This window comes from Limanda limanda, chromosome 1 (assembly GCF_963576545.1).
Source record: "Limanda limanda chromosome 1, fLimLim1.1, whole genome shotgun sequence".
NCBI classification, from domain to species: Eukaryota; Metazoa; Chordata; class Actinopteri; order Pleuronectiformes; family Pleuronectidae; genus Limanda; species Limanda limanda.
Window position 1 is genome coordinate 13,349,635 of NC_083636.1, and position 60,948 is coordinate 13,410,582.

General features: G+C 43.0%; 1 protein-coding gene across 1 annotated transcript; it reads left to right on the forward strand.

The window, feature by feature from the left end:
- Positions 1–23,564: 23,564 nt before the first annotated feature.
- pdzrn4 (PDZ domain containing ring finger 4) lies at positions 23,565–60,436 on the forward strand. Its single transcript, XM_061080802.1, has 11 exons — positions 23,565–23,633; positions 44,137–44,408; positions 45,355–45,457; positions 50,007–50,105; positions 51,841–51,903; positions 54,279–54,380; positions 54,559–54,638; positions 57,185–57,189; positions 58,167–58,201; positions 58,713–59,647; positions 59,821–60,436. Exons 1-11 carry the CDS (start codon positions 23,565–23,567, stop codon positions 60,434–60,436), a joined length of 2,379 nt encoding a protein of 792 aa, XP_060936785.1.
- The last annotated feature ends 512 nt before the right edge of the window (positions 60,437–60,948 follow it).

The window sequence follows — 60,948 nt, forward strand, 5'->3', positions numbered from 1 at the left end:
TTATGTTTAAATAATTCAATTTAGGGTCAAATGTAATTTCCAGTGCAGATGAATAGTAAAAGCCTTCATGCAGGCTAAGAACTGAGATTTTAAATAACATCATCAATGAATAATATCTAATAAATGAGTGAGATGAGAAAATCCTCTGTTTGGTGAGAGGTCCTCCTAGCTACATTTGACCCAGAAAAAGAAGTCAATGAATCAAGATAGTACAATAAACTTGTTCTTTAAACTCTCAATATATAATATCTTAATAATACTTACATATAAAGATTAAGACGAACAAGAAGGACTAGCATTCATGCCCTGTCCAGAAGAATGTTTTTTCTAAACCCCATTTCTGATGAATGATTTGTATTTTATATTTGTAGTTGTTTATTTTCTGTTAACCAATATAAAGTGTCTTTGAGCTTTTGTTAAAAATGCTATATGAACAAAATGTGTTGCTTTTATTATATATTTCTCCATTTGGGCCTCTCATCCACTCGCAAACAGCTTTTAAGTCAATAAAACTCAGAATGTAAAACAATCAATAGCAATCAAAAATGTTGATAAGTTTAATGTGTGAAGACATAATGTCATGTTGGAAAATGTTGCAAAATGCAAGAACTATGGGATGCTGGAACATCCCCATAATATTATCAACAGGGCGAGTGCAGAGAAAGCATTGCTCCATTATCATTATACTTGATGATGTCTATTAATAGACACCTGTGACACCTGTGCCTCTTTCATTATCACCCTGTTTGTAATAATTATATTTCGAGTCTTTTGTGCTGCAGTGGTTTTACCACACGTAAGATCCTGTAGAGCCAAATAAGACACTGTTTTCACCTTTAGTAGAGTGTGGGTTTGGACAAACATTTCAAAACGATATTCGAGGTTGGGTTTGGTCCCGTTGGTTGGGATATCTACTTAATTTGTTATACTGCACTAGCTGTAATCGGGGAAAACATCAGGTTTGGGTTGGATCGGGTTCAGACACAAAAGAGAAAGTCTTTCAAGTTTGGGTTGTTACTTTTCTTTAGGAGTCAGACGAGCGCAAACTGGAACCCAGGTAAAACATAAATTAAGCCACATACTTAACGCCCCCAATGTATGAGAAATTAACATTTTTTGCCTCCAGCTACCGGCACTAGGACGTGTGCATGTAAGGTGAAAGTGCCTCAAGAGTTAACATGTTATCACCTTAATTGAGACAGATGCATTTTTAATAACCGGTCCTAGCTCAAAGCTAGAGAGGCATCAAATTATGCTAAGTAAGTGAAAAATGCTAATGGCTTGGCTATGGCTCGGGGTCGCTGCTGAAAGACGAACATTGCAGTTTTTAATGTCCCTTTTCCCCCTGGTGTAATTTCCTGAAAACCTGAAAGTAATGTTGGACGCTTTCAAGGATGCTGGAGTCGTTCAGCTTTGCACGCAAATATGTACGCCTTAAAAATATGACATTATTTAAAAAACAATTACGTTATAATTTCTTTCTATTTGGTATTTAGCTCATGGCTTGTTCTTGTCACTAAAGCGTTTAGCAAATAGAGACTGCTCATTGCTTCATGATCCATAATAATATCCGCAATCACCCAACAAAACATCTGCTCCCCCCCCCACAGTTCAGCAGTGTTTATCTCCAAGCTTCAGCTCTGACTGCTCCCCTGAGGTGTTTTTTTAACTCTGTTGTGACACCTGGAGAAAATCTGGCAGATATCAAATCAGCGACATTTCAGTGTCGCCGGTACCAGTCGCCACATAAGCCCACTGTTGCAAAACATAGCTCTGCAGACACCGGTACACAACATTTGTTTGTACATATGTGGATGCAGAAGAACGTGCAGTCACAGTCGGGCACATATTTAGACACACATGCAAATAGACTGCTCCATTCGCTGCCATCTGTCAGTGGTAGACGCCTCGGGAGACTTACAGACGGCTACAGACGATGCCACAGTTGGGTGCTAAAATGAGCAGCACAACAGATGTTTGGGTTGCCTTTTTAGTAAGTTCCTATACCAACCTCCATAAGGGGACAGCCAGTTTCATTTCACATGAAGATGCTTGTTGAGCCCCCGTCATGTCATAGTGTCACTTATTAAATGAAAACCTGTGGAAAGCGGTTGGAGCAACATCTGCGTGCTGTTCTTGGTTGTCTTTGTGATGGACGAGCTGTGGAAGATGGAGGAAGTTTAAGTGGAGACCTACAGAAGAGAACCAAGCAGGGCCAGGCTGCGTTGACAAAATATGTCTTTCTGTAAAGAACGCCTTACGGACAATAGGTGCCACGTCCTGTCATTTCCCAGCAGAGAGTGATTCCACAACCTTGCATTAGTCATTGACGGATGACACAGTGAAGCTTCTCTCTCCATTGTTCCTGAACATAACACAAATTAGCTGCGTCTCTAAGCTCGCTCCTTGCTGATGTCACCAGAGCTCCTCTGTGGGAGTAGATTAGTTGCTAATATATTTTGTTTGAAGGAATAAGCCTTTAATAAGCCATCTCTTTTAAGAGTGATACATGTTTCTACTTTTGGATCCGCCTGTTTGGATTGCATAAACCTTGAAGTCATCAATGACTTGGGGTTCTTTACTTTTTAGATCTTGAATTTAGCTGTCGCCCTGATCCAGACTGAGGGTGTTTGCGAGCAGGGATTTAACGGCTTATTCAAGGACAATTCACAAGGACACCTCGCTATTTAGTTTTTCCCAAGATGCAAAGAACTTTAGCTGTGAAACATAATTGGACAAAAGTTCTTTACACCTGTTGTAATGAATATTTTCATATGAAATATGGATCAAACGACCAAATGTACGTTAAAGGGAAAGCTCATGGTGAGCGACTGCAGTTCCTTACAGCTCTACTGAGTGTTTTAGCACCATTCAGCTCATTGTTTACGTTTCATAACTCAGGGCAAATGTCAGAGTCTGTTACATTTGGACATTTTCTAGAACTTTTCCTGTTGGCCCCCTAGTAAAATGTCCAGATAATGACTGAGTGAGCCCATGTGAGAATACAGCAGGAAAGTGTCTGGAAGATTTATAGCACAAATGGGTGTGTTAATGACAAACATGCATCGGATAAAAAAAACATTAATATATCAAGAAGTAAGAGAGGATCCATTTACGTAGAAGACAAAGACAATGAGATTCAACAGCTTTTAGTCAAACCAGCCGACGCTGTTGTCAATGTGCTGTTAACAAAAACATGTGATTTCCACTTCTAAATTTGGTAATAGCTTTTATGACCATCCAGATGCAGAAATGGCACCAACCACTTGCTTGTGAACAAATACATATTTCCTTTCAATTGAATACTGGCTGAATATTATGAATACATTTGTTGGGTGATCGGAAATGGCTCCAAATTAATTGGCCCCCGTGTGTGTGGGGTCGTCAGGATGAGGTTAAAGGTCAGAGGACAGAGGCTTTGGGGTAATAAGTTCCGACAGTGACACATTACTGTAGCTTCAATGCAAGCAGCTCTTCAATAACTGATAGAGGCAAAGAAAAGCAGGGAGGACAAATATTACCCAAAGAGATGCAGGGTCAGAAATATGTCGACAAGAGAAGCCATTATCTTGGTTTCTCTTCTCACCTATTATCTATTTACAAATCACATGCCATACCGTGAATCAGTTTGACGAGATGGAGGATGGGAGGAGGAGGTGGGATGTATCCGTTGCATGTTTTCAAAGTGTAGCCTGCTCTTATAGCTTTTCCAGGATTATAAATAATAAGTCAGTATTGACACATTCTGCTACATCATACATTGTATTAGCCATTTTCTCATCATCTTTATCACCTTTGTCAAAGAGGTTATGTTTTCATTGCTATTTGTTTGTCCGTCTGTCTGGGAAGGAAGATTTCTCAAAAACTATTAAACGGATTTCCAAGAAATGTATGGAGTGGTGGGCCATGACCCGAGGAGGAACACATTAAAGTATTACCTTTTTAAAAGGCAAGATATAGGACGTTAGTCTTGGCCAAGGTATCCGCTCCCTGAGCACCCTTTTAGTTTTTATCTGCATCCCCATTAGCTTCCATAAAGTGGTCGCTAATCTTCCTGGAGTCATGTGATTTTATTATCTAAAATGTATCATCGTCATTAATCTGAACAGCATCTAGCATCGCTGAACCTTTGCAACCTCCCTCATTTACTAATTTTTAAAAAACTACATGAATGTCTATGGGAAACTAAGCTTTTGACCTCCTCAGATTTAGATCTTGGCCCTTTCTTCAGGTGTGACTTCACCTTGACGTAAAAGGTGGTTCTTAGCAGGACATCGCTAAACAAAGTATGTGACGATTATCCGCTGACCTTTGACCTTTTTAGAATGACCCCAATCACAGCTGAGTCAGAGGTTTAAAAAACAATAATGACTAATTGCGGTTGTTAACCGAGACCCACATTGATCCATCTTTCATTGAATGGTTTGAAAGGTAAAGGAGCTTTAATGGACAGCGTGTTAATATACTGTATGTCACGCTTCACAGACTGCTTTGTTTCGCTGCATATGTTCAACACATTGTCACACATAAGTCCTCTAGGGGAGATTACTCTGTTATCTGGAGCAATCTGCCAAAAAAAGAAAAAGAAAAGGCAGAGCTTGTCACTGAAAGCGCTGCAGAAAGCTGATAGATCATATTTGGCTGCTGATGGGTGCAAAGCTGTTGTTGTGCGTCTAGAGGCTTCTGAAACAGTCCTTAATTGGAGATAACATCTGGCTTAACCAGCCTGGGACAAAAAAAAAAAGAAATATATAAATGTCAGGAAAGCTATGACAAGCTTTACTTAAGAGACAGAATTAAGTGCAGCGATGTTGAACTAAATCCTTCTTTCCTTCTTCACCCGGTCCAACCTTTTATTCTGAAGCAGAGGAGGCAAATGCATCATCTAATTAGGAAAACAAGGAGACAACTTGGATGTAGGATCAACGAACGTTAACGTGCTGTCTGGCGTAATAAGCCTAATGCTGGTGCAGAGAAATTTTTGGCGACATTTTCTCCTTCTTTTCATAAAGGATGATTCAATGTTTCCAATGTTTAAGGAAACAAGTTAGCAACATTTGAAGCTCCTTTCCTTATCCTTTAAAGAATTTGAACAGCTCTTATTATGGCGGCCGCTGAAATACTTCCTGCCATTTCAATCAGTTGGGAAGGTTCCTTAGTAAAATGGACTATCCCAATGTACCCAAAAGAGAGTTTCTTTAAACCCATGTCTCCCGGCCTTTTATTCTAACATGTGTGAAACTGAATAGCCTCCTAAAATAGAGTGTTGCTCTGAGAAGAAAAATGATTTGCATGTGTATTAAAGAGTAAACCCGTGACCCGAAAACCCAGAGACTCAGCGGAAAGTACTGGGATCTGGTGTGAGCGGTACAGACTGACAGGCCCGCGCACGGGGAACCAGTTCCTCAGACAACAAGACTTGTAATTATCTCCACCGGAGGCCAATCAGACGCACTGCGCCGAAGCAAGAAGACTGCAATCAATCTCCGACGCTTATAATGAGAAACATATTTTTCTTCCTCTCCGCCAGTGAAAAGATAATCAGGAGCCGAACAGAAGGGTCAACAGGTCCTCTCTTCGAGGATGTAGCGAAGCAAATAACACAAATCTCCATCAGCCTCCGCTGCTCTTTCAGTGAATCCTCCAACAAGGTTACCTTCAAACCTGCTGCACCAGAACACAGCGGCTAGTTTCAATCAGTGTGAGTGTAGCTTTTTAGATGCTATCCAGGAAAAGCACACATGTTTTTGAATATGTGAATCGCCCAATCCAATGCTTTCAATGCATCCTAATGTGATGTCAAAGAATGGAGGTTGCTAAGTGCTGTCCTAAAGTGCTAAAAGGAGAAATACATGTTCATGTAATGACTGAGATTAATAAATGCACTGAATTTCCGGCCAAATCTTCACATTGTGGTGCAAAAAGCTTTTTAAGAATCACCTGAGGAAAAGAAAGAGAAAAATTAAAAAAAATATTCAAGAGAATACATTAAGGCAACGCGTTATTGAGTGTTTTGGTTAGCTCATTATTCATGTCAGTGCCTTTTGAAGTACAAGTTTGCACTGTGCTGTGCTACATAATTTAATACTTCATTATTATACTATGGGAATGTACAGGAGGCTATATTCAGTACAATCAGGTACATGTTTAAATGGCCCTTGCTGCGATATCACCATTCTAATTTAATATAATAATACTTAACACTATATAATTGACATAAACATAGATGATGTGTGTCAACGTACTCCTCTTGCGTGGAACGATATCGGGGCCGCCATCTTGCTTTTTTGATGTCATTTGGAAAGGCTCGACCAATCACGACTCAGCCTGTCATCTTGTCATAGCCATACAAAAAAACGAAAAGTATAAATTTTATCATCTAACTCTTGACAAAAAAGCAAATCCATGTATTTCCAAAGATAAATATGATGTTTGAGTTCTTCAAACAAAACTTCTGTATCCAATGGTTTTAGATAGTTGATGTAAGTGTCTTATGATTGCAAACAAATCTATCTTCCATTATTTAATACCTGTAAGATTTACTTTTTTAAATTTGTAAAGTTCACATTCCTGTGCGTTTCTTTGTGTATCTGTATGGGTGTGTGCAGACCAGATGAAGTTAATGGAGGTTTTTATTCCGTCATTGTTTGTGGGATGGAGGTGAAACCAATTTCAGATAATTGGAGACAGTAATTGAAATTTATGTTGCCACTTAAATCCCCTTTTCCAAGTTGTATTTGTACAATTAGAGGAATAGATGGCGGCTCCAAGTTTGAAAGTATATAAAATTAAAAAAAATCCTAGAAAACTGGGGCAGAATAACATGTTAAATAATACAACAAATCCATTAATTACACGCTTGATTCTTTTAATTGGAGAGATAATTCAATATCTCATTTCTCATTCCCTGCTGTGTGGCTTTTTGAAGCCTCTGTGGATTTTATTTATTATTGCAAGTTTCATTCTGCTAGTTTTGAAGTTTGTCCTCCTATAATATTGCTGCTTATGAAATCAACTGTGCCGAGACCTCCGCCGAGGTATGGTAATATTTCATTTTGATTTACTTTAATTCACAAAAGCCAGACCATTGTCATAATCCACACCCAATTTCAGCTGTTCATAGATATTAGCGCTACACATGCCTGATTTCCTTCATTAAGGTGTTTTTTCATTAAGATTCCTTGAAAAATACACATTTATCTCGCATTGTTAAAGCCATAAGATAAATCCTGGATCAGCACCAATAATGAATGGGTTCTTCCCTCGCCCACACCACATTGATCCACCAAGGTTTGTTCTCAGGTCTCAGGTTTCAGGTCACTTCACTTACTGAGCGTCCTAATAAGCATCAGCCGTCCTGATGTCTCAAACCTCAGTCTTATGTATCTAAAGTTCAGTGGCACCGGAGGATTGTGAAAAAGATGTATGTTGCTTTTTGCATTAGCTACGAGATATTGAAATAGACACATACATGAATCTATATATAGACTGTTATAAGTGTATATGGTAGAAATGGCACAAACGATTTACAAGATGAATGAGTATAGAAATTGTGTTTGCTATTTATATGGGTATAAATTCACCTAATTCCACTAAACAGCAATACTATATATATTAACACACACACAAACAATTTAATGGGTTCTTCCGAGCACCATGATCCACCCCTTCACAAAATTGGTCAAGTAGTTTTTGTGTAAACTTGCTAAATATCAGACAAAGAAATGAGGACAAAGTTATAATCTCCTTCGTTGAGGAATTAACTATAACATTTTTCATTTTAATTAACTGGGGGTTAGACTTGAATCGGGTCCCACACTCAAACCTGTACTTTTTGCAGGATGTGACACATTTTGTGAACCAAAGATGCTTACAGCTGTGGACACACACATGCACAGCAAATACAAAAGGGTGGAAGGGTGTTTCTAGGTGACCTCTGTGTTCATCTGACCTCTTGTAACTTAGTTTATGACCTGTGACGCTGCTGAAAGGACACAAAGGATTCTGACTAGAGACATAAATCCAAATTAGCCACTGTGCAGGGGATAATTGGACCAACGCCATTATTTATTGTTGAATACTGGCCGAGTTTAAAGCCCCTGAAAACCTATTTTCTCAATCGGTTTCATGTTAGGAGCGATATGGTCCCACTCTGTGAGGCTCAGCTGGAAAAAGATGATGTTAAAGGCTTTGAATTTATAAATTAAGCTCTAATGTGTTGAACTCATCAGACTGTACATAAAAATGACGGCTGCCCAAAAGTGAAACCAAAATGTTTTGACCTTCCCCTGGTGGCTGGCTGCCGTATCGGTGGTTCGATGCCAGTCTTTCCCATTGGGCAAGACGCTAAACCCCAAATTACCCTTGAACAAAATTGGACATTGAACAATTTTCAAAACATATTCAATGATGTGTGGCTTTGCTCAAAGCTATAGAGATAACAGTGAACAAGGAATGACTGAAATGTGAACCATACTGATCAGGAATTGTGCATGGATGTCAGACATGTAATTGGCCCATCTGTTGAAATTGTGACCCCTTTATGCCCCCATTATTTGGAAAGACCCTAGATCTGCCACTAATTGAAGAAACTCACGCCAAGAGACCATCACCACCACATTTGTTTGGCAACAAAGAAAACGTACAAATAGCTTTTAAGATTTGAAACCAAGTTTTCAGGCGCATTAATCCTGTTGCACCGCGGTTAAAAGATGATCCCGAGAGATACAACAGCGAAAGATAAAGGGTCACAACGCACAACAAGACACAAGGGAACTTGTTGACAAGTTTCGTTCTCTGCTGCGACAGCGGCTGCGAATGAGTGTCACGCAGCCTCGTTTTTTATTTTCCACGCAGTCTGGAGCAGGATAATTGTCATGCATTGGAAGCAGGGGAGCATGACGGGCACAAATAGACAGGGAGACGCACCATATATATACCTCAGTAAATACTGACAGAGCCACAGCCATTTGTCTCACTCAGAGCGGGGCGTGCCAACCCTGTCCTCTGATCAATGCTATTTTCATCACTCTACCTCTCACACCTTTTATGCCGGCCTCTGTCCATCTTTCTTTCCTAATGGCTGCCTCCATTTTTCCTCTTTATAAACCACTTTTTTATGTCTTCTTTTTCATATCTCTGTCCACTCTCTTTTCTACGATTCATGTCAACCACTCTACTTTTCCCTCTATTGTTTCTAAACTGTTGGACACAGTGGCTCTTGTACCAGCTCTTCTGTGAACCACAGTGGTCGGAAAGTTTGTTAAGTACCTTGTGTGAGGCTCTAAACCAGGATTTTTAAGTGACAGAGCCGGGTTAGAGGAGATGATTATGTTTGATAGGTTTGAATTTAGACATAGACTTATATTGCATGTGTAGGGACAATGTGGCTGCTCTCCAAACGAGAAGCCAAAGCATTACAATCACCCTTTGGTGGCTGGCTGCAGTATGGGTTGTAAATCCTGCCTCCTCCATTAGTTGATGGGACTTTTGAGTTTTTCTCAAACATGGTTTCATTCCCTTTAGCTAGTTTGTATCTTAATAATGTATGAATTTCTTTTCATTTTCTTTAACGTATCGGTTTGATCTCCTTACTGCAGCTCCACCCCCAGCGCAGAATCTGGCTCCAAATGGAAAAGATGGCTTTATTTATGGTAAGAAGGAGATGGTGGCGACGCATCGTCCATCTATTCATGCAGTTTATATTTCAGAGATGAATAATTTTGTCATAATTTCCTGCAGGTTCATCAGTATGGATGACACCTGTCAAATAGCTGTACTTATTTGAGTAATTGTTAAAGTTAAAATAGTGACTATAACATCTCTATGTTCAGTTAATCATTTTTACCCATGTATCTTCTGACACTGTTTCCTTTTATTTAGTAAGATACGAGTGATGGGATATTGGTGGTGTTATACGAACATGCTATATCCTGTTAGTCACAGTCGCAGGATTACATTGCTTTATATTAGCATGACAGCTCTGGGGCAATAATATTTAATCAAAATGAATTTGATTTGTGCCCATTCTTTCTCTCTTTATATATGATGCTGTAAAATAAATAGTGGTGAGATCAAGAAATAGATAGATAGCAGGGTGCAGGATTCGAGGAGCCAGGAAAATGATAGGTGGGGATGAAAGCGTAAGTGGCCAGGGATCCAGAGAAACTAGAACATAGAAGTGCGTGGTTAAATGCTCCTAACAATGCGCCATTACATCCAGCTGAGACTTTATTTGGCACAATTGGACGCTGGGACCTTTCGCTGGGCTCTGCGTGTTTTTATACCTCGAGCTCTAAAAGCTTTGAGTGGTCTTGTATTTCCACCGCAGCACTTGAGGACACTCATGGATGCTGCGAGCCCCAAGATGAAATTATCATAAAATCCAAACACGGCCTCTTAAGTCAAGTAACCACACAAAAGACGCAGATGCTCATTAACCTGGTCGGAACAAATCTGTAACTTTTAATCTTGGCCCTTCAAACTTTTATATTTTGCTGTTATTATATTGAGTCACAGCACAGATGTAACTTCTGGGTTTTTCTTAAAGTGTTATAAGTTATAAGTTATAAACCATAAATTAAATGTTTTCACTTGCAAGCTGCAACTTTCACACTTTTGTCTTTGCTGTTCATTATAATGCAAATAATGGAGAGGTGTTAAAAATGCTAAAACGCTTTTTTCCACATTATGACTTCGAAGCACATCAACACACCAAAGTGGGAAAAAATACTTCACAACTTGGTGTGTGTGTGGTGTTTGGTGTGTGTGTGTGTGTGTGTCTGTCTGTGTGTGTGTGTGGCGCAGCTTCACCTGATCACCTGATAACCTGCACATCTGCTTGCAATCGACTCATCACCTGCAGCTTAAAACCTGCAGGCCTCCAGCCCCTCAGCTCCACATTGTCAGCCGTTCCATCAGTGGGATCTGTGCTCTCGGCCTCTCCAGTGAATTCTCCAGTTTCTAGTGTTTCTTTCACGTTTGCAACAAATTCTTGTTTCCTTGTTGTCGTGACCTTCACGCCTGACACTGCCAACTCATGTGTTCATCATAGTTTTGTCCCTGCCTCTGCAGCTGACCCCCTGCTCCTCCAGTGCTTCTCCTTTTCTGGGTCTGCCTTAAACCACAATGTACCATATTGCTCGCACCAGTGGTGTGGTAAACATTTTAGCATAGTAAAAGTGGAAATTAATAGAGAAAAATGCACTCAAGTTAAAGTACTATACTTGATATATACTTAGAGTATTAACATAAAAGTACTTGCTGAATGTATTTAGTTTAAAACGAGAATAGCACGCACTTATGAAGAAGGCTGCTAGGGGGCGGGTCTAATGTTACATGCCTGCTCTGATTTGATCAGTGGACCAATTTCTTCATTTCAATTTTGTAATAGAAATTTAAATATTAGAACTGTGTATATATGGCAGAGAAGATATGTGTTGACAAAGGAAGGAATAAAAGTGAAAAGAACATGGAAATAAATCTACTTAGGTAGAGATGCATGAAAATATACTCAAGTAGGGTAATAAAGTAAATGTACCACTGGCTCACAGGTTTAATGTATATGAATTAAAAATCTATATCTCCCTGTGAGATGATTCAGAACTAATGTACTTTCACTTTTCATGTACACACAAACACAACCAACTCCAGCTACACTGTGAAAGTACAATGCAATGTCAAACGTTGCTGAATGTGTTCACAATACTTCTATGGTTTGTGTACTCGACTGAAGCGTATAGAAAAACTTGATGAAAAAACCTCACTGCATTGCACCGCTGCTCCTCTACATTGTGTGAAATGGAAAAACACAGCAAGAGTGATTGTTGACGAGAGGTTTGAGTCCGCAGAGACCAGTTGAATCAGACCTGTGACTGGGAGCTGTTTACCATTCCAGTAGCTTCACCCAACACTCTGCGTTACTGTGAGCACAACCTCAGGGCTAAACTCCAAAACCGTGGGCATCTTTGAGATATAATAACTCTTTCTTCTTCTTAAAAAGTTTCACCTGGTCAGATAATCTTTTCCACAGTACTTGGGAGCAGAAGAGGGAAAGGTTTGGCAGCTTCTGAAGTCCCACACGTTGCTGACCTTGTGGCTTTGTGGATCCACTGGAGAAGCTTCCCTCTCATGAGAATAAGCCTCTTAACCATTTTTGATCTTTTTGCCGGAAGAGGACCCCCACTGGGACACAGGCTGACCCTAATGTGCCCTCATGCTTCGCTCTGATGAATTGACCACTTAAGGTCAATAAAGAAGAAAGTTCTTCACGGACAGAGAGGGTCAGATTTAACCAAGTCAAATGTGACAACCGTTCAATAAACACATGACGCACAGATGTTTTTGAAGGCAACATATGAGGCTTTTTCAGTTTCTTTCCTCTAGTGTGTTTATAAAGTTGTTTTTTATTGTGTAAGGAAGTTCCTGTTTCCCACAGGAAACACTGCTGAGCTCCCTGATGCTGGTCTTGCAAACCTTTTCAAGTGATGAACCAAATCAAAATTACGAATCTGAATTTGAGCAGAAATAAGTTTGACTTCAGGCTACAATACATTAAAAAAAATTTGGTTGGAAAACTAAGCTTTTGTGCACACCTCATTATTTTGCAGGTGGTGCATTGTAATGGTTCTTTACTGATGAGAGCAATGTAAGTTGATCTTTGACCTGGGTTACCCTGATCTTTGTAGGCGTAGTCTGTAACCATGGCTTCATCTGAAATATAGCTATAAAGATAAAGTGAGCATATGTGTTTCTGAATTCACGCAACTTTACGGCAACAAAATGGCCTCATGCTGAGACAAAAATTTAAAAACCATTAACAACATTAGTTTTGTAACTGAAGGGGCACAGTGCATAATAGCGCCAATGGGAGTTTTGGCGTTGGTAACCAATGCAGTATGGGCACAAGACCCTGTATTTCCATGTAAAAGTTTGATTTCCTGTTTGATGTAATTTCAAATTAACGTAATTCGTTCAAAATCATTCAAAAACAACCAATGTAAACAATATTTACAGAGCTGTAAATGCTGCCTCGAGTGGCAAGCTAGTGCTACGGAAAGGAGAGCTAAGAGCCATTTGTCCACTTTGTTCCCATCTATTGTAAACTTCATTACTTCTCAGCTGGACTGTTGTCTTGATATTTCTCCTCTTTTCTCCATTAGCAAAGAGAACGATGGACACTATCCTCGTCAACAGGGCGTGCAGAGGAGATGGACACCTTGCCCCCCCCCCCTGAGGTACAATATGTAACCTGCTGTGTTGCTGTTTTAACAAATAAAACATGTTGTTAGTAGTTCTACTGATAGTTAAAACTACAATTTAAATGTGACAGCCCTAAACCATTAGCAGCAACACGAGTTTCCCAGTATACAATGAATAGATTGGTGGCTGGTCCCATACACAAACAAAACCTCCTCTTACTGAGAGCCGGAAAAGAAGGCTTTTTTTTATTGTTGCGAGACGTCTTCCTGGAGGTTTCTTTATTCCTACGACCCTGACTTTCCGTCAAGTACGACCGAACAGAAAACTAATTTTGCTTTTGTCCGCCATCAATACACGACACCCTCTCCAAACACATTGACATGGCCTCTTTGTCATGTTTGTGGTAGGAGGAGATCTACTACGAGTCTTGGGTCTAATCAAACCCTAAAATGATTTGACTTTTCTGTGGACGCAGCAGGAGAAGAAGTGATGACATTGTCCACGCGTGTGTTTCTTCATTTATGACACCCACACTCTTTCTTGTTTACACACAAGTGTGCGCAGCTATCCTTGTTAGGACACTGCATTGACCAAAACCTTATCCCTAACCTTATCCCTAACCTTAGATATGAGCAATTCATGCCTAACGAAATCTCAATACGTACCAATAACCTTAACCAGGAGCTCGTAAATGAGGTCTTGACTCATTAAAACCAGGCTTTGGTCCCCATGAAGGCTATTGGTCCTGACAAGGTCTGTGTTTGTACTAGAAAAGGTCCTACAGGGGTAAAAAAAGAAAAACTCATACAATGCGCACACACACACACACACAGACAGGTACATACATCATTATAACATGGCTCCACCATATGAGGCTATTCCAGTGACAGATCTCCACTTAGTGCTCCTCTGTCATCAGCCCTGTCATATCGCATGGTTTCTATGACAACCACAGCATGATGTCAAGTCAGGGGAAAGAGGAAGAAAAAAAAAAATGAGGTCTTGTTTGACACCCACTATTTGCTAAATGAGAGTGATTTGATTAGAACACGAGGAACAGGCTGCACATGCAGGTGAGCTGCGTTAATTCACGAATCCAATCACGTCTGACAGGCTAATGTGTCTTTAACAAGCCGTTAAAGTGCTGTAAAATGGCTGTGACAGCTTTATGATTTCAACATTGGTACAAATAAAAAACCCGAGACTCTGACCTTCTGTGCTTTCCCCGCACCCCATACATGGTGGCCGTAAAAAAAACAAAGGGCTTGATATTGCATCATAAACAATTGACAGGGCTGCTGCTGGATTAGGAAAACACGTGATTTTATAAGGTAACAGAGAGCAGTAAACATCCAGGGGCTGGTTGCTCTCGTGGCTTTATCCTGGTGAGAACGCAAATGTTGAGACAAGGTCATACTAGCACTTAAAACACATTTTAATATATTCCTCTGTAAATGTAATTATTTCCAGTTCAAGCAAAGAGAAAAGAGTGGTTCATTTTTGGGAGACAAAGTAAAACTGAGCATATCTTTTGTGTCCAGGTCAAATTTGGTGAGTTTTGACTCTCAAAGCATAAAATATTGGACATGTGGAAACTGACATCTTGGGCCAACAACGTCTTTTGGAGTCTGTGCAGAGACAATCAGGGAGGAGAGTTGCTATTTTTATAATTAATATTTTATTTTATTTTATTCTATATTTTATATAATTTAACCTAATCTACTTTTTCTTTTTTCTTGTATCACTTTCTTGTTCCCCACTTATCGAGGCGTATATGCAAAGGTTTATATACTGTGGTCATATATTTTGTTGCCTTCATTAAAAAATGTTGTATTTGAAAAAAAGAAATGGTGTGCATATTGTCATTTGAGACCTGGTACTGATGAAAGCGCTTCCTCCACAACACTCATTAGAATGAGAAGCATCATTGTGAAGACTGAGGCCGTCTTATCCGCACACCCCCTCCTCTTGACCTCTGGGGTCGTCATGGAGCCTGTGTCAGAGGTGTGTGTGTGTGTGTGTCTGTGTGTGTGTGCAATGTGTATGATCAGGCTGGTTTGAACCAAGTAGCATTAGCTTCTCTAATCTGTGAAATGACCTGCGTGTCAATACTAGACAGATGGTTGAAAGATCGTTATTAATGAAGAGACCTTTTGTCGTTATTTTTTAATTCAACGTTTTGATATCACACACAAACCGTAAGATTCATCCTAAAATTTAATATTCATAACATCACATTTAAAGAAATATCACAAGTAGACTTTTGTTTGCTGCTATTTTATGCTGTTCATTTTAACTTGTTATATCTAAATGGTCGTCGGTCCACATAAATAGTGTTTACTGCCGAATGAAATGAAACCATTCCATTGGACTGTGATGGGTCATCTTTCCCTTGTAAAGTCAGTTTTTTTCCTCTCCTGTACAGCCACCAGGGGCACAGTAAAACATTTTATTGGTCACTTTGGGCAAATATTGGGACCAGCAGGGTGCTTAAGGCGGTGCCCAGTCAATCAGACGATCAATCACATTTATTCATGCGTAGATCATCTTTGCACAGCAACAGGGAAAAGGCCCTGTGGCTCTCCGGCAGATGCAACAACAGTAAAATGGGGTCGCTTAGATTTGTTTATCTGCTGAGGTTTATTGAAGCAGTGGTGCAGCAACAACAAGTGGAACCATTTGTAAGATTTCATTAGAAAGGCTTTATCAAACAATAACTTTAATCTTTTCAATGAGTCCTGAGAGATTTAACTTAATGTGATAATGAAGCTAGGGAATATCATTTAACAAACATTTTTATAATGAATGTTACAAGCTTGTATTTTCCTAATATTCAAAAAACACAACATTTTGAACACAAACTACAATGTAAATTTTAATCTGACGATTATAATACAATCTGACGACATTGCCGGTCTTATTAAATACATAAAATCTGCACTAATGTCATATGAACCATTAATCATTGGGGATAAGTGTGATTAAAGAAGCAACAATTAAATGACTTGTGAAAACACACATTTACATCTGTGTAATAATAATTCCCTCCTGACCGGCTATAGATTTTTGCCCAGTATAGATCGGTTCCATGGGATTTGCCAAATGACTGTATGTTCTACAATCTGCACTTTATTGAGCATATTGACTTTTAGGGCCAACCGCTGCCAGTTAGCCAGCCTCACTCGCCGCCACAGAGGCCCCGGATCAATACCGCTGTGTTTGTTCTCTACATGGGCTCAGGGCCCCTGTTGTTACGCATGCTATGTCGGCTCCTCCTGCCATGTAAAGGAATTGACGTCGATAAAATATTTGTCTATGAACGTGCACATTCATAGCTCGCTGTCTGCTTCATGGTTCGAATTTCCCCCCGGAAACCGAGAAAGGGTACATTTTGGGGAAAAAACAAACACATATGCGAGTCCAACTTCGGTGCTCCTCAACATGTGGCAGGTGTCTTTCCAGATGGAGCCATTGTTCCTCCGGCCCTTTTCTGCTCTGACCACACCTCAGCTTATTGGCACACCGACATAAGACGCACCATGATATGCAGACACGGGGAGGCTGTGGGACACAATGGGAGCTTCCCTATCTTTCTGACAGGCAGTTGCTTGTCCTGCAGTCGGGATTAGACTGGGGGGGGGGGGAAGGAACCAACAGCTGGAAGCAGGAAGTGAGTCGGCACGCGACACGGAGGGCTCCGCTGTGGGCTCAGCGGCGTATGACTAATCTTCTGTCCTCTGACCGAACTCGATCCGACTCTTACTCTGCTATATCACTGTGGGCGGGGGGGGGGGGGGGGGGGCAGATTAAAGCCACATTATTTCACAATAGGGAAGCCCTTTCAAACCCAGCTGGTGCAGTGATAAAAAAAAATCGAAAGGGTCACGCTCCACAAAGGAAGGAAGGATGGAAGGATATAAATGCAGACTTTAAAAATTATTTTTTTCTTTAAATGTAAATGTAGTCATTCTGCAATATTAAAAAAGACTGAACAGATGACCGTAATCTGTTTAAAATTGTTTGCATTTTGAGTTTCAATTGGACAGTTTGGACACTATTTCATTTCTGCAACTATTAAGGAAACCTCAGTATAGACTGTTTACGCTACCAGAGAATAATGCATTTGTTTAATATAAATATAATTTAATTTAATCTCCAGACAGGCAACACAACAATAACAAAAACAAGTTGGTTTGTAACACATTGTTACAAACATACAAGTCAACAGCAAGTAAAAGTAGTTTGTAGACATTTAAATGAAGAATTGCTCCATATTATATCTTTGATGCAACTTCATTTCAGTTGTACTTTTGCTGTGTGCATGTATTTGCAGTTGAATTAAATGAAAAGTCAAAGTGCATAAAAACACAATTAAATGGTATCACTCATCAAAACCAATGAGGTTTTAATTACTCGATATCATCTTCTGTGTTCTGTTTTTTTTTTTCTTCTGTCAAGCCTGGCTCCAGCCGAGGGAGGATTTGTGCTTGTGTTGCCTATTAGAAGTTTCAGGTTGTGTGTGTGTGTGTGTGTGTGTGTGTGTTTGTGTGTACGAGGCCTGCCTGTTGGCCCTCTGTAATCCTGTTAAGCACCTGGACAATGGAGGAACAGCTTTCTGCACTCGACCTTCCTGCACTCTGCAGCGTGGCACGGAGGAGATGCTCGGTGCGTTCAGATGGAGAGATGGAAATAGATGGAGACAAATCTTGAGTATCTATTGATTTATTTTTCTCTCCGTCTACCGTGTCTGTCCATCCGTCTCCCCGTTTGTCTGTCTGTCTTATCGTTCCCTCCCTGCCTGCTTGTGGTCCGCTGTGGCGCTCTATTCCTGGCCCTGGTGCTCAATCCATCCTCATGGTTCAATACTGGCACAGATGTTGTGGAAAGTTTAAGAGGCCCACTTGTGCCATTAGTCCAGCAGCAGGGCCGGGGAGCAGCAGGGGAAGACTTCTCTAATCACTTTTATTGAAGCTTGACGATTGGGTTAACACAACAGGGTCAGACCTGAAGCCCAGTGGCACTGTGTCAATGTGTGTGTGTGTCTGTGTGTGTGTGTGGACAGCGAGTATCTGTGTATGTTTACACCCCAAGGCTATAGCACAGATAATATTGTCTCTCTACCTCTCTGTATGCACACACACACACACACTGAGGCTATGTGGCAGATGAGCTCCTATTGGTATAGTGATCGAATAACTGCACCGGTTCACAACTCTCTTATAGATCTTTGCTGGAAATATTGACTATTTTCACAGGAATGACTAGAAGGCAACAAGACCAACACTGTCTGTACCAAAGTCAGTAGAATCCTTTGAGACAACATATTTCTGCATTACATGTCATTAAAATCCACCCAAACATTGTTGAGGGAAGACTGACTGACCGACAGACTGCCACTTCCTTCCCTGGAGCTATGCTGCTAGAATGGCTAAAGCCACTGAAGGTACAACCTGAATTTAGCTGTGTTCACACTTAAACTAAACTCCAAAGATCCTCTGCAGTTTCTCTGAAAGACGTGTACATATAAGTGTGAACACAAATGTCTGAGTGAGAGCCTCCCGGTTTTCAGCAGACTCTGAGTCTGGCCCCTGAGTATAAAGACTGCAGAAGTCAATGTGATGCTGGATTCACAGCGAGCAAATACTATGTAATGTTGCAAGATTCTTTAAGTCTGTAACTGAGGAACAAAGCTCTTCCTTGCTCTCTAGAGTCACTATTGCCTTGTGCGTTATTGTCAGCTGCTCAGTAATCAAAGCAAACCTATGTCCCCCCATCTTAGGACACCTCCATCCTTACGGGCTACTTGACCCCACATGGCCGCCGTGGTGTGAGGTCAGCTGGTCAGACGCCATGTCGGCTGCTGGCTTATCGAGTAAAGAGGCGGTCGCGGTTTCATATTGCCCCCGCCCCCCCCTCTCTCCCTGGTCATGCTGCTCTGTGGTGGTTACGTTGTTCTTCATATGGAATCGTGGAGTTAACCAGAGAGAAGGTAACACAGCCCCCGGGCGTCTGCTCGCAAAGGATCCTGATACGTTGCTATTTGCTTTTCTAAGTAGTTGTGTTCAATGGAGCAAGTGTCAGCAAACGATTCAACAGGGATTTGACTTGTTTTAATGGCTGCCTCTATTCGTCTGATGCCGAGCTCTGAATGGCTTCATTACCGCACACTTTTGTCCCTTAGTGTAAATGTGTCTTTGTGTGTGTGTGTGTGTGTGCTTTGCCTGGCTCCTCAAAGGGGATATAACAAAGATTGGACGTTAAAACACACTGTCTCTCCAACAACTCATTAATGAATGATTTTTGCCCAATTGGCAGCAAACTATGAACAAAAGGTCCCTGTGTGCTTCATTTGAATGGATCCCAGTTTAGTTATTTTCAGTACTTTTGTGGCTTGGCCGCCTTTCGATCCTCACATTGTTCAAATTTTGATAATTAAACGACTGGAATCACTCGGGCTCTTTTTTTTTTAGTCAGTTATTCTGCTTGAACAATCAGGATCAGGAGACAATGAGTGGAAGAGAGAGTCATTATGAGGATTGGATCTGAACGTTGGCCCCGTGCAAAGTAATTGGACCGTAATGAATAGTTACAATGTAATTACTATCGCAAAAAAACAAAAGGATGCTGCTTTTCAATTACCATCATGCACCATCATTTCCCCTCGGCCTTTAGCTCCGTGCTGTAAGTAGCACTCCAATAGTGTTTCTACCTTGACGAGTGTTTCACGGTGATAAATAATGTATGGGTTATTGCTGTTGAGAGGCGTGGGTGGGTTTTGTCCTCAGGATCTTCTCACGCCGTCGGGTTCGAGACGCCATGAGCTGTAAACGTCAAACGTGCCGATGTGTGGTATTGATCTTTGGACACATGCCATGACAACGAAAAGTAGCAAAGTTCATCTCCACAGGTGTTGGAAAATTGGTTGAATCTTTTGGCGGAAATGTGAGCGAAACAAGAAACCGACAAGCTGGACAAGATAATGTTGTCATGTTGGTTTAGTATCTAAAAACCCATCTAATAACATGAAGGAGGCAGGATACGTGATCCGCAGCCAGCCACCAGGTGGTGATCAAAAACTTTGGCTTCACTTTGAGGGAGCTGTCAGGTCGTCCAACTTTAAAAACAGTCTAAAGACCAAATACATTATTATCATTCCTGATTTGATCCCCATGATGCACTTCTGTCCGTCATCAAGGATAATATATCGGTAAAGGACTCGCACTGACGAGTCTTGGTTTGAGAAGTTTCCTTCTAAAAGTTTACACTCAGACTTATTGTAGATTCAATAATGGTTCCAACCCAACCTCAGTGAACACATTTCTATTTTCAGAGAGAAAAATGTGAAGTGGCCCATTTTCTTTCAATCGCAGCCATAGGGGACATTATGCTAATATGGCGTTTGAGGCTCCCTTTGAAGTACAACACCCCCCTAGCCCCTGCAGCAAGACATTTTTGGTTATCCATTGACAAGACTTCACCATGAAATATGAAATGACCAGTCCAGCTGTTTGAACCTACCTCAGTCCTCGTCCCCCTGAAGTTAACCACTTGTCAAAGACTTTATCGATCCATGCAGCAGTACAGACATCAAAGATGAACAGGCAGAATGGGTTTGTGCATATCTGCAATATCCCCTGTATAATTTCTCATCTGCAGGTTTCAAATCCCACTTCTCTTAAAGTAACATGATGCTCTTGGTTTTTATCTGAGAATCTGTCCAGTCTTGCTTGCGTTGGGCCAATAATATAGGACGATGAAATGAAGGCGGAAAAAATTGTAAAGATGATGTAAAGAGGATGATATGAACAATGAAAAGGATCGTGATAGGCCATAAATGAACCTGTGATGATGTCACCCTATGTATAACACCAATCATTTTAGATTTACTCTCCTTTCAGTGAAAAATGGAGGAATGAAATGGAAAATTCAAGGTTTTGATAAATGGACAGTATACTTGCATGTGTGCAAGTGTGTTTTGGACACATTCGTAGCTAGGCTGTTGTGTCCGTCAGCAAATCCGAGCTTAAAGTATGATGACAGTGACAGCTAGACAAAGAAATTAATTAAAGAACCCTCGGGTTCATTAGTTGGTGATGTAACCCCATGAAGTCACCTTTGTAAGAGGTCAGCGCAGACAGCGGTGACCTCATCAGAACGGGACAAAAGTGCTCGGACAGAAAGGGGTTAAGTGTTATCTGGGGGGCTGTATCTGGTTCTGCTCCGACGCCCTTGACTGAACCACTGTGGTCCTTGTACCTGCATGACTGGTGATAAGGAGGATGACGCATCTGTGCCCTCTGCTCATAGTCTTAGCAGTGACGGCTATTCATCATGCAGACGGGTCGGATCTGCCTTCTGACCGGGACTTCTAGTTTGCCGCAACCGACTTTACACTGTTTGCCAGTTTATTGCAAAAAAAGGTGCTCCAAACTTTAAAGTGCACAGGCCTTAAGGAAGGAAAGTCTCACTTTAATGTACAATAGAAGCTATAACGCTTGAGTTAAAAATAACAAACCCTACAATACATTGTTCTGCACTGACTGACTTTGCAAGGACGCTGAAGCCTGTCCTTGTGAACTATGGCCTTAACTCACCCCAGGTCAATATAAAAGTGTTTGTTGTTTTATAAATGTTTGTATCTATTGACAGAAAAAAGAATCAGCCTGACTGAGACCTGCAGCTTTCACTCATTGGACAGTACAAGCTGTCAATCAAGAGGTCAACCTGCCCAAATGTATACCATGCTTTATTTTCTATTTTACCCATACAATAATTTACACAATGAACAATGTGCTGTATTAAAGACTTAGAGCTAGAGATGCAGACCATTAACACTATATAGAAAAAAAATAATTGGTCCAACCCGCGGAGTCGCCCTCTGCTGTTCATTTGAGAGAGTACAGGTTTCAGGCATTGGCTTCACTTTCTGCAGTCTGTGGCAATGGCATGGTCCAGTCAGTGGGACACCAACTCACCTCCTGTCAGTGTTGTTGTTAAAATATCAGCAAATGTTGTGTGCTTTGTTGACTTTTTAACATCAAATCAAGACCATAAACTGGTCTAGTATCTAAACATAATCAGAAAAATGTTCATCCACAACTTCTCCATATTATACCAGCAAAACCAAACTACCCTGGGCTACATTATGTGGTTCAAATCATATTTGCTGTGGCAAATAAAAATAATTATCAATTCATCTTAGCAACATCCCTGCGTCTTCCACCCACTTCTCTCCTCCTTTCTCCATCACTCTCTCTTTCCTCCACTCCCCCTCCTCCGTTCCTCCCCCCCATAGAGAGGGGCCAGTTGGGCTGGTAGCTAATTTGAAGCCAATCAATACTTGTCTGTGTTACTTCCTGTGTGTCAGCCCGGTCCGGTGCCCTTGTCTCACTGCCTGCTTGAGGGAGGGAAGCATCTGTTTGGTGACTATCGCTCTACCGACTGTAAATCTATGGTCGAAGCCGCTAAACGCCACTCCTCCGACCATCGTGCGGAGGGCAAAAGGCTATCCGAGTGAACCCAAATGAGATTGATTTCCATGACAAATCCAGTTGTCAAACGTGTGCGCTGACAAATAGCCCTTTCAGTAACTTGATTAACTGTGCGGAGGGCATTTTAAATCCAGTTAGCGTTTTTCCATATTGATTTTTTTTTTTGCATTGAACTTAGAGATTTGGGTCAGAAAAAAACCAATGCACCCCTGATGCATTCAAACACATATGTATCACACACACACACACACACACACACACACACACATACACACATGCATGTCCGTCACTGTAGCTGCACACAACCACACTGATCCTCAGATAGTGAATCCGCTCAAGATAAGACCAGTCTCCTCCCTCCCCTCCAAGCCCCTTCTCTTTTAAACAGCCAATGAGGATGCTGCCTATCCATGAGTACGAGCAGGCGTGTGTAGACAGGCTACCACGGGAGGAGGTGTGTCTTCATGAGCCAAAAGTGTGTGTGTGTGTGTGCAGTGAGTGTGGACTCACACAGAGAGAGAGGAGGTGGTGGAGGATAGAAGAAGATAGTGGGAAGAGTTGCATGTAGGCATGTAAGGGACGGAGAAGCCAGGTGTTTTTACTCATCTTGCCACTGATACACACCCCACCAACACATACACACACATTGAAGGAACTACACCCACAACCTCTACTCAACACATGTGTGCGGTGCCTGGAGCGACTGAGGGGATCTCTGAGGATACACGGATGAGAAAGAGGTGTGGGGGAGCCGAGGAAGAGGAGAGTGTTTTTGCCCCAAGGGGAGCTCACACACACACATAGCAGGCAGCAAAAGATACACACACACACACTCTCCATCGGGCACTCAGCACCGTTTCCCTGACAACTAGAATGGGCTGCAATTTGTGCACCTTGCAGAAACGGGAGGAACACTACAAACTGCTGTACGAGATTGCACAGGTAAGAGAGACGAGAAGGAAGAAGGAGGAGGTTTGGTGTGAATGTTGGGGAGCATCATCACTGCGATGAATGAATGACAGCAGAGTAGATGAGGATGATAGTGACAGGAGTGATGTGTTGTCTGGAAACAAGTGGATTTCCCCACAATGATCGGAAGCAGAGTCAGAAGAAAGCAGACAAGGTTGAGAGGAGGAAAATGAGATGCATGAGAGAAATGTGCAAGAATGAGCTACTTCCCAGCAGCCAGGCTGTGAGTGTGTGTGTGTCTGTGTGTGTGTGTGTATTCCCTCTCCATCAAAGTGAGTGGAGCTAGTTATTTCTCCTTGCAGGAGATGTGAGGACAAGTTCAGCTGTTCTTCCCGCGTTGGCTCCGAGGGGGATTCATCATGTCTCCTCTGCTTGCCACTGTCTCGGAGCGAAAACAGTTCAAAGAACAAACGGCAAATGTGTTCTGCTGTTTCTCTCCCTCTCTGGTGTTTGTCAGAAGTGGACTTGTTTTGTTTTTTTCCTTCTCCTTGGCCTGCGATTAAGAGTTTTCACGTTGCTTAAAACCCTAATTTTGATGCTTTTATAGATTTCCACTCTGCTCAAATTCAACTTATTGACCTTTGGTTGCTTTAATTCCCAAAATAAATGGGTTGAAATGAAATATAAGTATTTTTGGTATGCATGGCTTTGATTGACAACTGCTACATTTTCTCCACAAGCACTTATACTCTCATTATGGGTAGTAAAACACACTGTTAATGTATAACCTGTCATCTTGCACTGGGCTTGGCTAGAACGTGTAGATTAGATAGGAAGCATGTGTGAAAAATACAATTATTTCATAAACAGACGAAAATGATGTGTGAAAACTGTCTGTGGCATTTTAACAGATAAAAGGCGTTAATTTTCAGTTTGAGAGACGAACGAGGCGACGCAAAGTGCACAGACATTGTTTTTGCGGCAGCAGCATATGGTCGTGTTGTGGAGCTGATTGTAGAGAAACATGTGCTCGGGGTTCTCGCTGCTGTTGAGTACAGTGCAGTGGGAACGCTGAGCGAGCAGCAGCACCGGCAGTGAGCGAGGACTCATTCATCATTTAGTATCTTACACGGTTACAGACAGCAGGGAAACTGGATACGGCATAATGAGCCTGAGCAGCACTGCTGAATACTCCCTTTTAGTTTTCAAGATATACTATCATTCAAAACCATTCATACCAGGAATATACGAGATAGCGACAGGAACGGGGGGACTTCAGGGGTCAATCAGATTTCAGATGGGGCCAGTGCCCCCCCTGGTCCTGCCCATGAATCCGCCCCTGATGCATAGTTTGTAAGGTCTCCTTTACTTGTAGTTCTTTCCTAAGGATTATAAATATTAGCTTACCATAATAAAACTGATAGCTGAGCCCACAAAGTCAGAATTTATCACTGTGGATATCGTGTCTGACTGAAGTTTGTGAGATAACGTTGCATTTCGAGGGTTACTCTCTACTTGGCTCCTTATCTTCAGTCATTGGGAAGTTGAAGTACTTTGGACTCTGATATTCCTTCATATTTGTTGTACTTGACAGATATGGAATAGAAGGTCTTAACTGTAACTTGTTGAAACCTGCAGAAAGACCATACTGTGGGATTTGGTCACTGTCCGTTGTGTAGTAGCTGATAATAGCAATAATCCTGGGGAGAGCAACTGCTTGTTTTTTAGTTGGGCTCTTCACAATGTAAGAAACAGACTATAACAATCCTTGCCTGTGAGATGCTGCTTTTATGAGTGCTTTCCACAGTGTGGGCTCATTACGCTCTGATAATACAGTGGATGTCTGTGTGGTGTGCCCGGGTGGAGTGCGAGAAAATTATCCATGTCAATTAAATGAGAACCCTGGGAGGGGAGGGGAGAGCATGGCTCCTTTTGTTGCTGTTGAGGTGGATGAGTGAACACACTGACCAAAACAAAGGCAGGATTACAATATGTGTAGCTATAGCACAGCCAGGTTTTTATTAGGCATGACACGACAGCAGATGTAACGTATCCCCACGTATGGTGTTAACATGGAAATTGGCTGGAACTTAAAAAAAAGAGGGGACCCTTGTGGTTTCCATCCCACCGTCGGTGTCCTAGAACTGTGGCAGGCATCCAGGAGAGCCGCGTGCGAGCGAGCACACCCGCTTACTGTTAAATGCTCCGCGTTGTGTGTGTGTGAGTGTGTGTGGCAGTCAGTCGGACACCTACAGTTCTCATTACCAGTGCGAAAAAAAGACAGAGGAAGAGAGCGAGCGAGAGAAAGAAAGTGAGCTCACCAGGCAGTAAGTGTGTCACTGTGACTTTGTCCCGAAACTCAGAGGCTGAGGGGATTCGGCAAATCCAGAGAGACTCCTAGAAAATCCCTCCGTCTCCCCCCCCCCCCTTTCATCGTTCCAGACTCATTTCTCCTCCTTCTCTGTTTTCACATCCTCTCTCTCCCTCCCTCTGTCACCTTCATTAGTGCCGCTCTCCCTCTGTCTTTCTCCGTCTCAGCAATCTGTTTCTCCCCATCTCTCGTTTCACTTTTTTACACATATACACACACAAAACATGACTGAATTTAAATGTGTTCCTTCCTGCAAAATAAGAAAACCACCTGCTCATTAAACCAGTGGAAAACCAAAGGATACTGATACAGGGCAGAGAAGCTCCTTAAAGGTTATGGGCCGAGGCTTTAGAAGAGATTTGAAATCCCTAGATACTCTGGTGCTGTATTCTTACTTCTGTGTCGCTCACTCCTTTGTTTCGGGTCGATCAGCTCTGAACATTTGAGAACGGTTTACTGCTTTGATTTATTTCTTCCAAGACAGTTTCTGAAAAGACTTTTCGATCAAAGACAAACTTGATCAAATGAACCCAACGTTAACTCGTTAAACGCCTTAACATAACGGGTTCAAATGTCTAAAAAGCTTGTTTCGTATGGCATGATAATTCCAGCATTCAAAAACATACAAGCCAAAATCATCCACCATCAACTCCATCACTTATCGATTCAGCTTATCCTTTTTGGGAGTTGCAGCGGGCTGGAGCAAACCCCAACTGACATTGGGCGATATGCAGGGTACACCCTGAACAGGTTGACGTATAGAGACAAACAACCATTCGCTCTTACAGTCACCCAAAGTTTCACATTAGGTTTAACTCTGTAGAACTCAAAATTTTCACCGTATACTAATAGGGAGCCATGTTCCAAAGCCTGACAGACTTTGGAACAGAGTGCCGGAAGGGTCAAAGTAGAAGAAGACGGTTGGCAGGTGGTTATGAGACAGAGGGAGTAGATGTGATGGCTACTGGAGAGTCCATCTCCAAGGAAACTAGTTATTGAATGAAGTAATGTACAATACTGAGCAGAATGCCAGGAGGGACATATGGGGAGCTTCTGTGAGTTGCATGTTTGCAGCTGCAGTACTTCACCAACTAACCTTGTGGGCATTCACCACACGGCCAGATTAATTTCCACTGTGACCAGGTCTTTGTGGTGATTCTTCCTTGTTGAAGATGTGAAATGTTTTATGAGGATGAAACAATGATTTTTCTAGAAAATGGATTGCAGCTATTTTGAAGTCACACGGTAATGATCACCCCCCTGCCCCAAACACAGACCTGTTCTTCATCTTACATTTAGAAAAAGTAGCACAGGCCAATTCCAGCTCTCAGCCTGCGGACCTGCCGCGGTGTCTCCTACATCACAGCGGCTATCTCAGCTCACACAGCTGCTGCTGCTCTGACAGGGCTGCTGCCGGCCGCCCGACCCCAGCTGCCCGCCGGCCGCTGGGAGATTTACGACACTCGTCAGACCGTTTGTGATTTTCTTTTTGTGCGTATCTCTGAACACTCGCCCCATGTGTGTGACCGCGGGGCTCTATCCACACCGTGGCAATTCTGACGTATCACATTTTGCTTGTGGCCATGTTAAATTGTCATGCCACTTACTACCCTGTGTGTTGTGTGTTCCCCTAAAAGTGTTTGTTCTCTGTGGATTAAGAAAAAAAGCTAGACTCAAGCTAGCAGAATAATGCTCGGTCAGCACCTGGTGGCTGGCTGGGGCACAGGTCCATGTTTGGGGTGGGACATTGGCCACACTAAAAAGTAAAAGTACATGATAAATAACATTTTCTAGAAGATGTGATCTTGTGTTTTGGTTATTTGACGCTATAAAAATTGCGAAACGTAATTTTTGAAAGCTGAAACTCACCCATGATTGGTCAAACACGTGCATTGACAGGACCACGCTAACGCAGTTGCATACCTCAATCTTTGCTGTGCAGACTCTGGCTCCAAATGAGAAATATGATGGAGTTTTTTACATGTTGGCTTCACTAGTGAGAGGAAGTGGAGATGCATCGTCCTCATAGTCCTCTTTATATTCAGTCTATACGTGTGTGTGGTGGCCAACAAGGCCAGTCCTTGGTGCGGCCTTGGCCTCCGGAGACAGATGCTGTGCCACATGTCCAGCCTGTTGGACAGCATGGAAGGGGCGAGACAGACCCCTTCCTCTCCCCGCCACCACCTATGGTGTCCTGAGAGTGCCACACAGAGCAGGAGGGGGGACGCTGCACTCAGACCCACACAGCCGTCACCTCCATATGTCCCTCGCTCAGTCCGGACCATGACTTCATCGAGATAGGGAAGTGTAATATGTTGGAGCTATCGGCTAAATCGGCCTTAGAAGGTCGGGGATGAGAGACAAACTGAAGTGGAAATCACCTGACCGGAGTTATCATGCTGCAACAGCAAATCATCTTCGTGATCCATGAGTGATCATGAAAGACAAGTTGCAGGTTTCAGGGGAGGATAATGATGATGAATATAATCTTTAGCTCCCAGATCTTCTCTGAACTACTTGTTAGGGTCGTAAATCGCGTTGCCGAGGACCAGCAGGGGATGAAGGGAGGTGATGTCACCGGGATCGGCTGCCCGTTTATCAGAGAAGTACAACGCCGCTCCGAATGAGAACTCTTTTTTTCTTTTCCTCCGTCTCTGTGATGGGATTTTGAGCTTTGCAGAAACTATTGAATGAGGTGACCTTTTCCATTTTTCCTCGCATTTTTTAGGCGAACAAGTTGTTCTCTTCCCGAGTGTGTGGGTCAGTGAGTTTGACCTTTTCACCTGTGAGTGTAATTCCACTTGACAAGTCTCGCTCTCTTTCTCCCTCACACACTTGTTTGCAAAGCTATCATTATTAGGACACTGCATTGACATTTCATTGTGGACAGCTGAACCAAAAACCTTATCGTTATGTCAGACTATCCACATCAATTTAACTACTGTTATTTATTAAAGATACATACTTTATCCTTTTAGATAATAACCATAATAGATAAAAATACTTGTATGTCTTATAGATAGGGTTATTTATTTAGAAGCCAGAAAATAGGCTTTTAAAAATACAAAGCACTGTGTTTTAACCCTAACCTAACTTTAACCACGATCAATTCATGCTTAACCTTAACCTTACTACAATTCACATCTTACCTTTAACCTTCAGCAGCACCTCAGATTGATGTTTTTCCCCCTCGAGGACCAGGCTTTGGTCCCTATGGCATCTACTGGTACTGGAAAGGTGACAGTGGTTATGCTGGAAAAGGTCCTAAAGAGGCAATAAAAACAAGCACACTTACAATAGCTATATGCAGATCTGAATGACTGTTGTTGGTTTATTACAACGTACATTTTTATATAAAAAAAGGATGAAAAGTACAGCTCTCCCTATTTAACAGTGTGCAAAAGGTCCTGGTGCTTAGAGATGCTGAGCAATAAACTTAGTCCATGATGTTTCCCCCTAAAAATGTTAATGGAGCATTATGGAGATGAACTCTGCTGTTGAACACACATCATCTGGTGTCTTCCATCATGGTTATGGTCGCTCGTTGGAGCACAGCATGGTGATAATGCCTCATGATTTAAGGTGCATATGGCCTCATCACCGCATGTCGTCTGGTCAACCACCCAAAATAGGCGTAAACAGGAAATGGGTGATTATTCAGCGTCAGGTTAATGGCGGGTTAACTGCACCTAGTGTTGTTGTGGTGTGTGTGTGTGTATGCTGCGAAATATTAAAATTGTGATATAGTTGTTGCTGTGTTCCTCTGTGAGCATTTGAAGGTGAGAGTGACACAGAGAGTTACAGATGACAAGAAAGTCAGTTCTGACGAATGCGTCTCGCTCTGTCTCTTTCTTTGTGTGTCTGTCTGCTCGGCTGTAAGGAAACATACATACACACCACTCGAGTGTGTGTGTGTGTGTGTGTGTGTGTGTGTGTGTGTGTGTGTGTGTGTGTGTGTGTGTGTGTGTGTGTGTGTGTGTGTGTGTGTGTGTGTGTGTGTGTGTGTGTGTGTGTGTGTGTGTGTGTGTGTGTGTGTGTGTGTGTAAGGGGGGGGAATCAAATCACAAAGTCAGGGGACGACAGGTCCAGCGTCGGGGGGGTTGCAAAGTCGCTGTTTCGCTCCAGCAGCCAACAATCCCCCCCTGCTTTGGCTCTGATAAGCCCAGGATGAAAGCCTCTGTGGGTAGAGTGACACTCCTCAGCCCAACCTCCTGCCCCCCCCTCCAAACAAGGAAAAGGATGCACACACTAAACTCGACGGCAGTGTTAAGATGTAGATATGCATATTTGCACACACTGTGTGCTTTCGTGTAACGGGGGGGGGGGGGGGGGGGGATCACACAGGGTCCATCCATTCATCACCTTTACAGCGTGTTTTTCTTATTTTACGACTTGTGTAAAAATGTCATTCAAGCTCTTAGTGGTCGACAAGAGGACTTATCAGTTGTTATCAGCCTCGAGGTGATTACCATACTCGCTGATCGGCCAAGTGGCCTGGCCAAGATGATAGGAGACAGGACACATGGAAAAGGGGGGGAGGGAGTTGGATGAGGGTGAAATGAAAAGGTAAGAGAGGGGGTAAGAAAGAAAGAACCATAGGGAGAAAAACGAGTCCTGTATCTTTTAAATCCCCAAATTTCCCCAGATTTTTTTTGATCGCCCCCTCCAAAAACACAAAGTCTCACCCTCCTCCCCCTCCCCCCCCCCCCCTCCTCCCATCACTGCAGTTGCCAGACATTGTCTCAAGTCCGTTCTGTTCCACTGCCCCTGTCCATCTTGCTGGCTGCTTGTCACTGTCTGTATATCCCGTTCATTAACACATTTTGGCATAACCCCTATTCCTGCAGAGGTCCCACAGATTTGGAAGGTGCCCTGCGAAGAGAGAGATAGCGGTGGAAGACGCAGAAAGAGGCAGCCTGTCATTCATGTGTGGCAGAGAAAGATAGGAGTTTTGTCTGGTCACAGTGTGTGTGCGCCGCAGCCAGTCGATGAGTGTTATATGGGTTGAAGCCAATCGTGCGGCAGAATAACCTAATAATACACCTCATGGCCACGCGCTGCAGGCTGTGTTTCGTCAGGTTAGACAGATGTTAGGTGCAAACCATCTGGAGCATGTTACAGGCATTCGATGCAACATGGTGCAACACAAATGCACGGAAATATGCACAGGAAATAAATCCCTTTGAAACGACTTCTGTCACATAAAACCCTTCACATTAGGGTAACAATTCTCTGTTACATGTTTGGATGCGTTCTTTGGCAGCGAAGGTGCAATTCTCATCTGAAGCCAAATGTCATTTGTGCTATAAAAAGAAAAGCTCCCCTCAGCGTTTTCACACTGCCAAGAATCATGTATAATCATTTCAGGGAGATGGGTTATTTGTCACCTCCAGTCAGAAGGTTTTGTTTTCTTTTGCATTTGTTTGTTTATATGTTCGCAAGATTGCACTAACACTACTCAACTGAGTTTCCATGAAGCTTGTGGTAGGCTGGGGCATGACCCAAGGAGGAACTCATTAAAATCTGGTGGAGTTGAGGATCAGGGGGCGGATCAAGGAATTTTCAGTTCTGAGGGAAATCACAGATTTTGATGTAAACAATCATCAAGAAAATTAAGGGGAGCGATATTTTTGAGTGTCTGCAATTTGGTGCAGATCCAAATAGAAATCCAGATCTAGGGAATTCAAATATGGTTTCATAAGGTGACTGTTCGGCCTTGGCAACATATCATCAATGGGGTTAAACTAACCAGTCTTTCTCTGTGGTAACTTTTTGACACCTTCCCATTTAGAAGGATCAAAAATCATGTTTGTATTTCCACCAGTTCAACTTCTTTCTAAATGCTTAAAAAACGCAAATGGCCTTTTGTTGTGCCACTGCCAAGTTCGCCCTGAGCCAAAAGGGTGTGCATCCTGGGTCCAGGTGGCCTGAAGAGAGATTACGTTACAGCAGCGAAGCAGTGTTGAATTCCCACTTAACCAACTTGGGTTAGGAGTCATTAGGCTGACTGAGAGCCTGGCGTCGAGTCCAGTTACAGATAGAATGACACTAAACCATCTGCATAGTGGGGGGGTGATTACATTTAGTGGGGCTGAAACCATAAGCGTTGTGTTGATATGGGAAATGCCCTCAGGACTAGTGGCCGGAGCAATGTGGACGGGACTTTGTTGTTGTTGTTAGTCAAGAGGAAATGTACTGGAGTGTTGTTGGTGGAATGAATGAACACATGGATGTAAATACAGAAAACAGGCAGCTGGTGGAAAACAATACGACACAGTTTTCCTCTAAACAACAATCAATATCTAATTAGTGACTAACTTCAGTTTTTCTTTATTTTACAGATGTGTGTAAAATGAATTAAAGAAATGCATGCCTCTTTTTTCTGCTCTTCCTCTCATATTCCAAAAGCCTTAGGCTGTGGAGACCATTTTCTATACAATACAGATAAATACTCACTTCATATGAAGAAATGTTCAAGCAGAAATCATGCAGACATAATTAGATATTAACAAACCCGAATGAGCAAATGCTTGATTTTGTTTTCTACCCAATTGCCTGGAATGAGAAACAGAGTGTGCTGCATGAGTAATAAATCTAATTGCCTTGCCAAAAATTAAAAAGAAAAAAATCTATTAGAGCGTATTCCAATCTGACACAGCTATCACAGATTGCCTGTAAGATCATAACAAATAAGCAATACACAAAATTATTTTCACAGTTTGAAAACATGAAGACACAAAAGCTAATAAGTCAAGCGAGATCATGGATTGAAACAACATTAAAACTGAAAACACCTCAGGCCCACTTCCTTTAGCTGATTCCAGACATGCACTTGTTCTGCCAGTGTCCTGCTAAATTGTCCAGAATATGACTGAACCCATGTGAGAATTCACAGGAAGCGAGTGTTGACGATGATTCAGATATGCGATGGACCAGAAACCGGAAGGACACGAATATCTCAGGATGAAGAGAGGTTTCATGCACGTAGAAGACACCGAGGAAGACGTCACCATGGATAGACGCCATGATTTGATAGCATTCGGTGATAAGGGCTGACGCCAGTGTCAATGTGGTGTAAACAAAATCACTGAGCTTTCCACAGTGGAGTTTAAACGTCATCTGTCTGGTCTCCTGCTGCTCTACCCAGTCGCCTCCCCTCATCTGGATGTTTCGACATTTTCCTGTTCTTGTGAACTCATCTGTCCCAGACAATATCCAGCTGTGTTTTTCATATGTGAAAGATCATAGCACAGTTGAACCAAATCACGTGGTCGAAAGCATTTTCTATTATTCTGGAAAACTAACCTTAGATGTTTCCTTAACAGGGCACAAACTGTGGTCTCAGTGTCGGTATCAAACACTTTTCTGACACCAGCCAATTATCTCAGCTTCCCACCTAATACAAGTTTGTCATCCTAAACTGATGTTACTCTACTTCCATTGCTTCTGGGACACAAACGTACTTTACAGTCCTCATCTGGCCTCCTCATTGAGACTTATGCAGAGAAATTGATTTAACAAGTTAAATCTGTGACACAGCCTGAAAATCACCCAAATGCACTTGTTATTTTCTGACCACACTGGTGGAGGACGTGATGATCCAGTGACTCTGTAGACTTGAGCTTGGCTTCCTGAAAGAGTGACCCACTCTGGACTGAGGCTGCTGGAATGAGGGCTACATTGCAGTACAGAGTCTCTGACTGAAATAACCAGCCATGTATTAAGATTAAAGTATTTTTCACGGCTCCTCTCTCTCCCGCTCACACTTAGCGGAGTGTGAAGTAGTTTTTCTTCCCCACCAAAGGGCAGACTGACAAAGCTCCCGTTATGAATAATGCTAATGGCGGAGGTGCTTCCAGTGAACATAAACATATATCACTTTAAAATGAAGAAAGCTAAGGTCTGGTGGAGAAAAACAGGGAAGCGGAGGGAGGGGGAAAAAGTAAAAGTTCACACTCAAGACCTAATTTTATGCAGAAAGCAGCACATAAATCTTTTATTTTTCCTGCTCCCCCGGCAAAATGTTTTCACTTTCCAGGCTTTAGCATGTTTTGCTAATTATGCCCCTGCATCTCATTCGTTTTTTGCCTTCAACAATTCAGAGCAAGCTTGCGTCCACTGGGGACGCCTCATTTCTGAATGCACGAGTTTTCTTTGTAGGATGAACACTTGATATATGGTGAAACAACTGCAGAATGACTTATTCCTTAATGATTTTTGGTCCCAATGTTCCTCTCTCTCAGTTCTTGTCCTAGTTTGAAGAAAAGAATGTGAACTTGGTCATGTTGTTTCTGTTTCGCCCGTATGAGCATACAAACTGCTCCAAGCAGAGAGAGGTATTGCTAATTTTCCACTGATGTATTTAATCAACAACACTTGTTTATAAATCAAAATATGAATTAAATATGATTCCCTGCTGCTGCTAGATCAACCTCTAAAATAAATAACCATAAATCAACTCAATGTTTACTAAGAAACGCTGCCTGCAGGAAATAAGGTCATTTGTCCTGTTTTTTTTATACGCTATAAATATGGTTTCACCAAGTTGGTTAAGAAAAAGTGAGTATTCTGCTTTTCACCAGTCTAATTAACCTTCATGAGGAAAACACCAAGTTATAAATGTCTTTTGTTACTGTAAGACGTGTCAAACATTTCTTTGGTTCATTATAAAACTGTGGCAGGACTAATAAGAACTTGGCGGGCTGCATCAGTCGAGATAAATAGGGGGAAACACTGCTTTGAAATGGCGAGATAGAGCATTAGCCTGAGCAGAAGCTAAACCTGCCCGTGCTGTTTAATCCCATTTATGAAAACATGCTTTTTAAAGAAAAAGGTATTTGAAAATTAAAACCAACAAGTCTGCCAATTGTACTTTTCTCTGTCAGTGCATTGTTTGTTTTTGTCTTTTGATTGGATTTATTGAGCGAAAGGGGGAAAAAATGGAAATCACTAGTCTTGTTTTATATGAGAAACGAGTGAAGGAGTAGCTGACGCGCTCGGCTGGAGAATGTTTGTTGTTGGTCTTTCCCACATCGAGGAGCGACGCATAACCTCTTTGTGAACTCGGCCGTCTGAATGAATTATGCGGGCGTAATCGGTGACCCCCCGAGAGCCTAATTCAAACGCATTGCTACTAGGTGTCGAGGGGCTGGAGGAAGGGCCGCGCTATTGTTCCGCCCGGCTCAGTGGCTGTTGGTTTTAATGGCAGATGAGAGATTAATGGCGATCTAATGACTGTGGGGAGGACACAGTGCAACGTTAGAGTCCTGCTCCAGCACAAGCCAAGTACATTAGTCAAGATGACGATCTGCATGGACACACACAAATATAGGCAACATGTAAATGGACACGCTTTTGTTCATTTCTAGACACACACAAACTCATTCATATGTAAAGATGGAAATGAAAGTGACAGGAAAGAAGTTTTGCAATCACCCAGCTTCGGAGCACCCCCCCAACTCATCTCATCTCTAAAAAAAACAACTCAGCTAATTCCCAACGTTGCCCCACCTCCCCACCGTGACAAAAGAAAGCCAATTCATGCGTTGGCGTGAGGAGGTACAGAGTGTGGCGGGGGGGGGCCGGTTGCTCACTCGTGGATCGGGGGTAATTGTGATTCGGTCGCCTTGGATGTTGAGGGTAATGAATGTCTTGTTGATGCAGTTTGTCATAACCTGTGCCGTCCGCCGCTGCTTGAGGACACAGGGCCTATTAGTTTAACACAGACACGTTAGCCCCCGCCAATGATGTATGAGCTCATCATGAAGGAGGCATTAGTCATTTTATGAGAAAACGAAGCAGCGTGCCAGGCTAGTCAATGCTGAATACGATTATGGATTGAGCTAGGTGGTGTGAAACGCACCTCTTGACTTGCCATGGGGTTGTTAGCCCGGGACGAGTGTTTTTAATTTGAGTTTTGATTATCTCGTTGATAAAACAGTAGGAGGTTGTTTTTCCCCTTGAAAGTGTCGAGCACGTGCCCTGATGTGTTATGAATACGAAAATGCTCATTTAGTGATTCCACAAAAGCAGAATACAGGACAAATCAAGTATCATTCCAAGGCTCCACCACCAGGAAGTATCTGTATTCATGAAGCTTAATTGAAAAGAAGCCCGCCTTGCATATAGAAGTGCTACAAAGAGCAGGAAATGAGACGGTGCTCAATGCGTGCGCTGACGGATGATAACCTTTTTGATTTCCCCCCACTTACATCAGAAATGGCTGCTTGGAATGACAGTCACAAGTCAGGAGTCTGTGATGTCTGCGTGTCGTACGGCAGGTGGTGGTGTTATAATGCCAGGGTGGTGTGGGGGGGGGATAGACATGTGAGTGCGAGAGGGGAGAAAAACCAATGAGACGCACACATGCAACAAAACAGACAGGTAGGAACAGAAAGTGACGTTGTGTCTGTTTTTCTAAATCGCTTACTGTTTTATTTTTCCAACCCCGGTGATATTGAAATGAAACGTGACAGTGACAGGCGAAATGTGAAAAGACAGGAAGACAAAGACAATATTCCACAGGGAGGAGCGAGCGAGAGAAAAGGACGATTAAGATCAGATCAAAAGTCCGCGGGTCGTTTCAGGCTCGTGCTGCCATATAAGAAGAACTGGAAACATTTAGTCCTGTGGCTTGTTTACAGCAATGATGCCCATCTTAATTTAACAAAGAAAGAAGAGGAAAACATGAGGAAATGTGTCAAGCAGTGTGGGTTGCATTTTCTCTTGGGGGGTTAAATGAGCCATTGAATGCTTAGGGCTCAATGAAAAATACAATGAAAAATGAACACTGGTTGAGTATATTAATAGTAAAATTTAAATTGATATTGATGAAAAGTAGGATGAGAAAATGTTCCTGTTTCATCAGAACTCGACTCGTATTTAGTTTTTAAGAGTTAAATCTTTAGGAAACCAGTTACTGTGATAAAAACGTTATCTGTACAACAATAAATATATAATGATGGGATAACTGGTAAAAGTTGACAGTTAAAAATATCAGATATCATCTAAAATGATCCTGTTGACATCATACTGTGGAACTAAAGATGGACCACGCCTCTACTTCCACCCTCTTCAAAACAAATGAAGCCAAAATATGCTGGACAGTCAGACATACCCAAATATTTGCATATTGGGATCATCTTCAGGCTTTCTGGAAGGGAAGGAGTTCATCTTTGTTTCTGTCCTCCCGGGAGGCACCAGCACATGATCAGCTGCAGAGCAGGAGAGTCCATCTTCTTGAAGGACACTTCAGCTTCGCAGACACTTCATGATGAGGGGCTCGACTGCGGGACACGGCCGGTTGAAGGACAGTCCACCAGCCTGTCGCTCTGAGCAGGCATTATTGAGCAGGGACATGTGGGAAGCACTGGCCTCTGTCAGCGTCGCAAGATCATTTGAAAAGCATTAACTTTAAACGCCGCCTCTGAAGTGAAGATCTAACGGCTAAAAACTGTGAGTGGCCATTCCTAAAGGCGACACAGTGTAATCTGCGGCACACAGATGTAGCTTGATGTGGAAGGGATTGACCTGAGCGGGCTACTTAACGTCCGTCTCGACAGTAGCTATTTAATCCACATTTCATGTTGTCGTGTGGTTTTCCTCGCGCAGAACTAATTGGTTGTTTTTGGGTGTAGTTCAGGCGCCCGTGTCTTTGGAAAAAACTGAGAAGGACACTCATTACAACTTTTGGAAACGGATGTGATCACAGGTGCAGACGAGCAAATATACTCTGACGGGAATGTGTGTAAGAATAAGCGCAGTGAGCAGGATCTCCTTGAACCCGTTGCCATGGCTTATCACAAACACACACACACACGCTCGTGAACACACACTCAGAGCCGCCACAAACACGCATCACTTGCTCTCCCCATCTGATTTGCATTTTTTGTTAACACTCTAATTGCCTCTCATTAAATACCTTGTCACTTTGATTAATTGGTGCAATGCAGAAATGTGAAACAGCAGAGCGTTGCAATGCACGCTGAACGGTCGCTGATTGGAGAAGACAAACAAACCCGGTTAAAAATGCAAAGGAAAGTGCGAAATCTCCACCAATTTTAAAGTCGAGTCAGGGTTTTTTCTCATTCTGAGGTACATCCGATAAAATCTGAATAAGAGGGCCCCAGTCAGGAGAATAATTTGCAGTTAACTGAAACTGATTTCAATTCCAGACTTTACCTTGCATGCACAGGTACTTAGGTGTCCACAGGCAAAGGTGCTCATCCACAACTGCTCCAATGATACTTGGCCACTGCTAGACCATACATGGTTGCTCTTGTCAACAGCAACAAAACATGTCTTCAAGATATGATTCTCACGCTCAGCAAATCATCACTGGCTCAAAATGAATCATATGTTATTATAGTAAATTATATTGTGTATTTTAAGCCACTTTTAGCCACATCTCCAATCTAGTGGGTTCTATCTCCTTTGAAATGGCAGATGTTGTAATTGTACAGTAAGTGATGTTCATGCACAAGGCGCTAAATGGTGTCCCTCCAATCTACGTCTCAGAGCTCCTGTCCCCCCACCACAGAGTCAGGACAATGAGATCATGTGAGCAGAGACTGCTGTCTGTCCCAAGATCGAGGTCTAAGTGTTTTGGGGACGAGCTTTTTCCATCGCTTCCCCAAATCTCTGGAACTCTCTGGAACTCTCTCCCTCCGATCATACGATTCTAACTCCAAAAACTGGTCTCTTTGTCAAATCAAAAGTAAACACAAACTAGCTTCCCGGATTTGCAACTGTGGCTAACTTAATTAAGTAATTTCCCTCTATTCGCTTGGAGGCAATGCCAATTTACTATGTGATGTTTTGGAGAGACAAGACTTTGAAAACTAGAATGTAGAAGGTTTATTTCAACCCCCTCCATTGTTTTGTTAGCTTTCCCTGGTTGCTTGTCACACATGCATCAACAACATTGTGGTATTCTCATCCCACGCAAGCCAAGGGTCAATGTGATTCAGCTGACCGAGCACGGCCCACCAGTTGCACAGCCTGCCACTCAAATTTATGAAACTATCATCTCCTTTGGCTCGGTTGCACCGGGGTGATATTGCGTGTCACAGACTTTTATTATTGAAATGAGACATTTATGACAGCAAGCCCTTGCCACATGAGATTGGCCTCCTGAATCATCTCGAAGCGGCTGAAGGAGGAAGAGAGATGAGATTTGGCAGATTATTGAAGCACGCCACCTGCGCTTCCTCACTCATCACAATATGCAATGAATGTGAAAAACAATCCCACTCGTATTGAGCTGTGGTTCAGAGAAATCACGATCTTGGCAATTGTGGACGACAGCTTGCCGGTGGCGCTGAGAGTCGTGTCTCCTCGGGGTTGGACGGGGTCGACGCTGAATAGACCGAGGGCTCTCTCTCCTCGGTGGCTTATTGTTTCGTGGTCTATTGTGAGGCTATTCAGAGGGAGATACAAGCGTTATTCAGTCAAAGGTGGTTAATGGCAACAACCGCATTGTAGAGCTGTTTCAAGTCTGTTTGGAGCTGATGTAATGTTTGAGGTGTGTGTGTGTGCATGTGTGTGTGTGCGTACTTCCATTTGCTCACAATGACTCCATATCTGTCAGATTTAGCTGTGAGGTTGAGTGGTTTCCATCACGCTCTTATCTCTGAGCAGCAAACCCATCCATTCACCAGCCACACACACACACACACACACACACACACAAATACACATACAAACAAACGCTCGATCTTATCTCTGGGCTTTCCTTATCACTTACTCTTTGTATTCAAAAGTGGAAACAACATATAGCCATCTCAACTGATAAAACCCTGCGACACATTCAAAGGTTGACATGAGCCGAGCGTATTGCAGCCCCCGGGACTGGTGCTGATCGGGTTTCCTCTATGCTGTGCCGCCCTGTCCCGACGCATGTAGCAGCCATTTTCAAACCATGGTCCAGTTGTAACCCCTCATGGTCAGTGATGTGTGTAATTGGTGTATCACAGGGAGCAAAATGTTCCATTAATAGCTGGTGGTAGCCAAGACTTGTTGTTCGCCATGCATGACATTAACAGTCTGTGCAGAGCTATGTCAGCAAGTGACAAGACATATTCATATTCAATAATCCACTTGACGGTTTTGGACACAAAACGTCCAAGTGAACAAAATCGTAATAATTGAGGTTGTGTTCGATGTCGTTGCTCTTCCATCCAGCCAAAACTCAGTAGGCGGCCCAAGTATTTGGTCAACATCTGATGTCTTGACTGTTTTTTTTTTTTGTAGAATATTTTATTTTTCCAAATATTTTCACAATGTAAGAGAACACGCAGAGCATACAGAACACTCTACATTAAACATTACAGAAAATTACATTACAAAATAAAAAAAAATACACACATAGATGAAATAAAACTAATTAAATAAGTTTGGCAAATAATTCCCCCCACCCAAAGAGAAGACAAAAAACAACAAAAAAAGTTGGTGCATAGGATGACACATCACAGAGAAATACTGCAATGACACAGTAAATAATGTAATTCAGAGCTCCAAATAGTAACAGTCATATGGTATCGTTGGTGGTGTTGATGTCTTGACTGTTTAATTAAATAAAAAAGTTACGCTTAATGAATATATTTCTGAGAGAATATGAAAATTTTAATTTGCTGTAACTGGAAAACAGATCTAGAGAGAGAACTATGTAATGAAAGCTACCTCTAGTGAGATAGCCTTGGCTAAACAAATATTTATCAACTTTTTCCAAAGTAGAGGAGTACATAACAAACCAGTTAAATGACACTGTTCAAACCCTTTAGTATTTTAATTTAATACATTATGATGAAGCTAAATAATGACATAACCACTAGCTAAACTAGTCCTGCTTAAAGGCAGCTAGATTGTTAGTCAGCAGAATAACGTCTGGAGTCTAGAACATAGACGATATATTTAAAAGAAAGATGTGAAAATTCACAAAAGTGAAGCAAAAGCATCTTGATCGCCATCTGGTCTGCAGTAAAGGTCATAAATCCTTCCTCCTCCTTGTAAACAGATGGGACATGGATCAATCTGATAGAAGTGTTTATATGTGGGATATTTATTAATCTCTGGATATTGCGAGGATGTGGTAGTCCAGTCTTCAATACAGTCTATGGTCGAGAAGAATAGGTTTTATTTCCTACCTTATAATCAGTCATTTAAATGTGCTAAATTATGAATTAGATATTTTATAGCTACAGAATGGTCCCCTGACATTGTGCATTAAATATGCCTTAAGATAATTTACACTTTAATATATAATTTATATTCATAGAGGTTTTAACAAGCCAAAATGTGTTCGCCCTCTAGCCCTTTCTTCTCAACTGACACAAAGACAGAACACAGGGTAAAGCAACTCAAGGAGTGATAACCGACACACAAAGTGCTGACCACGAGAAATAACATTTTCACAAAAGGCAGTAGATCAATAACTTGTACATACACACAAAGTAAAGCATGCCACTTTGAACCTTGACCTTTAGGAAGTAGTGTTTGGACAGACAAGCAGCGTTGGTTTAGGGCTACTGGGAACCATTTTTATTGGCAATGGTAACCTTTAACTTGAGAGGTATATGACTTTGCTAGATTGTTGGTTCATTACTACCGTCCCCACGGACCACCGTGACCTCAGACTATCGGACTACTTTTAGTGTTCTCGTGGAGCCTTCGTGGGTTGTAGCATGTGATGTAATGAGTTATTACTGTCTCTCTGTCAGCTTGGTCACATGGATTGAGCGATGGGAAAGGGAACTAGTAATAAAAATGGAATTACCGCTCAATAGTGAAGGAATTCGCTCACCTACATGTCTCAGTGCAGATATTGCTCTTGCATGTACTCCTATGCATGTTTTTCCAGATATAGAAAGGAAGATCCCACACTGGGAGTAAATTAAAATGCAATCCCTTTGGAGGAGCAGTCTTTGCAACAGTAAACAATAATAGGAAATAACAAAGTCACAAAGATTAAGAAGAGAATAGGAAATTTAAATGAAATGAATAGAAGTTGTTTGATTATGTCTTACAGGCTCACTTTAGGTTTAAGGCGGGAAACACAACAAATAATTTAACAAAGAAATATGGGATTTAAACAACACAAAGACAAAGTATCATGATTCTGAACACTTATCAATGACCAAGCTTAATTATCTCTCCAACTTATCAGCTCTTCTTTATCTCCTCATTTGCAGTTTGATTATCCATTATACTTTGTAAATTCAGTACAGTACACAATATAGAAAATGTGTGAGGCACAGAAAACACACATGAAACAAGTTCTTTCTGAGCTATTATCCCCAGTCTTTGTCACATCTGCTGGCTATTAATCAGCCCCCAGTTAGCTCATCAACAGGCACATTGAATAGAGGAACAACAGCAGGTAAACACTATGGCAGGTGTACATGCACAATCACGTCCTGCCTTCCAGAGCGTTCACTCTGATTGGAGATTAATGCCTCCATCTGGGCCTCATTACAACTCGGGGAAGTTGCCCTGCACTTTTTCAAAAGATGCACAAACGGGATAGACATTAAAAAAAGAGGTCACCGGTTTGATGAAACCCTCCATTAACTTCCATCACAGCTGCAGATGGCAGTATATGGTGTGAACTAATAGGCAACCAAAGTTTTTAAAGCCTCTCGTCATTCATAAAATGTCAATACATTTAGCAGCGTAATTGTGACGTCCAGGACCCAGTACCGGGAACACAAGATAACCGAGCTGCCATTGAAAATATGTCACGTTGTCATGTCATATGTCACAATGTCCTATTTCATTTCCAATAATGAACCTGACATTAGGCAGATGCTTCCACATTTTAAGCCCTTGACAAACAATCTTGACACTTGACATCCAAAATCAATGCAATTAATCAATTTCACAGTATGACAGACTGAAAATGAACTTGAGCACAGGCGCAGGCTCACAGAGAGCCCGAATTGGGTCAAATGAAGCGACAGTGTCCTAGAAAGTGAGTAAACACAGGTGCAAGAGTGTGTTTTCCCGTTGACAGTTTGCAACTCAGACACACCTATTCTCCAATAATTCTCTCGAAACCCTTCTAAACTGACACATTTTGTGCATGCTGTTTGCTACATCTGATGCTTCCACCATGCATCGTCTACCTCCTGCTACCTTTCCCCCACCTTGAAGCTCATTTGCTTAAATCACCATTATTATTCTATGTCTAATAGGCTTAATGGTTAGATTGCAATGTAAATAATGCATCTGCACTAGACTGAATTGAAAAAGAATATTGGAATAAAACTGAGTGAGATTAAATGAGCCCCATTAAAACATGTTTTTGGCGGAGTTTTTGCTCCTGCAGCAAATGGAGTTCATTATATGGCGTACGTAAATTTAAAAAGTAGCCTCGAGGTCGTTGAAACACATTTGTGAAAAGGTGGTTCGCTGTAAAAATGTCTGCGGGTGCAGGGAAAGTATACAGTGTATTTAAAAAAAAAATCAGGGAATATGTTATGTGCTCACTCAATCAAGAATGACGGCCAAAGTGCAGTAAAAAAAAACGTAGCACTTATTTCATAGTTGCTTTGCTGGGTGGTAAAGCAACAGTTGAGAAATTATACAGTGAATAACAATGTGCTTAGAATCAAGTATGGGAAGTGAAGCCAATGTGAAAATGCCTGTATTCTTTTGAATGGCCAACAGGAGGCGACTTAACTGGATGCAAATGGCAGTGAGTTTCTATATAAGTCAATGAGAAACTGAGTCTCAGTCTTTAGTTTCAAGGCTTCTTTAATACAGTATGATGTTCATTTTGTAAATTGTGGTCCCATTTAGACATGTGACTGACTGGTCCTACCGTCCGATGCGTGCAGGTCGCAGCTATTTGTTGGCATGCAGTGTCCACAGGTTCTTGGTTATGCCCACCCCCATCTCCTCCAAATATGGTTACTTCTGGATTCAAGAAACTAAGTCATGCCAAACTCAAGGCTCTAAAACAGCAGTTCTCAAACCGATGGGTGATTTCACAGTGGGTTGCTACTTGGTGTAAAGGTACTGGATCCAAGGTGTGAATGTGAAAAAGGATGTTCTTGAAAGGAGCATGAATCTGTCACAGAAGAGGACAGTTTGTTCTTGTGCTGACTGAAATTTTGTCCTGGTGAAGCCCAGGGAATCTCAAAATCTCTTTGTTCTCCGTGTCCTCAGGTAAACGGGCGTGACTTCTCTAAGGTCGACCATGACCAGGCGGTGGCGGAGGCCATCAGGCGAGACCCCATCGTTGTCCAGGTTCTTCGGCGAACCCCTAACACAGTTGGGGGGGCGTCCCCACACAACCACGGCGGCATGCCACAGGACGTGTGTGTCATCGACGTTTGCACACAGACGGACATCACCTTCGAGCACATCATGGCACTGGCCAAGCTCCGGCCCGCGACCCCACCCGTCCCTGACATCTGTCCCTTCCTTTTGTCTGACAGGTGAGGGGAAAACACTGTATAACTGTACAACAACGGCACAAAGTGTTAGCCTTTCCTGCATCTTCTGAAAGGTACCTGAGTGTTAATGGCACACACTGAGATGATATGGGCAGGTCGGACAATTCATTTCATGGTAGTTATTAAGCAGTTGTATCACAGTGTGGAAACCTCCAGCAGAGCTAAGTGCTTTGTCCCTGTGATATCATTTTGCGGAGCCAGACTTGCAAGCAATAATTGCTTCTGTGTGATACATCCATTTCCTTTAATGGGAGCTTTGCTGGGCGATTAAAAGCCAATGGGCTGATCGAGCTAGCATTCTGGCGAGACATCCATTCTGTGGCTATTTATAGGTCTTTGCCGGGCAGCAAATGAAATCAATTTGTCCTATAACACTACAAATCTACCAGCGTTGGCCAATGATTATGAAGAGGCAATTATCATGGCAGCAATTTACAGAGGTCACGGCTTTACAGTGGTAATGGGTAAAGTCTGCATTGCTTGTTCAGAGTTCTGTTGCAGAATAGCATGAGCATTGTGAAGAAATACATGCACATGCAGAAGACTGAGAACCCCATCAAAACATCATATTCAAATTGGAACTTTTCAGTCATTAAGCAAATAATTATAGTCTTGTCAATGCTGCAAAAACACGAACAGGCTTTGTCTTGCCAAATTAGCACATTCACCCATGTGTCATGATTCCATCACTGTCGATTAGAGCAATATGGAAAGGTGAAAGAGCGCCTCAGTTGTGAGTGCATGTGTGACGTCGATCGTGACGTGTGGGGGGGGGGGGGGGGTGGAACAGCAAGCTTCTCTACTGGCAATAGAAAAGCATTCACCTGCGTATATACACTAATGTTGAAGGTATAATATAGTATTTCACACACTGGAAACATGCACGAGAGATCAAGCAGTAATGATCTATTTTCTTTTTCTTCTCCAGCTGTCATTCCATCCACACAATGGAGCACGAGTATTATGAATGTCCAGAGTACCTGTCTAACACAACTGCAGGGGTGGAGAGGACGGAAGAGTATGAATACGAGGTACAGCATTGCACTGCACTGATACTAGGACATTATGATGTATTGCTGAGCCTGAAAGTAGTTGAATTGAAGTGTAATTAAAATGTAATGAAATTAGCCTAAAAAATACATTTGTGGCATTTCAAGCAAAACCAGTCTTCATCTGTCGGGTAGCTTTATAGTGATATACACAAATTGCCAGTGAAGGATCAAGCTGTTGAGCACAATACTTGAGAGCACTAGAAATGCTCCTTGGGTTATTTGTGTCTTTCCGTGCTGTTGTAACTAGATTAAAAAGGTTTGAGTCTTTTTTGATGATGCAGTAGACTCCTAGGCCTCCATTGTGTCAGTAATACAAAATCCCAGGAGACCATCCGAGTCCAGCTCACAAGAGCTACGCTGCTCACAAGTCCCATAACAATACAAGAGAAATTGCCTATACCACAATAATACAAGAAAACTGTCCGGCCCTTGTCAGAGAAGTGTACTCTCTTTGGATTGTTTTGTGTAGCGGAGCACAGTCCTTGGGTTTAAAAAGGAAAGGCCATTCTTCATGTAATGGTACCGAAGGGAAAAAAGGCCTCTCTGTTGAATTGCCTGTGTGCTTCACTCTCAGGCAGCGAGTTTCCCTTTCATCATGAACTGTCCTTCAGGAATATTTGGTCTCTTTTGAAATCGTCATCGAGATTGTGAATAGAGAGTGCTCACTACATATCAGTGGGGAAACTAATTAAAAACAGGAGATGATGATATTAGATTAGCTTTAGTGGGAATCCACAAAAACTTTAGATTTATACCAGACAGTCCAGACCATGATCCGAACTAAGGTTCATGCCTTTGTAATATTGCTTACATTTGATCTGGTTATTGAAGTTTCACATTGTAATTTAAGGAACACACTAAAGACTTTTGTATGACATATGTACAACCTGTCACATGGGCTGCATCTACCTGACAGTGATTGGTTTGTAGACTGGTGGTGAGCGTCACTGTGATGTCAATTCAGAGTGGAGTGGTCTGTCCGTTTGAATGGAGAAAATGAATTGACCAGTTCAATCGTTAATATCATTTCCACTGTAATCACTATGGTATTACTACCATCAAAATTAACTTCCTCGTCGTTCAGACATTATGTCATCAGAGGCAAAGCGATCCTGCTCCTCCTCCAGTTCTTCTTCTATTGTTTATTGTCTGTCTCGGCTGAAGATCTGGAATTTTTCTAAATCAGGACCAATAAAGTGGCCACAATTTACAGAGAGGGGACAATTATATGTCCACCCCTAATTCAGTGTCGTAGGTTTAACATCCTGTGGTGAGGTTAGTGTGTATCTGTGTGTGAGTGTGTGTGTGTGTGTGTGTGTGTGGTGTGTTCAGTCAATGCTCTGCACCCACAAGTGTCTCCATTCTAGCTGATGCATCATGCAAGTCAGACGGTGAGTGCACCTCGATGTCACGCTAGGTGACAGTGATGGGTGACGTTTGGTGCTGTCAGTTCTCCCCGACCTGGTTTAATGGGTGCTCCCTGGCTCAGTGAACTGCATTGTGGGTCATTAGGATCCCTCTGCTGCCGTCTGTGGCCCCAACTCCACATCATCTGGAGACTTTCCTGTCGGGGTCGGCGGGGGGGAGAGGGGGAGGAGTGGCTGTGTGTGGTAATAGCAGTATAGTATCAGAACAAGGTCAGATTCAATGTAACAAACCGACATATAAACACACACGCACACACACACAATTCCCACCCCCACCTGCCAGACACACACCACTTACCTCCGTCCATCCATGTGTATCTAACTGGAACACGAACGGCTTTCCTGTCGGATGAAACAGAATGGTGCTGCCATTCCCAGGAACATTACTTCTGACTGCCAGCCTTAGCTTCCCTTCAAACTGATTGTCCACATGGGCGCTCCGGCTGTCATAATACTCTCTCTAGCTCTGCCAAATCTACCGTCCTGCAACGGCAGAAGGTGCACGAGGAAACAAAGTTAGAGAGAAACCAGTTTTATGTTGTTTTATGAGATGCTTTGTTTGTTCAAGTGGAAAAAATAAAGTGCACAGTGGAAATAGACAGACTTTCTTTTTTAAATAACGGTTACTTAAAAACACTGTCATGAATTAGGAGATAATGATGTTCTCTGCAATTTGAACAAATTGTGGGTATTTCTATCTACTTGCCAGGCAATGATGAATGATGGTGGATTTGAATGAAATCTATGTTTGGTCAGTCCCAGTTAATGCAGTGGCAGACAGCAGCCAGAGAGCAGTTTGCCAAATTCTCATTGTTAAGAAATGCCAAAAGATAGAGTGAGATATTGTGATGCCAAATATTGAACAAGAACAAATAATCCTAAACTAATTAAACTGAAACATGAAATGTGGAAAATACAAGGGGGCTGGCAGGGAAAGTTCCAGAAACTGACTCGGGCATTTCCCCATTTTCAGGAAATTCCAATTCAAACTTTGAAGCATGAGTTTTCTCTTAAAAACGGGAAGTCTAAAACGCAAACCAGAATAACCCTGATGACATTGGGGTTAATTTTGGCACAAACCCTGCCAAATAGTTTGTGGTGAGATGACCAGTGGCCATAAAAGCTCTCATCATAGAAGACTGGTTGGCAAGGACCACAGCAGATTTTTTTTAAATCTGAAAGAAGTTTAATTTCCTGACTGTCTGAATTTTCATCACTGTACATTAAACCCACAGAGAAGTGACAGCTGAGAGGACGTCATCGTCCACTGTGTGGAATCATTGAGCCGAGAAACATCAGGCTCTGCAGCAATGTCTTTTGAATGAAACATGAAATAACTGTTATGAACGTATAAGACCAAAAGACACGATGCCACCTATTGGCAGTCCATATTGTAACTCATGTAACATGTGGTTAGTGTATACTGAAAACTATCTCCATAAATTGTCACCACAGGACGATAATCCAATCATCGCTTACGGAGCACTTTCGACAGTTTCGGCGCCCACTGGCTCCGCACATCTGGAGACCACTCAGCAGTGAGCATTACGCCACGATAACTTACGACGGTGATTCACTAAAAACCCAGCGTACCAACCAATGTGTGCTGACATTCAGACGTTAGTACCGTGTGATCTCTGTGTGCACTGCTGGTATTTCCCTGTCAGGGTTCGTACAAATCAGCCGGTGGAGGAGGAGGCTGTGTGTGAGTGTGTGTGTGTGTGTGTGTGTGGTAATGACTGGTGCACTGTGTTGCAATATGACAAACTCCCTATAACACAAACCCCAACCTTTGAAGGTCAGGGCTGTCTGCATAGGGGGTTAAATGCCACAGAAATTAATTACTTCCCCTGTCAATCTCTGATATCGTGGTTTCCCATGACAAAAAAAAGGGGGCTTAATTCTCCCCCAACCCCCAACGTCATCCCTCCGATTATTTATTTTTTCCCTCCCTATGCTACACCCCTCCTTTTCGCGACTTCACAGCGCTTAAATTAATTTGGCAGCATGGGGTTAATAAAGATTGCCGGCAGAGTTATCTTTATGCGATTACCTTTCATACACAGCGGAGATCAAAAGCGGCCAGTTGCAAATCAGGGGGGTAAATTTTAGAAAAATTTGCATCCGTCACGAGCGGCCATCAAAGAGCTGCCGGCTCCGCTGCCGCACGCTGAGCTCAGTGCGACACCAACAGGCTGATATTTCACCGATGAACGCACCACGTGCTCTGCCACTGTGTATGTTTCATATAATATGGTGCCTCTTCACTGTTCTGGGTTCTGAGAGTGCACCTTCCCTCCGCTGGGTTGAATTGTAGTGTAGCAACTCCAAGTCTCACTCTGGGTGAATACGCAGCAGCAGAGTGAGGAGCTGAACCTGGACCGGAAGGGACAAAACCAGTTTAGAACTGAATGCTACCTCGGTCCATGTGTATGTGCTGCACCATTGGCACAAAAGTGAAGCCAAATTTCTCAATCATCCCCTGCTGGCTAGCTGCACTATAGGTCACATCTAATAAACTCCATCCGCTGATCACTACTGCGCAAGATGGCAGCATTTGTATCCATGATTTTTTTGGCTTCAGTGATGTGTATTGGGAAGAATCATCCAAGAGTGGTCCATCTTTAAACACCGTCTATTCACTGTAGAGTCAGGCTGGGTTCTGACAAAAATGTTGAAATGATTCCATCTACTTGTTATAGTACACATGCCGGGCTGGGTTGGTTTTATCTCCAGCTTCGTCGAAATTGTTAGACCCGAACCCTTCATCTTTGATAATCTTTGATTTCAAAATGGTGTTTTACACATTTTAGTTAACTTTTATTCATTATCTTAAAAATCAATATGTGCATGTGGAAAGGTCTCTTTGCCTAAAGCAGTTTTTCTTCCTTAATCATTCCCTTAAAGTGATTAGTAGTATTGACATATTATTGAAGATCAAGTTGGACCTGGTCTCCCATGGGTGGGACCATTTAATTCGTAATTCAGTAATTTAATTTTATGATTTTGAAATCCATCCAATCCACTTGAGACCTCATCTGATCATAAGAGGTGAAACATTACTGGATTTAAACATTGTTTGGTGTGTTTGTGTGTCACAGGAGGTGGAGCTGTGTCGGCAGAACAACCAGGAGAAGCTCGGCCTGACGCTCTGCTACCGGACCGACGAGGAGGAGGACACCAGCATCTATGTCAGCCAGGTACTGGAAAAGAGAGGATGGTTACATTTAACTGAAGAAAAGAACAAGTATCCCTTGATGAAGTCTCAGGCCCCAACAATCAGTTTCTGCTGGTTTAGGAAGTTGTGAAAAGGCGTCCATTAAATCCCATTTTAATTTCCTGTCTTTACATAGTGAAGCAGAAAGAAAGTCAAAGTAAATTAGAGGAGGAGGGAATGAAAATGTTGCCAGTCGAACAAGCCGCTCGTAGCTAAGGAGGAAGTTGGGTTTGAAGTGTGACTCCCGTTCTGCCGTTTGACAGCCCTCTTGTTTTAATTGAAGCTTTTAATTGGTTCTGAGCGACAGCCTCCCTTTTCCCCCCGACCGCAGCATCTTCAATGACACATTACACAGACCCCCGTCTCTGCATAGTACCATACATGCAAAGACGAGATCACTTTTAAAATCTCGTTCGGGGATAAAAATTAACACCCTCGTGCAAAATAGAGACAAAAGTGAATGAATGGTGTAATTTTGAGGGTTTTTAAGCAAGTGAACAGGGGGGGGGGATGTTGAGTCTGAGTGCAGGTGCAGTTTCAATCTCGTCACGGACACAAAGGCGTGAGGGTGTGAAAAGTAAGAGCTGCCATGAGGAGCAGGAAGCAGCCATACGGATATAAACGGCAGAATCACAAAGAGCTGCAGTATATTTGACTTCTCGCAGCCTTTATATAAAATATTACTTATATACGGTATGAACTCAGATTTGTTGTTTTTCTTGAACTGTACAAAGACAACAGCCCCATCTGAGCCCCGTGCAGACCGAAAAAATTGCTATTTCTGTCTATTTTCCCTGATAAAAGGATGGAAATGCTAATTTACCCTCATTAAAATATATGGATACGTAGTATGGCTGCAACTTTGGGAAGTATGGGATTTTTTTTTCCCACTAAGGTTCAATGTAAGGAGAACGAAATTTATCAAATGATTGTTGTGGGTTTGAAGTGTTGTTTTGAGGCTCATATCCACCGGGACGCATTTACAAACATATGAGGTGATGATTCAGTCAACTGGAGCAGAGTCGAGTCTGCGCCATAAACACCAGCGACGTTTTTATGTTTTAAGTTGTTTTGTTTTTTATTGATTCTCTTTCTTCGCTCATGCTCCCTATGTGAAACCCATTCTGTTTCGTAAAATGTAAAAAGATATACATGTAGTCAGTCACCAGCTGCCGAACTCAGGATATCTGAGAATCGCTCCTTTGACTCCAGAGCTGCAGGATCCAGATCTGACACTTTTCAACTATTATTATGAATCATTATTATCTCCATCCGAATGAACTGATTATATCAAACCTTAGTGGAAGGATGCGGTATGGATCCAGAACAGGCGGCGGATGCGAGAAACTTTCCTTTATTCCTCAAGAGTAATTCATGGAGTTTGATGAAAAAAATCTGACATATTTAGGGGACCCAGTGCTTTCCTTGGGAACCTTTGTGTTTCTCTATAATATTGAACGGTCTCAACTTATGAAGTGTCTTTAGATAATGAATGTTGTGATTTAATGCCTTATAAATTAAATAAAATTGATAGATGTTTGCTCTAAGGAAGAACAACCTGTGCCATAGGAGATTGTCAATGATAAAATAAGTGTTCTCTCTTTGTGAAAGCACAAAAGATGTTTTCTTGTTCCCTGATGTGAGAGCAGTGGTGAGAGAGTGATACAGCTTCACACTGACCAGCTTCCCGCATTGATTTCCGTGCTCTTTCTGCGCAGGTGGAGCCAAACAGCATAGCAGCGAGAGACGGGCGCATCAAGGAAGGAGATCGTATTTTACAGGTGTGTAGTTTTATCTCCTCTGTGCCCAAAGTGCACACCCACACACACGTCAGGTTATATTATTAACTCACTCTTTTAAGTCTCAGTGTAACTCACGTCTTAGAGATCAGCCTCATGAGCCAGCAGTAGCGCCCTGTGGTTGTATGTCTCCGCCAACCAGTGCAGTTTCAATCTAACTAAATTTTTTTCAAGGCTCATGTCAGGGGGGTACTCAAATGTAATCAGTTCATCCTTGAGCCAATTTGAGGTGTATTATGATTTTTCTTCAAGAACCTCTTTTTAGAAAATATCCAACCCATATATGTCTGCAGTCCTGCCAAATATATAGTTTGTATAGTTTTTAGTCACTGTTACAACAAGCATTACATCATGTTTAGCACTGCTCTCTGTCTCATTATATAAAAACACCTATAGGGTCAGATTGTACTTGGCTTTATTTATGAATGTCTCGAGGATGCTTTCGCTGCAGCACTGCTCACAGTATAAGGATTAGAAGACTGGCTTCTAATAGAGGCCTGTGGGAGAGACACACATAGACATACACTCTCTGAAATACACACTTTTTGGTTTATATTTTCATTCAGATACCAATTTAATCCTGCCCCCGCTTGACCAGTAAATGAGTTTATTGAAAACACCCTGCACCTCTTCCTGCCTGCCTCCTGATTGGCTGATGTTTATTGCCCTGAAAGTCTATTTAAACCTCCAGAGCCACATGGTCTTCAAGTTGTGTTCACAGCAGCAGTGTGTGAAGAGTCGTTCAGTTCTTTGTTTGCATTTCTGAGTCATGTGGTCTTGCTCTGATGATTTATGCTGTTATAGATGAAGCTAATTATCTTTTGGCAAGACATTTAAAAAACAAAGCCTTGGACTCTAGGCTGTGTTCAAAATCACTCATTCACTCCTTACCCACTTTATTTCCATGTAGCAGACTATCTTCTATTGAGTCACATCTGAGGCTTTCTATTAATTTCTTCCTTCTTCATGATGATCATCACTGTTTTTCATGATGCATTCATTGGTATAACTACCAAAATAACACTTAACATGGGGAAACAACAAAGAAAACTCAGAGAGAACCACATGTGAGGGATACCTCTCCCAGGACACACAGACGTGCAATAGATGCCACTTGTAACTGAGAAAATCAACAAAATAAAAGTTTAATTTACAACAATGATTAGATGAAACTGTTTATAACATATGGAAAAGTGAGTCAGTGTCAATTATACATTAAAATGTCTGATAGAGATGAAGGGAGTAGAAATGACAGAAGAATTGAGGAGTTATTGTCAGTCATGGTGGAGTATTTATAGATCAAGCAAATAGTTCAGAACATATCCTGCAAATGAAACTCCAGTCTGAACATCTTTCCGCCTCAAAATATTTTATATAGCATTTTGTGTGTGACTCATTTTTGATACTTCCATGTAGTCCACTGTTTTCCTGTGGTGGAGTATGTGAACTTTGTGTTATCTCCGATTGAGCATTGCAGTTTTGCACTTACCAGGAACTATGATTGCTTAATATGACGGCAGTTTTCATCATCAAATTATGTACCAGCTTGTTTGTTCACTTAGGCAGAAAAAAGAAACCAAATTCTGAAGCTATGATTCACTCATGGAAATAAAGCCACCATTATTGCCACTTACATGTTCTTCACCCTATGCTGCCATTTTTATAACTTCAAAACCCATTGGTGGTCTGTCCACTCCCACTATGTAGGCAAGATGCCAACTTTTTCACTGCTTAGGGTGGACCATCTGAGTACTCATAGTGCACTGCATGTTCCCATTATTGTAAGGGGTGAATACTCTTCTGTGAGTATCAGAAGAACATGAATGGAGACAATGTTAGTGTACGTCCGTTCTCTCTCTGTAGTGTCTCTGTTTTCCAGTAGTATGAGTAAAGCTAGGGGCCCCTTGTACTCCTGGCCCTATTATCTCCATCTGACAGCCCCATTACTCTCGTGTAGAAAAGATGAATGCCACCTGTCAAACAACAGTTAATTGTGTGTCTAGATGTGTAGTGAGAGCGGACTTGCGTGAGGTCAAACTCGTACGCACACGCTATTGACTCCCCTCACTAAGCGTGCAGCTTGCCCATTTCTCTCCTGGCAGATGCAGGAAGTTGGAGGAGGTAATGGGAGACAGGAGGGAAAAAGGATGTATGGTGAAGTGTAGAGAGAAACTAATGGAGGGAGAGAGAGAGGGTAAAAGGTGCCTCACAAAAATAGGAGAAATTGTTTTATTACACTCATCTTTTCCTTCATGACAGTTGCATGGATAAAATTACAGACTGTCGTTTCTTGGGTATGTCGTCAGGACTTTCTGCAAGTTCTCTTCCCTAAACGTGAACTTGTTTTTGACGTGCAGATAAATGGCTGTGAGGTGCAAGACAGAGAGAAAGCCGTGGCCATGTTATCAAACGAAGAAGCAAGAAGCATCGTGCTGCTGGTGACGAGACCAGAAATCCAGGTGAACACACAGCACACCTACACGGGCTCCCTGCCCTCTCCTGACAACCTATGTCATGTCAAATAAGAAGCTTCCTGCCTTCCGAACTGTCAGTGCATTGTCTGAGGTTTCAGCTCCACACAATCATGTGCAGCGAGAGAGACAGATTTCTGACAAGATGTTGTGATTTCAGCTGGAGGAGGAGGAGGTATGGCTGGATGACGAGCAGCAGGAGCTGGTGGAGGAGCTTAAGATGGAGATTCTGGAGGAGAGGAGGAAGCAGAAGGAGCATAGATTTGACAGAGGGGATGAGGTGAGTGTCAGTGCTGAGAGAAATGAATCAAAATAAGGCTGGAAAGTATCTAGGAAAGAAAAGACGGGTAGAGGGGTGATAGGGGAGGAGGAGGGACAAACTCATACTTTGCAGCTATGCTATGGTAAAAGTTAGGAAAAGATCATGGCTATGGCATTAAACTACGATATTGTTATAGTTCATGATAGGCAACCAAGGCACTAGGTTGCAGTACCAGAGGATATCATAGGGGGCAGTGTAACCGATAGTTCAAGCAACACAACCACAGCACATAATGAAGAAAGTTCGATCAATGGCAGAACAGCTGCTTTTGCATCTTAAGAGGTATCATAATAATAATACATTTTATTTCACAGCGCCTTTCATGTCACTCAAGGACGCTTTACAATTTAAAACAGGAGCAAACAAATAACAAAACAATTAAAATTAAAAGTGCAAGTAAAAACAGCATGGCAACTACAGTGAGAATGCAATCCTGAAAAGGTGGGTTTTGAGAGAGGATTTGAACTGAGGGAAGGAGTCAATGTTTCGGATGTCAGGTGGGAGTGAGTTCCAGAGTTTGGGAGCAGAGCGGCTGAAAGCTCTGCTCCCCATGGTGGTAAGCCGGGCAGAGGGGACAGTTAGATGGATGGAAGAGGAGGATCTGAGGGAGCGGGTGGAGGTGGCAGTGTGAAGGAGGTCAGACAGGTAGGGAGGGGCAAGGTTGTGGATGGCTTTAAAGGTATGAAGAAGAATTTTAAAGTTGATACGGAAGTGAATTGGAAGCCAGTGGAGTTGCTGTAGGATGGGGGTGATGTGGTGGAACGAGGGGGTGAGGGAGATGATACGGGCAGCTGAGTTCTGGACCAGTTGGAGTTTATGGAGGGATTTCTGGGGGAGACCAAAGAGGAGAGAATTACAGTAATCGATACGGGAGGTGACAAGGCTATGTACAAGAATAGAGGTGGTATGGGGGGTGAGGGAGGGACGGAGGCGATTTATGTTACGGAGATGGAAGTAGGCGGTGCGGGTGGTGATGTTGATATGAGATTTGAAGGAGAGCGAGCCATCGACGATGACACCCAGACTCTTTACCTGGGGGGAGGGGGAAACTATGGAGCTGTCAATTGAGAGGGAAAAACTGTCAACTTTGAGTAGAGTAGATTTAGTACCGACTAAAAGGATTTCGGTTTTATCACTGTTAAGTTTGAGGAAGTTTGAGGTGAACCAGGTATGAAGTGCAGAAAGGCAATCTGTCAAGGAAGAATGGAGTTGGGTTTGGTGGAGAGGTAGAGCTGGGTGTCATCCGCGTAGCAGTGAAAAAGAATATTGAATTTACGGAAAATAAGGCCAAGGGGAAGGAGGTAAGTAATGAAAAGGAGGGGACCCAGGACAGAGGAGACAGGGGACGGTTGGGAACGGAAGGATTTGAGTTGGATGAACTGAGTGCGGTCTGAGAGATAGGAGTGGAACCAGTCAAGGGGGATGCCAGTGATGCCGATGGAGGATAATCTGTTGAGGAGGATGGTGTGGGAGATTGTGTCGAAGGCCGCACTCAGGTCAAGGAGGATGAGGATGTATAGTAAACCGGAATCAGCTGCAATAAGGAGGTCGTTGGTGATTTTCAGAAGGGCCGTTTCAGTGCTATTGCGGGGACGGAAACCAGATTGGAACTGTTCATATAAACTGTTTTGAGATAGATGGGAATGGAGTTGAGAAGCAACGATTTTCTCAAGTATTTTGGAGATGAAAGATAGGTTGGAGATGGGGCGGAGGTTATTAAAGTTGTTGGGATCTGAACCAGGTTTTTTGAGGATTGGGGAGACAGCAGCCGTTTTGAGGGGTGCGGGAAATGAACCAGTAGTGAGAGAGGAGTGGATGATAGCAGCAATAAGAGGGAGCAGTGAGGGGAGGCAGGATATGACCAGGGCAGTAGGTAGGGGATCTAACTGGCATGTGGATGGTTTTGATTTACAGATGAGATCAGAGATAGCAGAGGGATCAGGGAGATAGAAAGAGGAAAATGGCAAACTGTAGGGGAGAGGTTCGGAGGAGGGGGCAAGTGAGGGAGTGGGGCTCAAGTGCTGGTGAATTTTTTTAACTTTCTGATTAAAAAACTGAAGAAGGGAGTCACACGTGTCCGAAGAGTACAGGTGGGGGGGTAGGAGATCTGGGGGTTGAAGGATTTTGTAGAGGAGTGAAAAGAGTGCCTTGGAGTTGCCATGGTTGGAACAAATAAGACTGGAATAATAAGAGGATTTGGCAGAAGCGATAGAGTCCTTATACTGTAAGATATGATTTTTGTACATGTCATGGTGGACAGTGAGACCAGTCTTTTTGTGGAGACGCTCAAGTTGACGTCCATTGGACTTGATGGAACGGAGTTCAGGGGTGAACCAAGGGGCAGAATGGGAGAATGAGACAGACCGAGTTTTAACAGGAGCGAGGAAGTTGAGAATGGTAGTGAGCGAGGTATTGTAGTGGAGAACCAGTTCATCAGGGGAGGAGGAGTAGTCCGGGTCCGGTATAGAAGCGATGGTGGAGGATAGGGTGTGAAGATTTATGGCCTTGATATTACGGAATGAGATGAGACGTGGTGGCTTGGTCATGGAGAGGCGGAGTGTGACATTGAATGAAAGGAGGAAGTGGTCAGTGATGGGGAGTGGATCAGCTGTGCAGTTGGAGGGAGTGAGACCAGAGCAACATATTAAGTCCAGTGTGTGACCTTTGATGTGGGTAGGGAAATCAGTGAAAATGCGGTAACCAGAGCTCTCAAGGCAAGATGAGAAGTCACAGGTGAGGTGGAGAGTGGTGTTGTCCAGGTGGATGTTGAAATCGCCCAGCATAATCACATTAGGGGAGAGAGTGGAGAGATGGGCGAGTAGAGCAGCAATGTCATTTAAAAACTCAGAGTGGGGCCGAGGTGGACGGTAAACGGTGGCCACAATGGTGGGAGTAGGGCCAGGTAGTTTACAGGCAATGCACTCAAATGAGCTGGATGCAGGGACAGAGACGGGAATCACTTTCCAAATCTCGCGGTGAATTATCGCGAGACCTCCGCCGCGACCTGAGCCACGGGGTTGCGAGATGTAAACAAACCCAGGAGGGGTAGCGTCGTTGAGTTGCGAAAAGTAATTTGGCTGCTGCCACGTCTCTGTCAAACAGAAAAAGTCATACTTGCGGTCGGTGAAGTAGTCCTGGACAATATGGCCTTTGCTCGTGAGTGAGCGGATGTTCAGAAGCCCGAAGTTGATGGTGGAGTTGTCATTATGGACAGTAGTGCTAGCCGACCTGGGTAGGCTGGCTAGCAAGCTGGGATCAACCCGGCGGCAGCTGGTGCTTCTCGGAGGGCGACGAGTGGAGGACCAGAAGGATTTTATTGGTTTGGAGTTGTCCGTATGGAAGTTCCGGCGGGAGCCACGGTGAATGTATTTTCGGCGGTGCAGGAGAATGACATCCCGAGGGCGCAGCACCGCAGGCGGAGGCTCAAACAGGTGGGAACGGAGCCGGAGGAGCTCGGCAGCCGAGTACTGGAGAAGACCAGCCACGGGTCGGTGGACTATCGACAATGTATTCCAGGCGAGTGCCGACGAAAGTATAAACTTGGCGGACAACATTTTTAACCGAGAAGCCAGATGAGCTTACTAAACACAATAAAACAATAAGAACAGCCGGTGAGTAGCGGCAGCAAGACGCGCCAGCGTGCACACACTATCATAGCCTCCTCCACTTGTTTTTAATTGTTAGAAACTCTTAACTCTGCGCTGCCCTCAAGTGGATGTATAGCTTAACAGCCATGCCAAAGTAAAGGGTGATGGAAGTATTTGGTTAGTGACGTTTACATGGTTTGACATCGTAACTCTTTTCATATGTAGAGGCAGTAAAACAAGCCATTATGGCGTGGATGTAATGTATGAGGTGCAGGATTGCCCAACATGAATATAGTTTGTAGATACTTAATTGAAACTTGTCCAATCACAAAGCATAATGTGACCAATCACGTACAGCAAGAAAAATAGTGCAAGTGAAGGACTCTGTTTTTATATTTCTTCTCATGCCAGCACCAAGCTGAAGAGGAGATGACAACAGACACAGCTACGTGTTCCTCCAATAATCAAGACAGCGGCTTTGGACGCAGTACAGACAGTCCAGAGCACCAACCCTTGCTTGCCAGACTACACAGGAGGAGCCCGGCCCATTGCCTGAGGGACCGATGGCAGGCAGAGCATCCGCACACCAGACATGGGAGTGGACAGGACACCCAGAGTCAACGGATCATGTCCAAACGTCAAGGCCAAGAAGGGGTTCTCAGTATTCGCAATAGTGGAGGTGGGGTGATAGGATTAGAGAATCGATTCCAGCAACTTCTGGAGCTCAAGTGTCAAATCCGGAACGGAGGCGAGTGTGGGGTGTACTCTATTCGACACAGTATAGAGTGTAGCGTCACTGAGCAGGGAGTAGAGGAAGCAGACGGTGGGGACAGTGAGGGAGGCGGGGGAGGTGTGGAGCATGAGTTGAGGATGCTGAATGACGAACTACGTAGTCTTGAGCTGGAGTGCCAGAACATCATGCAGGCGCATCAACTCCGTCAGACACACAAGCTGGACCCCTCACAGCCGGCGCCCTGCTCACCGGGATGGAGCCCCAAAGACACGCACAAGCGGCACGGCAGGCTGGCCGACATCCATGAACACCCGGAGAGGTCGGACAGCGATAAGCTAAGGGAGAAGGACAGCTCCAGTGCCTACAACACAGCTGAGAGTGCACGGTCAACACCGCTAGGTATGGAGAGGTCTCCTGACCACTCGCTTCAGAGACACATCAGCATCACCAACCAGAAAAACCTCAGACTAGCCTCCTCCACATCCTCAAGCCCCATCCCTATCCCAAAACCCCACAGCACCCCCAGTCATAGCAGAGCGGCAGACCAAGGCCTGGTAATATCCAGCAGTCCCGACCAGAGCAACCCCTCCAGGTCTGAGTCCGACCCTGCCATGCCTGCAGATGATGAGAGGTGTGAGAAGAAAGGGAGGACCAGAGAGTCGAGGAGAGCGCTTCCCTATGGGTGTGCATACCAAACAACCCCCCATCAAGGCCAAGGAGGATCCAGGCAACTCCAGGTTTGTATAACGAAGATGGGATGTTTCAATCATTTGCCCTCGGGTAAAGCTCTTGTTATGACCGCTCTTATTTTTTTCTCTCTGTGTTGCAGAGCTACATGCATCTGCTCCAACAGCACTCAACCCTGGAGTACTCCCAGAGCCAGCTGAGTCTGCTCAGCGTTTGTAGAGATAATGTGCACCGGAGTGGACGCCCTGGGGAGCCCCGTCTGGAGTGGAAGGTCAAAGTCCGCGCTGACGGCACGCGCTACGTGGCCCGGAGGCCTGCACGCGACCGCATCCTGAGGGAGCGGGCGCTGAGGATCCGAGAGGAGAGGAGCGGAGGCATGACCACGGACGATGATGCCATGAGCGAGATGAAGATGGGCCGCTATTGGAGCAAAGAGGAGAGGAAGCAGCACTTGGCGCGGGCCAGGGAGCAGAGGAAAAGGAGGGAGTTCATGCAAAAGAGCCGCTTGGAGTGTCTTAAAGAGGGGCCGGCCAGCGGAGCCGAGGGCAGGAAAGAGATCAATATCTTAGAGCTCAGTCACAAAAAGATGATGAAGAAACGAAACAAAAAGATTCTCGACAACTGGATGACGATCCAGGAGTTGATGAGCCACGGGGCCCGAGTCCCTGAGGGATCAAAAGTACACAACGCCTTCCTGTCTGTCACAACTGTCTAAGACTTTAAGGGACACAGTACTGCATAATAAGCACTGGACACTTGAATATCAGGTGGCCTGAATTTCAGGAGCTACCGATCTGTTTTATATGTGTCAGTTTGTGAAATTAAATTATTCCGTCAATGCTCAAAACTTCTGTAGCATTCCTGGAGCCACTTTTTAACTATCACTATAATTATGTTTGAACTGTGATCGAACATTAAGAGATATCAGCCTTTAAAAAAACAACTTTTTACACTGGACTTTTGATAAACTCCGGCTTCTGATAGCACATGAGTTTTGTAGCACGTTGGCCCGAACCAAACAGGAACCAACACATTGACTTCATGTATGTATTGTGTATTCATACCCTCCATTGTTCAGTGTCATTACACATGAAGCGACTTCACTTGCCTCGTTCAAAGTGGCATTTTTTTTATAATGGGGAAGAATACGATATTTTTAACACTTTGTAAATTCAGTAACTTTTTGTAAGGACATTTTTTACACTGAATGTCAATGTACTGTAAACA

Excerpts from the sequence above, each read along its gene's own strand:
- pdzrn4 (XM_061080802.1), top strand. The coding sequence starts at position 23,565 with ATGGGCTGCAATTTGTGCACCTTGCAGAAACGGGAGGAACACTACAAA. Across the intron at positions 44,409-45,354 it reads CCCTTCCTTTTGTCTGACAG|CTGTCATTCCATCCACACAA; the intron begins GTGAGGGGAAAA and ends TTTCTTCTCCAG. Across the intron at positions 51,904-54,278 it reads AAGGAGATCGTATTTTACAG|ATAAATGGCTGTGAGGTGCA; the intron begins GTGTGTAGTTTT and ends TTTGACGTGCAG.